This window comes from Betta splendens, chromosome 11 (genome assembly GCF_900634795.4).
Source record: "Betta splendens chromosome 11, fBetSpl5.4, whole genome shotgun sequence".
Taxonomy (NCBI): domain Eukaryota; kingdom Metazoa; phylum Chordata; class Actinopteri; order Anabantiformes; family Osphronemidae; genus Betta; species Betta splendens.
Genome location: NC_040891.2, coordinates 548855 through 609802, shown reverse-complemented (window position 1 = coordinate 609802; position 60948 = coordinate 548855). Strand labels below are relative to the sequence as shown.

The 60948-nt window shown below is 40.9% G+C and overlaps 1 protein-coding gene across 2 annotated transcripts; it reads left to right on the top strand.

Annotated features, from left to right (window-relative positions):
• The first annotated feature begins 1007 nt into the window (after positions 1-1007).
• On the top strand, positions 1008-39354 carry sacm1la (SAC1 like phosphatidylinositide phosphatase a). 2 transcript variants are annotated; one of them, XM_029168071.3, is made up of 20 exons: positions 1008-1161; positions 3916-4013; positions 4157-4231; positions 4305-4432; positions 20633-20782; positions 31187-31246; positions 31340-31373; positions 31499-31600; positions 31715-31800; positions 31898-31984; positions 32063-32131; positions 32215-32294; positions 32395-32493; positions 32578-32716; positions 35392-35461; positions 35559-35631; positions 35708-35801; positions 36092-36184; positions 36270-36327; positions 37640-39354. In XM_029168071.3, exons 1-20 carry the CDS (start codon positions 1127-1129, stop codon positions 37774-37776), a joined length of 1767 nt encoding a protein of 588 aa, XP_029023904.1. In that variant the 5' UTR covers positions 1008-1126; the 3' UTR covers positions 37777-39354. The 2 variants fall into 2 exon arrangements, with proteins under 2 accessions (XP_029023904.1, XP_055368963.1); XM_055512988.1 differs by lacking the exon at positions 1008-1161 and adding an exon at positions 1187-2390.
• Positions 39355-60948: the final 21594 nt, after the last annotated feature.

Sequence of the window (60948 nt, the reverse complement as noted above, 5' to 3'; positions counted from 1 at the left end):
TATGCACAGTAATATGACAAAATAACTTGTGGCGTCAAAATCTTCTTGCGGCGTAAATTCAATGCCGTGTGAATTAATACAGCGTCCTCATCTACAGGATCCTCTAGAAACGGACATGCCATTTTGGTCTCTGCGCGAAGGAAACAGGTGAAATCTATGAATGTACTGAAAGATTAAATGAGGTATTTAAACAGTGTTCACTTTAAAAAGGGGCGGAGACCGAAGGAAACGCTAGGTTTCCCGAATAAAACCTGCTCGCGACCAGGTTAGGTTCATAGAGTAAGTTGCCATAGTAACTGTCTCTGAGTTTCGATAACCTTGCTTTCTGAAATCGAAAACTCTATTTGTTCTACTATTATTATTATTATTATTATTATTATTATTATTATTATATACAGGACCACAAAATCAACATGTTGATATAATGTTCAAAAGTATTGTTTTAAAAACACACTTTATATTACATACACATAATAAAACTACACACGTCTACAAGAAAGTTCAGTTCAGAAAGTTCAATCTGCACCAAGAGCTGCTGGCCATCTTCTACATGGCCATCATCCAGTCTTTCCTCTGCACCTCCATTACCATGTGGTTTGGTTCAGCCACCAAGCAGGACAGGCACAGACTGCAGCCGATGGTCCAGTCAGCAAAGAAGCTCCTGATCCACTGACACATAAGACAGGGGATGGTGAGCTGGGTCAGTTTATGGTGGAGTGAACATACTGAAGGCTGAGTTAAAGTCCACGAACAGAAGCACACACACATTGTCCTTTATATAATAGACAAAGGAAAAAAAGATTGATTTTCTGCAGAAGGTTAAAATAGAGCTGCAAGTGTAGGGGTGGGGAATGTCAGGAGTAGAGCACTTTTCTGTTTTCTTGAGGAGATTGGATTAAAGTAAAGAATATATATTTCTTTTGTTTGTTTGTTTGTTTTTGTTTTGTTACCCCAATAAATAGACCATATGTAGTAACGCCATAGAAAAGCCTAGTTGGTGGCGGTAGTGCGCAACTTACAGACCGCAAGCTGCCATTGAGCAAGAAGAAGAAGAAGAAGAAGAAGAAGAAGAAGAAGAAGAAGAAGCACGCCCACTTTGGTGTCGTCACGGAGGTCAGGGTCGGGAATGAAGATGGCGACGGTGTACGAGCGATATAATTTGTAAGTACACGTATGGTCTCGTTTTTCTGTCCTCTCTAAACATATTTATGCAATTGAAATTGAAAACAGGAGGCGAATTATGAGTGTGCTAACACGAGAGCTGCCGTTTAGGAGTAGCGATAGGTTAGCTCACACAGCGGCTGAAGTTCGCTGACTGACTACTGGATGAGCAAGAACCAAGTTAAGTTTCACCTCATTGTGCCTCATTATGAAAAATACATGTCGGTCGCACTATGTACACTTATCAGTAGATGTTTATGAATGTTGCTTACAACAGATGCAGAAAGTTAGTTTAGTTAGCTAGTAGCAAATGTTTAGCAGCTTTGCCTTACATTTATTGCTGTCTTTCTGGTGGAAATTTCATCACGTCAAAACTACTCGTAGTTATTAAACGTTAGATCTTATGTAGTTGAACCGACACGCCCAAGGTTTTTCACGTCTCGTCACCACATCCTGCCCTGCCAGTCTTTCTTTACCACCTCCTACTAGTCTTCCCTTATGTGACTTAGCAAATGAAACACGAGTTTCTAATGTTAGGGATGAAGATTCACGTTGATGTATGTTGTTTGTGTGTCTGACTCAGTCTTTATAACCGTACATAATGTGTAAACTATTAATGTTCAGGTATAAAAACACTTATTTACATAAGTTATTAGCATAAAAATTAGTAAGATAAAATAGGATAAATTTAAAAATGGCAGCACACATGTTTCATTTAGTCCTTTCTCTATGTGATTGGAAAGTTCAGCTGAAGAAGAAGTTGACTCTGTATCTAGTGGTTCTGGTGGCCTGCTCTGTGATGCCTGCCAGAGGGGAGGAGTTTGTGGGGTTAGCAGTGATGCTGACAGCCCATTTTCTGAGTCTGGACCGGTACAGATGCTCAATGAAGGGGAGCTTAGTTCCAATGATCTTCGCTCCTAACTGGACCCCCCGCTGCAATCTGTGCCAGTCCTGCTTGGTGGTTGAACCAAACCACACAGTGATGGAGGTGCAGAGGACAGACTGGATGATGGCTGTGTAAAAGATGGTCAGCAGCTCCTGGGGCAGGTTGAACTTCCTGAGCAGTCTTAAAAAGTACAAGCTCTGCTAGGCCTTCGGATCCATCCTTCAGATGCTTACGCGCCAGCCTCTCAAATGTCATTTGAGGGATCCCCAGATGCAGCTCCATTGGGCCGATCACGTCTGAAGCCTCCAGCTGCTGTGGTAAAGCACTACTATATGGGCATCAGGTGAAAACCAAAACTTACAGCAACTCTTTGGACTGGTTTCACAGGAAGTTGAAAAGCTTAAAAAGATGGTGTGATAGTAATATACTATCTCTGAATTTGGATACAACTAAATTCATGGTATTTGGAATCATAGACAAGATATCGACCTTACATTAAAAATTGGGGCAGCTGATATAGAAAGAGTATATGAAATGAAATTTCTAGGTGTGATAGTGGATCATAAATTTTCCTGGTAATCTCATATCAGATATATACAAAACAAAATGGCTGAAAATATATCTATATTGGCAAGGGTTAGAAATATCTTGGACTGGAATGCACTATGTATTCTGTATTGTTCACTGCACACTTCAACCACTCCTTCAACCATTGTTATTTTACAAAAAAGAGCCACAAGCATTGTGTATAGGTTGGGATATAGGGACCAATGTTGCCTTCATGGAGTCTAAATTGTTAAAATTATTTGATCTAGTGCAATACCAGACTGCTGTGTTCATGTATAAAGCCAGGAAAAATTTATTACCTGGTGGAATTCAAAAACTATTTAAAGAAAGAGATATTAATATAACCTAAGGGGACAGTCAAATTTTAAAATTCATACTATACGCACAACCAAAAAATTTTTTGAATAAGAGGTGTAAAACTGTGGAATAAATTAGGCGAGGACTTCTCATCATTATCATTTGACCCACAAGACAACATCACCGTATTATTTAGTAGTGCATGGATCGCCAAGACTACGAACTGCTGGTCGCCTGTGACAGCCAATTATAGTATAGATGCCAGTGATGCAGGTGTGAGAATGTAAACATCTCCACACACACGGCGACAGGGATGAGGTGGTGCATGCAGTCTGATTAGACTACACAGACATTTCACTGTAGTCGGACAGAGGGGTTAAAAGACAAAAGCAACTTGAGGATTGTGGACTCTTTACATCACACCATCGTGGTGTGTGCACTGATCTCCCCAGCTGGTTTTTGGTTTGTTGATGTGCACGATCAACATCCATGTTTTTGATTTGCTTCCCCCATTATTTTTATTTTTCTTTATTTTTATATTAAATTACATATGCCTCTTTATAACCAAGCTGTGGTGGAAATTTTCTATAGAGTTCTAGCAATCAAAAATAAAATTATGACCGTTTAATGACAAAATCTTAAGTTGATGAGTCATTTTAAAAAAATATATCTGCTCATTTTAAATTTGCTGATATTTCATATGCATTTTGGCCACTGTGGTGCATCACATTGTTGTACATCACGTAACAAGTTTAGTTGCTGAGATTATTTTATTGTTGCTAGATGTATGATTTCAGCTGTTCAACAGTTTGGTGCCTCGGGTGCTGCTGAAGCAAATGATACATCAAAGAATCTTTTTAGTGACGGATCTTTTATTACAGAGCAATTTTGTTATTTGTGAACACTTTGTTGCTGCCATTGTCAGATTAACTCTTGTTTTAGTGCTAGGGTGATGAACATGATCAAATATTTGCTTGTTGTAATCTGACTTGTCATTGTCTCAGGCACACAACCCCTGAGAAATTTTTTGTCGAAGCCTGTGATGAAGGGGCTGATGCTGTGCTGGCTATTGATAGGGTCTCAAATGAGATAACCCTTGCAGGTAGGAAGACATTATGTTCATCACAAACACTAAGGACAATATTTAACAACAGTGCAGTAAAAATACTCATACTGTGTGTGAAATGTACAAAATCCTTAAAGGAAAAAACATCACTTTTTAAATTTTGTTTTTAATTTATACAGGTAAAAAAGATGTTCCTTCTTCTGCAGTTACCAGACCTATATGTGGCATCATGGGAACTATGCGCCTTGTAGCAGGTTGGTGCACAAGCTGCCATTGTTAGTAACTATTATGGAAAGACAACTGTAACTGATAATTTACAATACACAGGTATGTACCTGATTGTCATCACCCGGAAGAGGAATGTAGGCAGCCTTCTCGGCCACTCTGTGTGGAAAGCTGTGGATTTTGATGTGATCTCTTATAAGAAGACAGTGCTGCATCTCTCAGAAATCCAGGTCAGTTGTGCTCTCTCTAAATATTCTCTAACATTTCCTATTTACACTGTACACTGAATCGTTCCCATCATCAGGCTGATGATGGGAATGAATCTAAAACGTTTAGATGTCTCAATAACTATGTCAAGTAGAAATCTGCGTAAGTCTGCGGTAGCTCCATGAGTACTTTTCTACAGCTGTTGATCCGTTGGTGACACTAAGATTCAATACTCAAAAAACTTTATTAATCCCAGAGGGAAATTATTTTGCACACTTTGATTGCTGTCACAGATGGATTTACACACAAGGAGGACGGGAGATTAAAAATAAGAAGGCTAACACATCTACACACATTCACATCAAGTCTAATTACTATTGTCGAATTATATCTAATTACTAGCTAAAGTTTTATTATACATGTTACTGCATGGATGAAGATCAACCCTTACAGAGAGAGGAGGAGTTGTACAGCCTGATGGCACCGATAGGAAGGATCTCTGGTGGCGTTCTGTGGAGCACCTAATACTGATCAGCCTCTGGCTGAAGGTGCTCCTCTGTCCAGCCAGCACACTGTGTAGGGGGTGGGAGGGAGTTTGACCAGCATCTTCAACCCCCCCACCCTTGATGTCTCCAGTGCATGTTGTTGAATGCACTGGAGACATCAAAGAACATGATCCTCGGGAGCGGAAGTATGATGGCGTCATCCACTCCTAAATGGGGTTGATATGCAAACTGGAGGGGGTGAAGGTACTGAAGGTTTGATCATAGAACGCTGTCCATGATCAGCCTCTCAAAAGCCTTCATGACGTGAGAGGTCAGGGCCACAGTTCCGTAGTCGTTGAGGACTCTGGGATTTGGCGTCGCATTCACTGGCACAATGCATGACATTTTCCACCCAAGAGGAACTCTCTCCAGCTGCAGGCTCAGGTTGAAGATATGTTGGAGGACACCACACAGCTGGGGAGCACAGACTTTCAGCACCCTTGGGCTGATTCCATCAGGTCCTGCAGCCTTTTTGGATGAAGCTTGTTCAGCTCCTTTCTCACCTGATCTGCTGTGATGGTGTGTAAGGTGGATGAGCCCTGTGGGTGATGTGAAGGGGGGTCCATCACAAGCAGTGGGGGGCTTAGAGACCCAACCTGGAGTTTGTTAAAGAAGTTATTAAGTTCGTTGGCCTGGTCCTTGGACCCCTCAATCACCTGGCTGCTGGATTTGTAACTAGTGATGGTCCTCATACCCCTCCACACTTTCCTGGTGTTGTTACGTAAACACTGATGAGGAACGTGTGGAAACTCTCTGGGTAGATAATATGGACAGAGGCCCACAGCCAGCAGCAATTTGATATCAGGGCTGCAGATCTGCCCTTTGTCCGTCACATGTCCAGGATGACACCACCCATCCCCCCCCCCCCCCCCCCCCACACACACACACACACACTTATTCTTGGTCCCCACTCTGTCTCTGTCAAAGCGCACGGCACAGAAGCCGTCAATGTTAACGCTGGAGTCCGGGATACCGTCATGCAGCCAGGTGCTGGTTTTCCAACTCTCCCTGCCCCAACTAATAATAATTACCTTGACCAGGTGTGTTTAGTCAATAACTGACACACCTAATCAAGCTAATCATCAGATGTAAACATGTGTACATGAGGTTTCTCTCCTCCGCTCGTTGGCTGGGCATAGTGGCCGAGCTCCTCCTATCACCCTGGCTTTCACAAATGGCATTGTTCATGCACCAAAGTCTGCCTCAAGCTTTACTAACCTTGTAGTGGGACACTGAACACCTGAACTAATAAACAGGTTTTCTAAACCCAACTGTAAGTATTACTGATACTTATACCAAAATCAATAATGTGTAAATATGGAAATTGTGATGTTGTATGTCATGGCTATTATTAATTAGTATGAGATATGTATAACAATGCATATGTGTATGTATATGATATGTTGATGACATGTTTGTATGAGTATGTGCACATACCTTAACACTATTATTGGTATTAGTATTAATCTCAAAGGTAAACCACAGTACAGCAGTTGTTTAGTTATGAATGTGTCAGCCTATGGTACATCCCTGCTTTACTTTGCACCGATTGTTTGCACCCTGCACACACACCCCACAGCAAAAACTCAACCTGTCCACCAACACAGCAACATCACATACATTTAGGATTGACTAAATAAAATATTTCATAAACCATTAATCAAGAAGAGTGTATATATTTTTCCTATATACTCTTGTTGTAAAAGCAAAGCTGTCCATCACAATATGGCATTTAGCCTAATACATGCTGCTTGTTGCTTGTTGAACTGCTGTACAGAACAAAAAAAAAAAAGTCATCAAGTTCCCATTTAATGCGGTTGATTAGGGCAACATTAAAGCCCATTTTCCATCGAGATCCGGTTTGCCTGATGTAATTGGACACAAGATGAATACAAAACCTGGGGCCTCAGCGTAAGCACGTTTAGATGTATCCAGAACTGAGAAGTACAAATGTGCGTATATTTACTGTAGCTCCCTGGCTGGTGTAAGTATCACAAAAGGACCAATAGTTGTACTAAGAGGTGAAACTGTGAAACTCAATTATGTAAAAAACAATCATTACTCACACTGGAGAAAAACGATAAATAACTAGAAAAAGTAATTTCTCGAGAAATTACGTGGGAGAGCTGATCTGCTGCCGCAACGATGACAAACGCTGATTAAGCTGCTGACGTCAAAAAGTTGACTACGTCCAAAAGTTGACTACGGCAAAACGATGAAAACGAGAAAACGATGACAAAGATTAAAACGATGACAAAAGATGGCGATTAAAAAGATGATGATTAAAAAGATGACCAAGGTCATACTAAGACAAGATTAAAATATGACAATGACTCAAAAGTTGACCAAGGTAAAAAGATGTCAAAGATTAAAAAGTTGACCAGAGTGCATTGTTGACAATCATAAATAAGCTGACTATCTTTTTGATTTGAAGAAAGTATTTGTAAATAATTACCTAACTGTGTAATAGTTTAATAACTAGTAGAAATTTACCAGTCAGAAACGAAAGTCTTGCCATTTAAGGTAATAAATTACATCGGTGCTTTTATTTTGAAAGGATTTAGAGGTTGTGTGTGGGCGATTACTAAACTATAAAATAGTCATTAGATAGTCATAATTTATCATTTAATAGCAACAATAGCCCTATTAAAGCAAAAGATTTAGATTTAGCCCTTTCAGAATAAAAGCACCCTAATAAGTTTGAGTGGCTATTTACTGAACTCTAAAGTAATCTCTATAACGATTGGCAAGTATTCAAAACCACAAATTTTCTAATCAATCTTGCCATTAAAGGTAATAAATTGTAATTAGTGCTTTTATTTTTAAAGGATTTTGAGGAAATGTGTGGGGGTAATAGCGTAACTGTCAATTAGTCTTTAAATAATCATAATTACCCATTCAAAGGCAAAAACAGTGCAGTTAACGCTAATAATTGGCATTGGTGCTTTTATTTTGAAAGGATTTAGAGGAAGCATGTGTGGGTAATTACTAAACTGTTAATCTATCTTTTAAAAAGTCATAATTACCCATCTAAAAGCAGAAATACTGCTATTAAAGCTAATTATTTGGCTTGGTGCTTTTATTTTGAAAGGATTTAGAGGAAGTGCGTGCTTAATCACTACACAATCCAATAGTGTGGTTGACTAATCAGTAACAAGCATGGAACTGCTCTGTACACTGAGCATCAGTCAAATCTGCAGCTGCGCCGTCGCCATGGAGACAAAAGGCGGGAAAATCAGGCTCACTCTGCTCTGTAAAAGCAGAGTTTCACCCTGTATAAACAGGCTTGTTCCAGCTAAACCATGATAGTTATGACAAAAATTATTTCATTTTACGAGTCCCAAGGCTTCAATGAGCAAATGGTGTGAATTTTATGTTTGAGGAAAAAAGCTTGTAGCCACAGTGGCAATTTCAAAATATGTCTCCTCTGTTTTTCTCCCCAGACGTCTGCCGAAAATTATCATTAGAGTCTATGGGAGAATTTCGGGATCTCTCTGCGCTTTGAGGTTGATAGCGACTAAAGTATAGGTCTGAGGGTATATCCAGACACATCATTAGAAAGAAGACAAGTATGACTACGATTTAGTGAAGTAATTATGTTGATAGAGTAAAAATTGTGGCTGTAGTGACGAGTTAGAGACAGAAGTTCTGTCTTAAAAAAGCGCACCTTCTCACTGTAGCTGTGACATCACGCACTCTAACTGACCCAATACACACTAATGGAAAAGCTGAAAATTTAACAAAAACCACACCATATTTAAACGCTCACAAGTCGAAAACTATAAAAGATACGAGGACGCTGATTTACACGGAGAACGTTGAACGATGATAGACGCTTTTGACGTTGAAATGACGTTTCTACGCCAAAGTATGACGATGATAGAAGCTGACGAAAAGAGGCAAGTTGACAAAAAGTTGAACGATGATTCCCATAGACGACCATTATAAAAAAACGACGAAAAACGTTGAATAACGTTAAAAGTTGAAAAGCTGAAAATGTGAAAAGTAATAGCCCCCATCCCCTAAAGACGACACACGTTTAGAAAGTTGAACGGCGATTCTACGACGAAGCGTTGAGACGATGAAAGCGACCGAAAAACGGGGCGAAATAAGAAGAAAAACTAGAAAGTAATTTCTCGAGAAATTACGTGGGAGAGCTGATCTGCTGCCGCAACGATGACAAACGCTGATTAAGCTGCTGACGTCAAAAAGTTGACTACGGCAAAACGATGAAAACGAGAAAACGTTGACAAAGATTAAAACGATGACAAAAGATGGCGATTAAAAAGATGATGATTAAAAAGATGACCAAGGTCATACTATGACAATATTAAAGAGATGACAATGATTCAAAAGTTGACCATGGTTAAAAGATGTCAAAGATTAAAAGGTTGACCAATGTGCATTGTTGACAATCATAAATAAGCTGACTATCTTTTTGATTTGAAGAAAGTATTTGTAAATAATTACCTAACTGTGTAATATTTTAATAACTAGTAGAAATTTACCAGTAAGAAACAAAAATCTTGCCATTTAAGGTAATAAATTACATTGGTGCTTTTATTTTGAAAGGATTTAGAGGTTGTGTGTGGGCGATTACTAAACTATAAAATAGTCATTAGATAGTCATAATTTATCATTCAATAGCAAGAATAGCCCTATTAAAGCAAAAGATTTAGATTTAGCCCTTTCAGAATAAAAGCACCCTAATAAGTTTGAGTGGCTATTTACTGAACTCTAAAGTAGTCCCATTAACGATTGGTAAGTATTCAGAACCACAAATTTTTTTTAATCAATCTTGCCATTAAAGGTAATAATTGTAATTGGTGCTTTTATTTTGAAAGGATTTAGAGGAAATGTGTGGGGGTAATAGCGTAACTGTCAATTAGTCTTTAATTACCCATTCAAAGGCAAAAACAGTGTAGTTAAAGCTAATAATTGGCATTGGTGCTTTTATTTTGAAAGGATGTAGAGGAAGCACGTGTGGTAATTACTAAACTGTTAATCTATCTTTAAATAGCCATAATTACCCATCTAAAGTTGAAATATTGCTATTAAAGCTAATTATTTGGCTTGGTGCTTTTATTTTTGAAAGGATTTAGAGGAAGTGTGTGCTTAATTACTACACAATCCAATAGTGTAGTTGAGTAATCTGTAATAAGCATGGAACTGCTGTCTACACTGAGCATCAGGAGTTTGACCTGTCAGTGATATCTGCAGCTGCGCCGTCGCCATGGAGACGAAAGGCGGGAAAATCAGGCTCACTCTGCTCTGTAAAAGCAGAGTTTTACCCTGTATAAACAGGCTTGTTCCAGCTAAACCATGATAGTTATCACAAAAATTATTTCATTTTACGAGTCCCAAGGCTTCAATGAGCAAATGGTGTGAATTTTATGTTTGAGGATAAAAGCTTGTAGCCACAGTGGCAATTTCAAAATATGTCTCCTCTGTTTTTCTCCCCAGACGTCTGCCGAAAATTATCATTAGAGTCTATGGGAGAATTTCGGGATCTCTCTGCGCTTTGAGGATGATAGCGACTAAAGTATAGGTCTGAGGGTATATCCAGACACATCATTAGAAAGAAGACAAGTATGACTACGATTTAGTGAAGTAATTATGTTGATAGAGTAAAAATTGTGGCTGTAGTGACGAGTTAGAGACAGAAGTTCTGTCTTAAAAAGGCGCACCTTCTCACTGTAGCTGTGACATCACGCACTCTAACTGACCCAATACACACTAATGGAAAAGCTGAAAATTTAACAAAAACCACACCATATTTAAACGCTCACAAGTCGAAAACTATAAAAGACACGAGGACGCTGATTTACACGGAGAACGCTGAAAGATGATAGACGCTTTTGACGTTGAAATGATGTTTCTACGCCAAAGTATGACGATGACAGAAGCTGACGAAAAGAGGCAAGTTGACAAAAAGTTGAACGATGATTCCCATAGACGACCATTATAAAAAAACGACGGAAAACGTTGAATAACGTTAAAAGTTGAAAAGCTGAAAACGTGAAAAATAATAGCCCCCATCTCCTAAAGACGACACACGTTTAGAAAGTTGAACGGCGATTCTACGACGAAGCGTTGAGACGATGAAAGCGACCGAAAAACGGGGCGAAATAATAATAATAAGAAAAACTAGAAAAAGTAATTTCTCGAGAAATTACGTGGGAGAGCTGATCTGCTGCCGCAACGATGACAAACGCTGATTAAGCTGCTGAAGTCAAAAAGTTGACTACGGCAAAACGATGAAAACGAGAAAACGTTGACAAAGATTAAAACGATGACAAAAGATGGCGATTAAAAAGATGATGATTAAAAAGATGACCAAGGTCATACTATGACAATATTAAAGAGATGACAATGATTCAAAAGTTGACCAAGGTTAAAAGATGTCAAAGATTAAAAGGTTGACCAATGTGCATTGTTGACAATCATAAATAAGCTGACTATCTTTTTGATTTGAAGAAAGTATTTGTAAATAATTACCTAACTGTGTAATATTTTAATAACTAGTAGAAATTTACCAGTCAGAAACAAAAATCTTGCCATTTAGGTAATAAATTACATTGGTGCTTTTATTTTGAAAGGATTTAGAGGTTGTGTGTGGGCAATTACTAAACTATAAAATAGTCATTAGATAGTCATAATTTATCATTCAATAGCAAGAATAGCCCTATTAAAGCAAAAGATTTAGATTTAGCCCTTTCAGAATAAAAGCACCCTAATAAGTTTGAGTGGCTATTTACTGAACTCTAAAGTAGTCCCATTAACGATTGGTAAGTATTCAGAACCACAATTTTTTTTAATCAATCTTGCCATTAAAGGTAATAAATTGTAATTGGTGCTTTTATTTTGAAAGGATTTAGAGGAAATTTGTGGGGGTAATAGCGTAACTGTCAATTAGTCTTTAAATAATCATAATTACCCATTCAAAGGCAAAAACAGTGCATTTAAAGCTAATAAATGGCATTGGTGCTTTTATTTTGAAAGGATGTAGAGGAAGCATGTGTGGGTAATTACTAAACTGTTAATCTATCTTTAAATAGTCATAATTACCCATCTAAAAGTAGAAATATTGCTATTAAAGCTAATTATTTGGCTTGGTGCTTTTACTTTGAAAGGATTAAGAGGAAGTGTGTGCTTAATTACTACACAATCCAATATTGTAGTTGAGTAATCAATAATAAGCATGGAACTGCTCTGTACACAGAGCATCAGCAGTTTTGACCTGTCAGTCAAATCTGCAGCTGCGCCGTCGCCATGGAGACAAAAGGCGGGAAAATCAGGCTCACTCTGCTCTGTGAAAGCAGAGTTTCACCCTGTATAAACAGGCTTGTTTCAGCTAAACCATGATAGCTATCACAAAAATTATTTCATTTTACGAGTCCCAAGGCTTCAATGAGCAAATGGTGTGAATTTTATGTTTAAGGACAAAAGCTTGTAGCCACAGTGGCAATTTCAAAATATGTCTCCTCCTTGTTTTTCTCCAGACGTCTGCCAAAAATTATCATTAGAGTCAATGGGAGAATTTCAGGATCTCTCTGCACTTTGAGGTCGATAGCGACTAAAGTATAGGTCTGAGGGTATATCCAGACACATCATTAGAAAGAAGACAAGTATGACTACGATTTAGTGAAGTAATTACGTTGATAGAGTAAAAATTGTGGCTGTAGTGACGAGTTAGAGACAGAAGTTCTGTCTTAAAAAAGCGCACCTTCTCACTGTAGCTGTGACATCACGCACTCTAACTGACCCAATACACACTAATGGAAAAGCTGAAAATTTAACAAAAACCACACGATATTTAAACGCTCACAAGTCGAAAACTATAAAAGATACGAGGACGCTGATTTACACGGAGAACGTTGAAAGATGATAGACGCTTTTGACGTTGAAATGACGTTTCTACGCCAAAGTATGACGATGATAGACGCTCATGAAAAGAGGGAAGTTGACAGAAAGTTGAACGATGATTCCCATAGACGACCATTATAAAAAAACGACGGAAAACGTTGAATAACGTTAAAAGTTGAAAAGCTGAAAACGTGAAAAGTAATAGCCTGCATCGTCTAACGATGACGCACGTTTAGAACGTTGAACGATGATTCTGCGATGAAGCGTTGAGAAGTAGATAGCGACCGAAAAACGGGGCGAAATAATAAGAATAACTAGAAAAAGTAATTTCTCGAGAAATTACGTGGGAGAGCTGATCTGCTGCCGCAACGATGACAAACGCTGATTAAGCTGCTGACGTCAAAAAGTTGACTACGTTCAAAAGTTGACTACGGCAAAACGATGAAAACGATGAAAACGAGAAAACGTTGACAAAGATTAAAACGATGACAAAAGATGGCGATTAAAAAGATGATGATTAAAAAGATGACCATGGTCATACTATGACAATATTAAAGAGATGACAGTGATTCAACAGTTGACCAATGTTAAAAGATGTCAAAGATTAAAAAGTAGACCAAGGTGCATTGTTGACAATCATAAATAAGCTGACTATCTTTTTGATTTGAAGAATGTATTTGTAAAGCATTACCTAACTGTGTAATAGTTTAATAACAAGTAGAAATTTACCAGTCAGAAACAAAAATCTTGCCATTTAAGGTAATGAATTACATTGGTGTTTTTATTTTGAAAGGATTTAGAGGTTGTGTGTGGGCAATTACTAAACTATAAAATAGTCATTAGATAGTCATAATTTATCATTCGATAGCAAGAATAGCCCTATTAAAGCAAAAGATTTAGATTTAGCCCTTTCAGAATAAAAGCACCCTAATAAGTTTGAGTGGCTATTTACTGAACTCTAAAGTAGTCTCATTAACGATTGGTAAGTATGCAGAACCACAAACCTTCTAATCAATCTTGCCATTAAAGGTAATAAATTGTAATTGGTGCTTTTATTTTGAAAGGATTTAGAGGAAATGTGTGGGGGTAATAGCGTAACTGTCAATTAGTCTTTAATTACCCATTCAAAGGCAAAAACAGTGCAGTTAAAGCTAATATTTGGCATTGGTGCTTTTATTTTGAAAGGATGTAGAGAAAGCACGTGTGGGTAATTACTAAACTGTTAATCTATCTTTAAATAGTCATAATTACCCATCTAAAAGTTGAAATATTGCTATTAAAGCTAATTATTTGGCTTGGTGCTTTTATTTTGAAAGGATTTAGAGGAAGTGTGTGCTTAATTACTACACAATCCAATAGTGTAGTTGACTAATCAGTAATAAGCATGGAACTGCTGTCTACACTGAGCATCAGCAGTTTGACCTGTCAGTGAAATCTGCAGCTGCGCCGTCGCCATGGAGACGAAAGGCGGGAAAATCAGGCTCACTCTGCTCTGTAAAAGCAGAGTTTCACCCTGTATAAACAGGCTTGTTCCAGCTAAACCATGATAGTTATCACAAAAATTATTTCATTTTACGAGTCCCAAGGCTTCAATGAGCAAATGGTGTGAATTTTATATTTGAGGATAAAAGCTTGTAGCCACAGTGGCAATTTCAAAATATGTCTCCTCTGTTTTTCTCCCCAGACGTCTGCCGAAAATTATCATTAGAGTCAATGGGAGAATTTCAGGATCTCTCTGCGCTTTGAGGTTGATAGCGACTAAAGTATAGGTCTGAGGGTATATCCAGACACATCATTAGAAAGAAGACAAGTATGACTACGATTTAGTGAAGTAATTACGTTGATAGAGTAAAAATTGTGGCTGTAGTGACAAGTTAGAGACAGACGTTCTGTCTTAAAAAAGTGCACCTTCTCACTGTAGCTGTGACATCACACACTCTAACAGACCCAATACACACTAATGGAAAAGCTGAAAATTTAACAAAAACCACACCAAATTTAAACGCTCACAAGTCAAAAACTATAAAAGATACGAGGACGCTGATTTACACAGAGAACGCTGAAAGATGATAGACGCTTTTGACGTTGAAATGACGTTTCTACGCCAAAGTATGACAATGACAGAAGCTGACGAAAAGAGGCAAGTTGACAAAAAGTTGAACGATGATTCCCATAGACGACCATTATAAAAAAACGACGGAAAACGTTGAATAACGTTAAAAGTTGAAAAGCTGAAAACGTGAAAAGTAATAGCCTGCATCGTCTAACGATGACGCACGTTTAGAACGTTGAACGACGATTCTACGACGAAGCGTTGAGAAGTAGATAGCGACCGAAAAACGGGGCGAAATAATAAGAATAATAATAATAACTAGAAAAAGTAATTTCTCAAGAAATTACGTGGGAGAGCTGATCTGCTGCCGCAACGATAACAAACGCTGATCAAGCTGCTGACGTCAAAAAGTTGACTACGGCAAAACGATGAAAACGATGAAAACGATGAAAACGAGAAAACGTTGACAAAGATTAAAACGATGACAAAAGATGGCGATTAAAAAGATGATGATTAAAAAGATGACCAAGGTCATACTATGACAATATTAAAGAGATGACAATGATTCAAAAGTTGACCAAGGTTAAAAGATGTCAAAGATTAAAAGGTTGACCAATGTGCATTGTTGACAATCATAAATAAGCTGACTATCTTTTTGATTTGAAGAAAGTATTTGTAAATAATTACCTAACTGTGTAATAGTTTAATAACTATTAAAAATTTACCAGTCAGAAAAAAAAATCTTGCCATTTAGGTAATAAATTACATTGGTGCTTTTATTTTGAAAGGATTTAGAGGTTGTGTGTAGGCGATTACTAAACTATAAAATAGTCATTAGATAGTCATAATTTACCATTCAATAGCAAGAATAGCCCTATTAAAGCAAAAGATTTAGATTTAGCCCTTTCAGAATAAAAGCACCCTAATAAGTTTGAGTGGCTATTTACTGAACTCTAAAGTAGTCCCATTAACGATTGGTAAGTATTCAGAACCACAAATTTTTTTAATCAATCTTGCCATTAAAGGTAATAAATTGTAATTGGTGCTTTTATTTTGAAAGGATTTAGAGGAAATGTGTGGGGGTAATAGCGTAACTGTCAATTAGTCTTTAATTACCCATTCAAAGGCAAAAACAGTGCAGTTAAAGCTAATAATTGGCATTGGTGCTTTTATTTTGAAAGGATGTAGAGGAAGCACGTGTGGGTAATTACTAAACTGTTAATCTATCTTTAAATAGTCATAATTACCCATCTAAAAGTTGAAATATTGCTATTAAAGCTAATTATTTGGCTTGGTGCTTTTATTTTGAAAGGATTTAGAGGAAGTGTGTGCTTAATTACTACACAATCCAATAGTGTAGTTGAGTAATCAGTAATAAGCATGGAACTGCTGTCTACACTGAGCATCAGCAGTTTGACCTGTCAGTGAAATCTGCAGCTGCGCCGTCGCCATGGAGACGAAAGGCGGGAAAATCAGGCTCACTCTGCTCTGTAAAAGCAGAGTTTCACCCTGTATAAACAGGCTTGTTCCAGCTAAACCATGATAGTTATCACAAAAATTATTTCATTTTACGAGTCCCAAGTCTTCAATGAGCAAATGGTGTGAATTTTATGTTTAAGGACAAAAGCTTGTAGCCACAGTGGCAATTTCAAAATATGTCTCCTCCTTGTTTTTCTCCAGACGTCTGCCAAAAATTATCATTAGAGTCAATGGGAGAATTTCAGGATCTCTCTGCACTTTGAGGTCGATAGCGACTAAAGTATAGGTCTGAGGGTATATCCAGACACATCATTAGAAAGAAGACAAGTATGACTACGATTTAGTGAAGTAATTACGTTGATAGAGTAAAAATTGTGGCTGTAGTGACGAGTTAGAGACAGAAGTTCTGTCTTAAAAAAGCGCACCTTCTCACTGTAGCTGTGACATCACGCACTCTAACTGACCCAATACACACTAATGGAAAAGCTGAAAATTTAACAAAAACCACACGATATTTAAACGCTCACAAGTCGAAAACTATAAAAGATACGAGGACGCTGATTTACACGGAGAACGTTGAAAGATGATAGACGCTTTTGACGTTGAAATGACGTTTCTACGCCAAAGTATGACGATGATAGACGCTGATGAAAAGAGGGAAGTTGACAGAAAGTTGAACGATGATTCCCATAGACGACCATTATAAAAAAACGACGGAAAACGTTGAATAACGTTAAAAGTTGAAAAGCTGAAAACGTGAAAAGTAATAGCCTGCATCGTCTAACGATGACGCACGTTTAGAACGTTGAACGATGATTCTGCGATGAAGCGTTGAGAAGTAGATAGCGACCGAAAAACGGGGCGAAATAATAAGAATAATAATAATAAAGAGCGAAGATCTCAATAGTGTGAGAGCTGTTCAGCTCTCCCACTAATAATAATAAAGAGCGAAGATCTCAATAGTGTGAGAGCTGTTCAGCTCTCCCACTAATAAAGAGCGAAGATCTCAATAGTGTGAGAGCTGTTCAGCTCTCCCACTAATAATAAAGAGCGAAGATCTCAATAGTGTGAGAGCTGTTCAGCTCTCCCACTAATAAAGAGCGAAGATCTCAATAGTGTGAGAGCTGTTCAGCTCTCCCACTAACTAGAAAAAGTAATTTCTCGAGAAATTACGTGGGAGAGCTGATCTGCTGCCGCAACGATGACAAAAGCTGATTAAGCTGCTGACGTCAAAAAGTTGACAACGGCAAAACGATGAAAACGATGAAAGCGAGAAAACGTTGACAAAGATTAAAACGATGACAAAAGATGGCGATTAAAAAGATGATGATTAAAAAGATGACCAAGGTCATACTATGACAATATTAAAGAGATGACAATGATTCAAAAGTTGACCAAGGTTAAAAGATGTCAAAGATTAAAAGGTTGACCAATGTGCATTGTTGACAATCATAAATAAGCTGACTATCTTTTTGATTTAAAGAAAGTATTTGTAAATAATTACCTAACTGTGTAATATTTTAATAACTAGTAGAAATTTACCAGTCAGAAACAAAAATCTTGCCATTTAAGGTAATAAATTACATTGGTGCTTTTATTTTGAAAGGATTTAGAGGTTGTGTGTGGGCGATTACTAAACTATAAAATAGTCATTAGATAGTCATAATTTATCATTTAATAGCAAGAATAGCCCTATTAAAGCAAAAGATTTAGATTTAGCCCTTTCAGAATAAAAGCACCCTAATAAGTTTGAGTGGCTATTTACTGAAGTATGACTACGATTTACTGAAATAATTACATTGATAGAGTGAAAATTGTGGCTGTAGTGACGAGTTAAAGACAGAAGTTCTATCTTAAAAAAACGTCCCCTCGCACTCTGGCTGTGACATCACGCACTCTAAATAACCCAATACACACTAATGGAAAAGATGAAAATTGCCCAAAAACCACCCAATATTTAAACTGCTATAAATCAGAAACTATTAAAGATATTTTAACGATTTCTGGAAGATTAATAGTTGAATAGTTGAAGATTATTTTGTAGTTTAAATGGTGTCTGTAGCCTAAAGTATGCGGAAGTAGTTAAAGCTGAAAGTAGACAAAGCTGAAGAGAATTTGAAAAGTTGTTCCCATTCATTTCAATGGGAAAAAAAAGTTAAAAAAAGCTTAATAACTTGAAAAATATGAAACATATGAATGAGAAAAGTAATAGGACACTTCTCCTTAAAAAGCTGAACATTTTGATATTGGAATCGTTTTTGTAGCTGAAAGTATGCAGGACTAGTTAGATGCAGAAAAACGGGGGGAAGAAAAATAATAATAATAATAATAATAATAAAGCTTAGAAAAACAATACAGTGAATGCTTTGCAGCATTCACTGTGATAAAGAGCGAAGATCTCAATAGTGTGAGAGCTGTTCAGCTCTCCCACTAATAATAAAGAGCGAAGATCTCAATAGTGTGAGAGCTGTTCAGCTCTCCCACTAATAAAGAGCGAAGATCTCAATAGTGTGAGAGCTGTTCAGCTCTCCCACTAATAAAGAGCGAAGATATCAATAGTGTGAGAGCTGTTCAGCTCTCCCACTAATTAATAAAGCCATGTGTCTGCAATTAGATGAGAGAATATGCATATCGGAGCAGACATATATTACACCGCGTTCCAAATTATTATGCAAATTGAATATACGTGTCAAAAACATTAAATGGTCTCAAAGTAAACTCATGGATGGTATTGCATCTCAAGGCTCTTTGGATTACTGAAACAAATTTCAGTCACCTGTGATAATTAGTTTGTCAGGTGAGCCTAATTAAAGGAAAAGTACTGAAGAAGGTAGTTCCACATTATTAAGCAGGCCTTACGTAGCAAAATCATCTTCATGCATGACAATGCACCATCTCATGCTGCAAAGAATTCCTCTGTGTCACTGGCTGCAATGGGCATAAAAGATGAGAAACAACTCATGGTGGGGCCACCATCCTCCCCTGACCTTAACCCAATTGAGAACCTTTTGGAGCATCCTCAAGTGGAAAACTACTGGAAGGCAGTTCACATCTAAACAGCAGCTATTCTGACATCCTGCAAAGAAATTAAAGCTGAAACTGTCTAAAAACTCACATGCTCAATGGATGCAAGAATTGTGATGTGATATCAAAGAAGGGGTTCTATATTAAGATGTAACATGTCCTGTTATGATGTTTTGATTGAAATAGCTTTTGATTTCCGTAAATATGACCTCCTAATGCTGCAAATTCAACAGAAGCCCGTTTTCAGTTCCTTACAACCTATTCAATTTTTTTAACTCTTGTGCATAATAATTTAGATCAGTGCATTTTCAGTTTTTTTTTTTAATAAAAACTGTTATCATTAGGAAGTTGGTTCAATAAAAATTGAATTATACCCTAATGGTTGATGACTTAAAAATTATACCGACTGTCATTTACATTGACTAATTCTAAAACATTAGAGAAAAACACATGTGCATAATAATCTGGAACGTGGTCTATATAACTCTTTAACTCTAGCCAAGTTAGAAGATCTGTTAAAAGTGTCCATTCTTGCAGCGCAGCACAGCTAGAAGCTTTGCAGCCATTGCACATCCAGGGGCACATGTCAACAGAATATATTTTTATTTAATTAATTGATTAAATTATTTATTTAATCTGTGTTGCGCAAATTCAGCTTCAGTCAGCAACATTGTGTGGAGTTGCCTGGTTTAATGAAGGTCCATTCATTTTAATGAACAGTGTGGTTGGGAACAGATTTGAAGCTGGTACCGGATTCTATTAATTCTTTTTATGCATAGAATCTGTGCGCCCCCAATTATCAGCAATACTAGTCGATGGTTTAATGTAGAGACTTCCTTTCAGTTGCTTTTTGGTTTTTCTGTCATTTTTCAAAACTTTTTAATGATGCGCTTGCTTTGAAATTTGGCTCCCCGTCTGTGTACCTGTACCACTACACTCAATACTCATATGTGATTGGCCGAATAGTGCGCCCCTAGAAGCAGTCTCCCGTTTGTATGGATTTTCAGCAGAACTGACTAATGGTGGCTGAAGATTCGGTTCGCCTAGGTGGGAGTTGGCTCTGCTTGTTTGCTACAAAGCATCGGCTCTTAGAGCTGGCTCGTTTGCGAACTACACATCACTACTGTGCACCAACAGAAGACTAGACTCGAGAAATCAGTCGTAGGAAGGTGCACTTAATGAACACTTCAACAGTACAGTGCTAGTGCAAAGTGTTTCAGTTTCACAACAACTTAAAGATTTCTTTCCTCTTCTAGTCTCAGGAGAACAAGACCTTTTTGGCCATGATTAACAATGTGCTGACTACAGATGGCTTCTACTTCTGCACCGACTATGACCTGACGCACACACTGCAGCGGTTGGCCAACACCAGCCCTGACTTCCAGGAGATGAGCCTACTGGAGAGGGTGAGATGCTCAACTTGTCTTACAGTAGCTCCCACTATGTTTGTGTTCTTAACAGATATACACTGTAAAACCAGCTTAGGCATGACATGTTAAATCAGAATTTACCGATCAGACTAAGGCAGGGGTGTCAAACTCATTTTAGCTCAAATCTGAGTCACACTGCAAGTCTATTATTTGGATGCTGACGGGTAGATCAGATGGATTCACTGTGAATGGCAATCAAAACACTTTCTCCAGTTCACACAAAACCTTAAAGCGTTGCTCATACTAACAGTCACGGTATTTTATCTTTGAACCGCGGGTACTGATGAAAACACACTATTTGTTTTTTTAGAAATAAATAAGGTATCTGCCTCCTCATCCTAAAGTGGGAGGTGATTCCACAGAGATCAAGTAACTGCTCTCTCGCCCATTCCATAATGTTTGTTTACTTTCTTTCAAAGTGTCTTTGCACAATATATAGCTTAGCCTTGTATTGTACTACGTTAGTGAATAAGCTGTTGAACACACTAATTTACTTCTAACTGCTCTCCAGTTCCTTTTTTAGTTTTTTATTTTAAACTTCACCTTGTTTGGAAAACTTTTCAAATTGTTTTCAACATGTAAATGCTTCAGATCAGCAAACTGCCAGAACATTAATGAGGTCTACAGTCCTGCTGATCAGTTAGGACTTTTCACTTCTGTGGTGGAAATTCTGGAATAAACAGACAGAACCTTGAGAGGGAGGTACATTGTATGTTCAGTTCTGGGTCTAATCAAGTACATCAAGTACAGAATGCATGGTTGATATACAGAGTCAGATATTAATACAAGAAGCATAAATGTACAATTTTTCCATTACATTTCCCCCCTTTTGATTACACATTAAAACATTAAAAGAATAAAAATTGTCAATCGTGGCATTCATTCTGTAGTAATAAAGGATTCTTAAAAATGATTTGTTAAATGTATTGCTTTTAAAATGTAAATGGCGTAGGAATAAAAGATTGTGAGCTGTTTTTGTGGGTAGTTATACTAGAATAACCCTGTGTATAAGGTTTGGAAACACAGGGAAATAAGCCTATACAGCATGTTTTACCAAACCTGACACAAACACTTCCCACCTTTTGTTAATAACATCTCTACGGCCATTCTATTCTGCCATGTTGTCTTTGCTATGTGGGGCAATTGTTTCATCATGATCATCAGGTCTCTAACGGCACGAACTAAGCATGATTGATTTGTGGGTTACTCCGGTGTGCGGTGGATAAGAGTGTTTTCGGTTGATGCGAATGTCAGAGTGATAACGCATATTGCTGTCATCGTCGATATGACAATCATTTTTATCTTGCTTCGTCTGGTGGATGTCATTTTGCGTCAGTGGAAGATAAAAATTTTGTGTGAAAGTGTGAATCAAGTGTCAACTCTAGATATGCTTGTCGTAAAATGTTTTGTTAAAAAATGGATAAAATCACAGAGAGGCATACATGTAAATCAACCACACAATTTCGCACAAGATCACACAAGATCAAAACAACAGGGTCACAATCAATGTCTTCTTCTTCCTGTTGAATAGTGGTGTTAGATTGTTTCCAACCTGTTTGTTGACACCTTGACAGTTCGTTGGAGTTCTTCAGGTTGTGATCAGCTGATCACAGAGACACTTGGGATTTGTTATCACCACCAGGTTTCCCTCCCAATGTCGTCTAAGTCACTGTCACTTCCCGTGATGTGAAGAGTCTATACGTCGTCCAGCATCGGCAACTCAAGGCTGCTCGTGTGTGTGTTTTCTCAGGAACGTGTGTGTAGATGTATGGTCTGATAGTGTGATTCACCGGCGCAGCTTCAGGCAACACTTGGCTCACACCTTTAGCTGAATGGTCAACGCAGCCTCGCCTCAGTCCGTGTGTGAGCACAGCGAGGGTCGTCCTTCTCAGTTCTTTTCGTCAGTGGTGGTTTTCTCCATGGGATGTAGATGGAGGGTCGTCTGTCGGATCCGGGACCTTCCTGCAGTGGCTGGAGTGGATCCAAGTCGCTTTTTCTGCGATCTTCACAGCTGTGTTGGTCGTCAGAAGGACCTGGAAGGAACCTTGCCACCGCTTTGAATTCCAGTGCTTCCTGCGAAGCTCCTTAATGATCACCCAGTCTCCTGGTTGAATGATGGGCAGTGGTTCTGTCGCCTGTTTGGGCAGAGCCGCTTTTACCTGTTTGGAGATTTGAGAAAGAACAGAGGATAATTTCTTACAGTACTGTAGCATTGCGTCTTCGCACATTTCAGTAGGTGGTAAAATCCTAGTCTCGGTCTCAGGGTGGAGTCCCATCATAAGAGGTCTACCAAATAGGATCTCATATGGGCTGAGGTTTGTTCTTATCCTTCTCCTCATTCTCATGTGCGAGAGCACAATGGGAAGAGCCTGAATCCACTTGAGACCAGTCTCTGAGCAGCATTTGGCCAGTTTGTTTTTCAAAGTGCCATTCTCTCTCTCTACCGCCCCTCTGCTTTGGGGGTGGTAAGAGCAGTGCTTTCTGATGTCGATGTTCAGAAACTTTCCCACTTCCTCGAGGGCTTGGTTTGCAAAGTGTGAGCCGTTGTCACTGCTGCTTTTAGATGGAATCCCCCATCTGGGAATTATTTCTGTCAGCAAGGCTTTGGTAACTGCTTGGCTGTTAGCGTGTTTAGCTGGGAAGGCCTCCACCCATTTTGACCACATATCAACAATCACTAAACAATACTCTTTACCTTCTGCTGGCGTTAGTTCGATGAAGTCCAACGTTAAATGGTCAAACGCTTGTTCCGGTGGGGGGTGAGCTGCCAGTGGTTTGGCAACCGTCTTACCTGGGTTGTGTTGGGCATGTCATACATGCTTCAAAGTATTTTTGCGCATAGATTGAAAATCCCTTAGTGTACCAATGTTTTGTAAGAGCATCTAACATTCCCCCCTTTGATACATGGTCTAATCCATGTGTCAGCTTTGCGCGCATTTCCAGCAGAGATGGGATCAGTGCCCCCAGTGTGTGCAGGGCACTTGCGCTGTATTGCTATATGTATCTGGAGTCTGTGTAGATAGTAGCAGACTTCCCTTCAGCCAATTTACAGGCTTCGGTCAGTGCGATCAACTCCGCAGCCTGAGCAGAGTAATGTCCTGGCAAAGCGCCAGACTGTAAAACAGTATGAGAGGTGCAGACTGCATATCCAACCTGACAGTGGCCCGAAGCAGGGTCTCTAGAGGCGGAGCCATCAACAAAGAGAACGAGGTCACAGTTAGGAATTGGCACCTCTGACAGATCTGGGCAAGGAGTGCAGACCTGGTTCAAGACTGAAACACAGTTGTAAGGCTCGCCATCATCAGGGCCTGGAAACAAAGTGGCTGGGTTAAGCACATGGCACCTTTTTGACAGTAATTTTTGGCATTTCCAGTAAGATGGTGTTGTATCTAAGCCATCGGGCTGTAGAAAGATGTGATGTTTTTTGTTCCAAAAGGATCAAAGACACGGCATGAGGAACCAGCAGGGTGACATCAGAATAGCCAACAATGTAACGTGATGCCAGCATGGCTTTCTCTGCCGCAGCCACTGCTCGGAGGCATCGTGGGAGCCCCGCAGCGACAGGGTCAAGCTTAGCAGAGAAATAGGCTACAGGGCGTGGACGCCCTCCGTGATCCTGTAAAAGGACAGAGGTCATACAACCTGATTTTTCATCCACTGTTTGAGTGAAAGGTCGCGTAGGGTTAGGCAGACCCAAAGTAGGAGCCGACTGAAGAGCAAGTTTGAGGTCGGTGAACGCCTGTTCAGCCTCAGATGTCCACATGAGGCAGGCGGTGGATGTAGAAGACGTCTGCATCAGAGCTCTAAGCAGAGTCTCCAAGACGGCGCAGTTAGGAATGAAATTCCTGCAATAAGAGCACATACCTAAAAAGGAAATAAGCTGTTTTTATGTGCACGGTTTAGGCAGGTTCTGAATAGCCTCAGCTCTTTTAGGTGAAATGGATTTCCCTTCAGCGGTAATGATGTGACCCTACGAAGGTGTCTTCAGTCTGCACAAACTGTAATTTAGACAGACTTGCTTTGTGGCCTGCAGGTGTTTCAGCAGCTTGATCGTGTCTGCTGTGCAAGTTTCCTGATCCTCACTGCAGATCATCAAGTCGTCAACGTACTGCAGCAGGGCGGTGCCTGGGGACAAGACAAGATCATCCAGGCTGTCTTTCAGTGCCATATTGTAGATTGTAGGGCTTTCTGAATACCTCTGACAAAGTTCAAAAGCAAACCAGAATTGACTGTGTTTGTGGACGGGCACGCTGAAAAAAGCATTAGCCAAGTCGACTACTGAAAAAATGTTTGCCTTGGGCGGAACCTGAGAAAGAATGGTGTAGGGGTTCGGTACCGTAGGCGTGCGTGGTTGGACCGCCACATTTACTGCTTGCAGATCCTGGACAAACCTCCATTCTGTTGGCTGTCCTTTGTCTCTGATTTACCGGGAAGAGTGGAGTCCTCACTGGAGAGTTGTCACATGGGACGATGACTCCTGCTTTCAAAAGAGAGTTAAACACCGGTGTTATTCCTTCAATTGCTTCTCTCTTTAAAGGGTATTGCTGTTTGCATGGGCTGTAGTCAGATTTTGGCGTGATGACCACTGGGTCACACCCTTTGATCACCTACATCATATTTGTGTGTGGCCCACAGGGAAGCCGGAACTTCCTGTAAGGCTGGATACTGCGTCAGAGCGTCCTCTGACAAAAACACGTGGAGTGTGTGTTAAATGTTGAGGTACCAAGTGCACTGTATGCTGCGCATGAAAGTTAGACTGAAAAAGCTTTTTGTAAGCATGCATGTCTCAGTCATGTTTTGACAGAAGGACATGTGGACCTGTAGAATAAGTATCAACAAATCTCTCTTGTTTGTTAGTGAGAGAAATCACAAGCGCAGACCTATGTTCATCCCAAAATAGAGAGGTTGAGGTCAGGATTTTTCAAACTTCTCATCAGGACCAGTGGACACGTGCATGCCTCTCTAAAGGTCGTATTTTGTGGGTAAACAAGCTGTCGAGCAGCCTGTATGAGGGCCTCAGTTACAGCCCCTTCCTTCAGCAGCCACTGATAAGAGTAGAGCAACGGCTCTGAGCTGAAATTACGCCAACAAAGGAAAAATTATTTACATTGTCCGTGGTTGTGACCTGCACTCCCTCCGGAGTTGAAATCAGTGAAATACCTAAACTACACATGAGATCTCTTCCTAATAGATTAACTGGGCATAAGTTTGAAAGCAAAAATGAATGTTTGAGTGTCTTGTCGTCTGATGTTGTGCAATACAGAGGAACAGTAAGTTTGTCTTTTATTGTCTGGCCATACGAACCTATAGTGTGCACAAATCGTCCACTCATTTTAGGTGGATTGGAAAACATGTGGAAGTGATCCCTCACCGTCAGGCCCCTCCAAGAACCGGGTCCCTCGTATCTCAAAAACCCCCTGCAAACGCGCTCTGTCTTTCAGAAGCGCTCAGATCTGCACACTGGTCTGTATCCTCAGTACAGACAAAAAGCTCGGTTCCACGAGCCAACCCTTAGCAACCACCGCCTCGGCCACCAGGGCAGACTTTGACCTAATTAATTTTACCCGAATATTAAATTTTGAAATAAAAAAAAATTTTTGTTTGTTCCTAATTATTATATTTTGGATGTTTTCAGCCAAATAGTCGTTTTAGAAATATTATTATCTCTAAACCTAATTATGTTTTCTTTTGTTTTTGTATGTTTTAGTCTAGTTGAGGATGTTTTAGATTATTTGTTATTTGCCTTACTTTCCTTAAACCAAATGATCAGAGCCAAGTAAACCCGAATACCTGAAACCAATTTCAAACCCGTTTTTTTTTTTTTCCTTCAAGTCGCAACAAACAGAATCTCTCTCACCGGGCCGCGTAGTAGTTGGATTTTGGGTTCGTTGGATCTCGTCAGAGACGATCCAGAAGGGTAAGCAGTCCTCCCACTCAGAACAGCTGTAGAGATTTGGAGGCTGAGCGAACCTAGTCCTCAGGACCGCCGTCCCTGATCATGCTGTCCAGACGACCTGCCGTGGGATACTGTTCATAGACGCCAATTTCTGTGGTGGAATTTTTGGAATAAAAGCAGATGAGAGAGTTGTCCTTTTGTGAGATTTCTTGAAATAATAAAAAAATTAACAAATAATGAGGAAAGCAAATCAAAAAGCCAGCTGGGGAGATCTGAACATACACCACAGAGGTATAATGCTGAGATCACTCCGTTCTGAGGTTGTCTCTGCCTTTTAACCCTTCTCCCGGGGCCTGGTGGAATCTCCTTATCACACTGTGGGTGAAGATGCTTACATTACACAGGGAATGCACAAGGTTACAGCCTTGGGTCTGGTGAGGCATCAGATAGAAAGGAGCCAGAGACCAGGGGTAAAAGGCAGACACAGAGCATAAACAATCGGTCAGTCAAACACAACATTAGATGTCAGCACTTAATGGGCGACAGAACCTTGAGAGGGATATAGATTGTTTGTCTAAGAATGTTCAGTTGTGGGTCTGATTAACAAGTACAGAATGCATGGTTGCTATACGGAGTCATAAATGAACACAGAAGCATAAAAGTACAATTTTTCCATTACTTTTTCCCGCTTTTGATTACACATTAATCAATTCATAACACAACTTGCTTTTCAGCGGTGAAATATCTTTAACATTTATGGTATATGTCCAGAGAAAACAGAAAAACAGCTGTAATATGTGTTGTAGCTGAAAATGGTAATATCCTACAACACCCAAAATGCATTGTGCTCTGATGAATCTCCCGACCTGCAGGGTGTATTACTCCTCCGGTTCACAGACAAATGTTCGGACATTGCTTTGTTTTTTTATTTTGAATCAAAGCAGACAGTTGTTAAAAAGCCACAGATTCCACAACCACCCGTTGCTGTCAGTGGTATAGATTGCTTAACTTCCAAGAGTCTCTGTGATGATACGTGTTTGGCTGATATTGACTGCAAAATTAAGTAGATGTCCCCTACTTAAAACTACTGAACAAGCTAACGTTAGCAGCATAAGCTAGAGCTACTCCAGACACTCCAACACACAAAGCACGAAAAGCGTTAGCTTGTAACTTTACTCTAACTTTACAGCACAAGCTAAAACACTAGAAGGTCAGTTATCTCCTACTGCTGGCCTACCCCGCACCCAGTTTAGTAGCTTCTTCCTCCTTGATGTAAGTTTTTCAGACTCAAATTCCAGTTCACAATACATTTGTCAATTGCCAATTCAATATGCAATACTGTCGTTCAATTTGAAAATGCATTCCAGCATTCACTGTTTAGTTGTTGTAATCTTATTATTTTCTTTGTTCTTCTGTACGTTTTTCCATACTTAACTACTCCCGCATCCTTTCAGCTATAGAAACCATTCCAATATCAAAAATTTCAGCTTTTTAAGGAAAAGTGTGCTCTCATTTTCCTCATTCATATGTTTCATATATTTCAAGTTATTAGGCTTTTTTTTTCAACTTTTTTCCCCCATTGAAATGAATAGAAAAAGCGTTTCAAATCCTCTTCAGCTTTGCCTACTTTCAGCTTTAACTACTTCAACACCCTTTAAGCTACAGACACCATTTAAACTACAAAACAATCTTCAACTATTCAACTATTGAAATATTCACATAGGTTTGCATTTTCTACATTGTAGCAACATTCAAGACTGAAAGTCATTCTGGACTGTTTGGAACAAGAGTTAAGTTAGGACAATTAACTGACTGTTCCTCCTAATTCCTATGCTTAACCATAGGTAAAATATATATATATATATATATATATATATTTTAAAAAAAAATTATTTTTCACACACCCAACATATCACTGCTCACTGAGGGTCCCTCCCACACACACTCTCCTCACTCATGGTGTGCCACTCAAAAAACAACAAAAACAAAAAGAACACATTACAACCATAAATGAACAAGATGCTAAATTATTTTAACCAAAGTTATAACATTTTTGAATCCTAACTTTAACTATAGCACTACAAACACAAGAACGGTTACCCATAAGCCTTAGCGGCTCAGGGCGGGATTAACCCCTGTGGGCCAGTACAAGAATGTTGAAAATTGTTGTTAAAATTGAAAATGCAGTGATTGATTGCATGATTTTGTATTAAATAATTCTCATTTGCTTAGGTTTACACCTTTTGAGACTGTTGCAACATGCAAGTCTTTTGTTTAATAAAATAAACATGTTAAAATGACTAAGCATTCCTTTCCATCGGGTGGAAGCTCTTCAGCTACGTTGTCTTTTGCTTGTTATATCCTGTAGCTCAATGGTGCAAGTTCTTGTCTTTGGAGCGGGGGATCTGGGTTTGATTCCTTTCTGAGTCATGATTATGCAATCACATAATATAAATATTTGTATTTCCCAGATGAATTGGCTTATATTCTTAATTTATTACAACATTAGTAAGCTATATTATAAATGAAGAAAGTATCAGTTTATCCAGTAGTATGTATACTGCTCCTCTGAGCAGTGCTTCAAGCAGCTAGTTTGGCTGAGCAAAAGAGCATGACTCTGATGTAGGAATTTTTGGTTCGAAACCTGACTCAAACTAGTCCTTCAAACGTCAAAAGAAGGATTTGCAAGACTGTAGTCATATATAAAAACATATTATATATTTTTTACTGAAATCAAACTGCTTTGCAGATCTGATCAGCTATACATATAACTCATTAGGTAGTTTCAGTAATGTTTCAACTGATTAATTAGTTAATTAGAATATTTTATAGTATAAAAAACCCACACTCCCTCTCTTAAAATCTTTTCACAATAAAAGCAATCCAATTGCTTATTTGCATGTTTTATGCTTTTGAATGGATAGTTAATGACACCGTTTTAACTTTACCAGTTGAGCACACACACCCTCCAAATCCTTTTAGAATTAACGCACAAGTCAAAATCATTAGCTTTCATAGAAAATCTTTCATCTGCTTCAGCTTTTTCTTCATCCACCACTCATATCCTGTGGCTCAATGGTAAAATCCTTGACTCGGGGGTAGGAGATCTGGTTTTAATACCTATTGGAGGCATGTTTATGCATTCATTTCTTAATATAACTACATTGATTTCCTTCACATAAATTGAGTTATATATTTAATATATCAGCAACTTTCTGACTTCCTTCACATAAATTGAGTTATATTTTTAATATATCAGAAACTTTCTGATTTCCTTCACATAAATTGAGTTATATATTTAATATATCAGAAACTTTCAGCTATATTATAAAAGGGTCACCTGTGACTAGTCATTCACATTGTTTTACATTTTAGCAATCAACCACACACACTTTTCAAAATAAAAGAACACAAATTCACATTGTCAGCTTTATATAGCAATATTTCTGCTTTCAACTGGTTTATTATGATTTAATTATATACATATTTTACAGTTTAATTACACACACACACTTCCTCCATATCCTTTCAAAAGAAAAGCACCAATCCAAATCTTAACACTAAATAGCACATTTACTGCTTTTGACTGGTAAATTATGATTAGTAAATGAGACTATATTACTGTTGCACAATGCATGTGCTTCCTCCAATGCTCCAACTTTTCCAAATCTAAAATTCAGTTACTTCCTCTGCAGCTACTGTCAGCTGTTTTAATTGTTTCCACAACATTCAACTTATCTTTCAGCTCTTGGACTCTATTTACCTATTTTGATAAATTTAGCTATATTTCATCAAATTATATTTCATCAATTTAATATGCTATTTGATCATTTAATTTGAAAATGCATTTTGCAAATGAAAATACAATATGCAATTTGAAAACGCATTCTGCAATTGGAAATAGTCAGCAGGGTTGCAAGAAACATGACAAGAATGGCAACTAGTGAATATTAGAAAGGAGGCAAACCTGAAGCTCCAGAAAGTGTCATATTCCAGAATTGAAAAATATCGGGAGTGTCCAGGGGTAGCAAGTGTTCAGTGCTCTTTGTTCCGCACTAATGGTTGCCCAAGAACTGTATTTATTTAGTAATATAGTTAGTAATAATTCTCAAATACAGTGTACAGTATGTACAACCAACATTTCTGTATCAGTCATTCAATCATCGAAACCTATCTTGTGTAATCTATATATTGTACTGTAATGTAATGTATCACTATTGATTCAAATGAGACATGAGACTTTAAAGTAATTATACATTTACTATACCTAAGACACAAACATTGCAGTGTTACAGTTACAGGTACAGTATTTTTTTACAGAAGTAAAAGTAAGCTAAGCAAACCCACAACAGTGCCTAAACTTAAATATTTGGAGACATGGTTTAAACAGGTTTAGGATATAATTATTATTACTTAATTATTATTATTAAGTTTTTGCCATATGCTTTGTGTTAATGTGTTCACTTATCTCTCCTGGTTTTTAGGCCGATCAGAGGTTTGTTTGGAATGGGAATCTCCTGAGAGAACTTGCTGCACAGCCAGAGGTAACACATGTCATTGTTGGGTTTTGTTCTCGCTTAGTCATGCCATGTTTTTGTAGTTAATTCTTCAGAATAATTACTATTATTCCTTTATAGCTTCAAAGGTTTGCACTTCCTGTTATCCATGGCTGTATCCTTCCCACTGAAAGTTTAATGTTTTCATGTACCCTGAAGCATCTTAGTTTTTTCCAACACTGTGGAGGAAAGATCAAATTAGGTCCTTAGCTAGGCTTGTCCTTGACCCTACTGGTCTAGTCATCGTCATGAAGCCATGTCGTATAAATGGGAAGATATTTGAGTGGATCGTCATATCCAGGAGAAGCTGCTTCCGGGCCGGTGTCCGATACTTTGTTAGAGGTATGAAAATTAATTTGTCAGACAATTAGTGCTGTGCAGTGTGTAAGCCTGATAAGCTTGTTATTTATCTTTGCATTGACACTGCCATTTTCTCCCTTTCTGCTCTCTTGACAGGCATTGATTCTGAAGGTCATGCTGCTAACTTTGTGGAGACTGAGCAGATAGTTTTGTTTGAGGGAGCCAAGGCTTCATTTGTACAGGCAAGTATGAGAGTTTATTTTCAAAAAGCCGGTAACTGACCTTTTTCATTGCCATTTTTTAGAATTGGAATATTTCAATATAAAATTATGTTGTCAGACACGAGGCTCTATACCCTTCTACTGGAGTCAGAGACCCAACCTCAAGTACAAACCTAAACCCATAATCAGCAAAACCACCAATCACGTGAGATGCATTTTCATGTATTTTGTATTTGAGATTAATATGAAAATTTGTTTCTAACCATTTGAAAACTGTTTATAGTTGGATGGGTTCCAGAGGCATTTTGATTCTCAGGTCCTTATTTATGGGAAACAAACGATTCTCAACTTGGTAAGGCTTGGATCAAGCTCAGATTATATGTTTAGAGACTTGTGTGGCCAAAATGTGTTGAAAAATGAAATGTGGTTTTTCAGGTAAACCAGAAGGGCTCAGAGAAGCCACTAGAACAAGCCTTTGCCAAGATGGTGTCTGGCATGAACAATGGCATGCTCAAGTGAGTGTTAGTCAATACTGGGCGAGCAATGGTTCTGAAACGGGTTTGTCCTCTTTACCTTAATGTGTAAGACGTTCACCCATCATCTCATTGTTCTCAGTTACATTGCCTTTGACTTCCACAAAGAATGCAGCCACATGAGATGGGACCGTCTCCAGATCCTTGTGGATGCTGTTGCTGAAACACAGGATGAATATGGGTAAGTTCACTATCCGCTGCACTACTACCGACTATTTGACAATGTGTACTTTGCCAGAATGTTTAGATGTTAATCTTTGTGCAGTTACTTCATGCTGAACTCAGAGGAGAAGACAGTGGCCCAGCAAAAAGGAGTATTCCGCAGTAATTGCATGGACTGTCTAGACAGAACCAACGTCATCCAGAGCCTGCTGGCTAGACGCTCACTGCAGTCTCAACTTCAGGTATAATTATAAACCTCTATTGATTGACTGACCTCTATAGATTAGCATTAATATATGCTGCAACCCTTTGTCCAGGGATGTTAGTTTTGAGATTTGAGATTTACTCCGTATTACTACTGTCCTTGTGAACAAATTTACTACTAATGTCTACTTGGACATTGTGGTGGAAATTTCCCATAAATAGGCAGATGAGAGAGTTGTCTTTTGTGTGGTTTATTATAAAAATAAGGGAAAATAAAAATAATGGGGAAAGCAAATCAAAAGCATGGATGTTTATCATGCACATCAACATACCAAAAACCAGCTGGGGAGATCAGTGCATACATCATGAAGGTGTGATCCAAAGAGCCCACGATCCTCAAGTTGTTTTTGCCTTTTGCCCTTACCGGGGTGTAATAGATAAACACATATCATAAACTATTAGTCAATCAAATGGAACATCAGATGTTTTAAACTTATTGTACTTCAGGGCACAAGATTAGTTGTTTAAGAATGTTCAGTGTTTCACCTAGCACACGTTGATTGTGTTGGATAAGAAAAAGCACAGAGGCACAGATGTCCCATTACAGACAGAAATGTGGACTAGATTTTGATGTTCAGATGTCAAAGTCAATGTGACCTCGGGGCTGGTCAATTTCTGTGAACATTGGTTCAGGTCATTCTGGTGATCTAGTGACAGTATTTTAGCCCTCACTCTCTATAATTTCTGCTGCAGTTCTTGTATTTTCTGACTACTCTGCGTTTTTACATAGCATCTTTTATGTAATAAAAATAAATTCCCCCAGAATTGCATTAGGTGACGATGGTGAAAAGATTCTTATGAACCAGACTCAGGGTCACTGACCAGAATTAACTGACATTTTGAAGACTTTTGAGAGTCCGAATTTGGCAGCCCTCCATCCTCTGGCCAATTTTTTTTTTTCGACCGCCTTGAGTTTGCATCTCACACAAACTTGCAGTAGAATACACTATCATACATCTGCTGCATCACACCTAAAACACTTGGAAGATCAGGGTTTTTTATGTCTACGGTAAATTCAATATCGTTCAGCTTGCACTGTTGGAAAATAATTTAAAAAGCCCCCCCCCCCCTGCATTATGGCCTGACATTATGGTCTGCAGCACAGGTCTCCCTTCCTCTTCACCCTGTATACCTGCTACAACTCAGAGCCCTGCCATCAAGTACTTGGATGACTGCAGTTGAAGAATGCGTCTAGGGTGGAGGCATAGTGTGGAGTACCAGGGAGTTGTGGACAGCTTTTAGGTGGACTTCTATATATATGGGAAAATATGGGATTTGTATAAATAGTAATGACTCCATCTTACAGGCCTCTCATCTCATCTGCAAAGCAAAACAATTATAAAAATTTTCCAAGTCTAAAAAAGCTCGTGGCTGCAGGACTATTTTAGAAATACATATTGGGGAATGTTTGCTGGCCTGACTGTGCTAGCATTGATTCTGTGTTTCCAAAGGAAGGGAAAGCCACTTCAAAAATAACAAACCCCCGCAGCTTGTGGTATCATCTCAACTATTTCTATAGCTATAGGAGCATAATACAGAGCATTTTCTATTGTCTGGTACCAGTGCCTAACACACTGCATGCCAAAGACCTCAGCAGCTTCAGACCAGTGACTCTCAGGTACCATCTGATGAAGACACGGGAGAGACTGGTCCTGGTCACCTCAGATCTGCAGTGGGAACCTACCTGGACCCACTGCAGCTCGCCTACTGACGCGGGACAGGAGTATGGGATGCCGTCATCTTCCTCCGACATCGATCTCTGTCTCAGCCCAGCAGCTTTGTGAGGATCATGTTTTTTGATTACGCCAGTGCATTCAACACCATCCAGCCAGTGCTTCTGAAACTCAAACGGGAGGAGGCTGGTGTTGATCTCCATCTGACGGAGTGGATTGTGAACAACCTCACAAACAGGCCTCAGTTTCTAAGAGCCAGGGACTGTGTGTCTGACACGCTGACCTACAGTGTGGCCCCCAGGGGATTGTACTGGCCCCTTTCCTCTTCAGACACAACGCGGACAGCTGTGAAGCTGCAGAAGTTCTCTGATGACTCTGCAATTGTCGGACTGATCACCAATGACGACGAGTTCTGACGTTCTGAGTAGAGGACTTACTCAACTTTGTGGACTGGTGTCAGCAGAACCACTTCCTGATCAACACAGGGAAAACAAAGGAGATGGTGATTTTTGCCGACAGCAGCCTGCTGTCGTCCCGACGATGCACATCCAGGGAATGGACATTGAGAGAGTGGACTCTTACAAGTACCTGAGTGTGCAAGACAGCTGGGAACAGGGGAACAGTCCTCTTAATTCTTATGAACAGGTTGATTGTCTCGTAGATGATGCTGCAGCTCCACTACTCTCCAACACAAATAAATAAATAAATAAGCACTTTGTGCTACTAAAACCACATATTCTTCCTTATCACACAGTGGAGAAATTCAAATGCCAGAGCAGCCACAAAGAAGCGGCCAGATGCAGCAATGGATGAAATAGGAAAAAAACAGAATTAAAAAGAATATTGCTATTACCAGTAATTTTCTCTTAGCTTTAGACAATGATCTAATAGAAATTCCACTTCATACATTTGTGAGCAAAACAATCTCCTTCTTGGATTAATAAAGTTTTGAATCTTGTGTCCTGCTTGTCTATCCACAGAGATTGGGGGTCCTCAATGTGGGTCAGCGGATTGAAGAGCAGGCTGAGTTTGAAAAGATCTACAAGAATGGTAATGTCTTCTGTATGCACAACAGTTAGCATGTGTTGTTGTTATTAATCGTGATCTCAACTCTGTGTGTATGTGTTTGGGCGTGCTCTCTAACTAGCATGGGCTGACAATGCCAATGCATGTGCTGTACAGTACGCGGGAACTGGAGCCTTGAAAACAGACTTCACAAGGTACAGAACATCATACACTGCAAAAGTAGAAGTGTACCGGACATGTTTATTTTATCGAAGTGAATGTGTCCATCAGGACAGGGAAGAGGACCAGGTGGGGGCTAATGATGGATGGGTGGAACTCCATGATTCGCTACTACAAAAACAACTTCTCTGATGGATTCAGACAGGTATTTATCATACCTGTGACATGACTGGTTGTTAATACACCATTGCTGGTGCTCGCAGATTGCTCAGAGTGGTCTGCAGTAGACTGATTTAAATACACTAATGTTCAAATTGCAGGGTTGTTTTTTTAAATTCTACGTAGCACTTCTGTAATTATCTTCTGCTCTCACTGCTATCTTTAATGCTGAACATTTTAGCTAAATTGCCCTACAAACTAAATTTTGAAAATAAATCTAATTTGTAATAATCTGTATAATCACTTATATTGTGCTCATGTTTCTTTTAATTCTAGGACTCCATTGACTTGTTTTTGGGCAATTTTGTTGTTGATGAGTCAGATGGACCCACTCCTCTACGTGTACAGAAAGACTGGAAATTCCTCACTGTTAGTATTCCAGTACCTGCTCTGTTCTGCAACATAAGTGAATGTGACCCTTATTCTAATAGTATGAATCATTTTCTCTGTGCAGCTCCCTATCATCATGCTGGTGGCATTTTCCATGTGCATTGTCTGTCTTCTTATGGCTGGTAAGTTCCTTGGTCTTCAATAAATTATTGTATTGGTTATTTAAAGCTACCACAAGTTTGTGTTTACCAGTTTGTCACTCAAGTCTTTAGTATTGTCTTCCAGTGGTGTTACTGTTTGAGGATTTTCTTTTGTAACTGTATGACCTTTGAACAGGTTTTATACTTGAAACACACTGTGTCCATGCATATGTGTATATCATAATTTCTGGGCTATAAAACATAACCGATTTTACACCGTACCCATTATATTTTAATTAAAAATGCGTCTAGGCATCCGGGCTCACGCTGAGCTGGAGCATGAGCCCGGATGGAGACGCTGAGCTGGACAACGAGGGCGGGCCGAGACACTAAGTGGAGGTGCCCCTGTACAGACAGGCTGAAAGGGAAGAATTCAGCAGGGAACAGGGAAGTCAGACAGGCTATGATCAGAACTGGGTTGTCCATTACTCCAGCAACGGTATTACAAGGGCACGGCAGAGACAGAGTCAAAGAACAGGAAATAGATCATAACCAATTAGACTTACTGGGTGAGTGCTGGAAAACTGAACAATGACGTGAGCAAACAATGTTACAGGCATAGTGAACACTGTGATTGCTTAAGTACTGGGTTGATTACAAACAAGATGCAGCTGTGATGATGTGACCAGAATTGAAGCAGCAAAGAATGCAAACGTGCTAGATGATGACAGGAAGTTAACAAAATAAACCGGAACTCGAAAAACACAAAGATAAGAAGCAGGATCTGTGACAACACAATGAAGGAGGGCTGAAAACAAATGTGTAATATTTAAAAGATATATAGTGATCAAGTGAAATATTTCTAAGACCAAGTGATGTGGAAGTAATGGTAGCTGTGCCTCCTCCTTTCTGATTCTTGTATGAAGCTGTATTCATGAAGGTTGTTAGAAAAATTGTAATTTAATTTAGTGTAATCTCTAATCTAGTGTCAGCATATATATATATATATATATATATATATATATATATATATATATATATATATATATATATATATATATATATATATATATATATATATATATATATAATATTATAATATTATATGACTGGACTGATAAAGGTAGAAGTAACAAGTTGTGCCAGACACTTTGGCGTGAATAACAGAATAGCGCAACTCCTGTATAGATAAACCGTTCAATGAATGTCTATAGGTGACAAGTCCCTTTGATTTTAAAATTCAGCATGAATAAATTGCATGTTCTCCACTTAAAACAGCATCCTGGTTTGAAGCATCTATGTTTCTTTTGGTTATGTGTCAACCAAACGTAAATGATTCTTCTTTGCCTTTCAGGTGATACGTGGACAGAGACTCTGGCCTATGTGATGTTCTGGGGGGCTGCTAGTGCAATAACGGCCGCTATTATTGTGTTCAATGGCCAAGATTTTGTAGATGCCCCCAAACTGGTTCACAAAGAGAAGATGGACTAAGATTTTGTATGTATGTCTAGACATACAAGCAGCTGGGTTCTTCTGTGGTCTCTGTGTTGCTTCTTCTTTACCCAGAAATGTTTATTTTCTCTTCATTTGAATGCCTAGAATGTAATTTACCTTCTCCAGTGATACATAGACTACATTTAACATTCTCTGTACTGTATCGGTGAATAATCTGGTGTTTGATTACAAAAGGTCGGAAATGAAACAGTTTTGTGTTCTATAACTGCCACAATAATGTAATTTTTGAACATTGTAGTTATAGTAGCATAGCTGCACTCATTTTAAGACTAATGAATATTCAACATCTGTATGCTTCGTCTTCATTACATAGCTTTTCTTCACAACAATGCAACTTCAGTCAGTTTGAGATCGGCGTAAGTAATATGAATAATACATACAAATATAGAATGTTTAATGTTGACCTAGCAGGTTTACCCTCAAGACAGGGATGTGGGAGATGTCAAATGTTTGTACACAAACATAAAAACTCACTTTGAATGCATTTGAATGTTTAAGGCATACAACATTCACTAACATAGTTTATTTGTTGCTGGGAAAGTAGTGTAAAATGTCTACATGAATAAAAGGCTCTACAGTACTAGAAAGTGCAACTTTAAAGATACTTTATGTAATTCATCCCAAACAAATTACTTAATTTAGGTAATTTACCTTTACCAATGACACCTAATCATGGTACGCAAGGAATCACGGTGTATCTAAATTATGAATAGAGCCCTATATACTGTGTGTACATGTTGAGTTTTGACTAATTATTTGCATTAGAAATTTAAATATATGGATGATTTGTATCTAACTGGAGAAATATGTCTACCTATTAAAGAATAGGCTTGCAATTACTTCAGAGCAAAGACAATTTAGCTTTTATCCTTCCTTAGTCCTTTTTTTGTACAAACATGGCTTCAACTATGTGTCTAAACCTGAGGCTTCATCAGACCGATTTGTTAAAGTACTCATCTGTTTAATTTATTTGTCTGTGTTGTTGCATAGTGTGTAGTTTCTACTGTTCTGTATGTTGGTTCCAGACTCAGATGTCAGCTTTCTTATTTGTCCAGTGATAGTAATTTCTTGAATATGATTTTCTGCTGTTCTCACAGAACAGTGTTATATTAAGATCACACCTTGCTGTCTCCAGTGAGCATACAACTTGTTGGCAGGATAGCATTTTATTTTTTTGTGAGATTACTGTGTGGATAACTCCCCGAGAATCAGGTGTCGTTACCTGAATCCCAGTGGTAGTAATACTTTTTTGCTTTCTAATGATGTGTCTGGCTACACCAGCTACACATTACACAGATTCCTGAATTTCCATGAATTTTGAAATCACAATTTTCAATTCTCAAATATAAGTTAAAGTTAAGTTAAAACCTTGTCATTCATAAAGTAAAGGCATTCTTGTGATAGCATTATAGTTTTGCTGGAACAATCCTGTTTATGATGGGTGCAAATCAGCTTTCACTATGACTGATGACTTGAAACAGTCAAAAGTAGATGACTGATAATGTCATAATGTCAAGACAATGTGTAAGCAGAGTAAAATAGAACTCAAAATGACCTCTTCCTTGGCTTCCTTTACATATTCAGAGTGCTGTAGATAGGGACACAGCAAGATAATAAAAACAAAGCTAAAAACATTAAGCACATACTATTTCTGCTCCATAGCACCCCCCTCTTCTGTGTTTAAAAGAATTAATATCCCACAGTATACGATTAGCACTGGTAGGTGAGTAGTGAAGCTGGGAGACTCTACCACAAAGGGTGCATGGTTCAAGACATGGTACATTTAACATTTACATTTAGACTTTTGCACATTTAACTAAATGAGAAAACAGCTCCTTTTACATTCCGCACCCCATAATAGTGCACTAATAAAGTGAAAATAAGATTATCATAAATTAGCTGTATGCTTTGATATTATAGAAAATGACAAACATTAGCAATTGCAAAAAACACTATTTACTGCTCAGAGGCATTCATCGGCCTCTTGAATTTTCCCACATGTAGCTCTTAACCATTCTAGTACAGTGTATTTATTATGTTATGTGTCTTTACTATGAGAACAATAACTTATGATAAAGCTCAGTGCAAATTTCCAAAATATTTCCAGAAGAACCATGTGTAATTCAAACCCACCAGATGTGCAAACCAGCAAAAAGAAAAGCTTCAAAGTCTGAACTTTTTCATTAGTATTAACCTTAATGTTTGTTCAAAAGTTGAATGATTTATCTGCACATTCTTTGGTCTGTTACATTATTATGTTTAGAAAGTTATGAGAGATATTCTCAAATCAAATCTACAGAAAGGATCATTCTAGCAACAGAAACCTACAGTTGAAGCTGGTAAGTGGAGAGGGGGGTGAAAGAGGAAAACCGGTTGGAAACTGGAAACGTCCCGGTCCAGGAATGGAGTCACCTGCAGATAGGGGCAGACAGGCAGAAATTAGAAAAAAGATATATGCACTATGCAAGAGACTGGTGGATTTATTATAAAAAATAAAGGGAAATAAAAATAATGGGGAAAGCAAATCTAAAACATGGATGTGATCGTGCACATCAACAAAACATCATTGTGTCTTGTTATCAAAAGGAAGGTACACCGAGCTTCGAAGACCAGATGCATTCAGCTTTAGGGCCTTGGGTCTGGTGAGAAATCAGAAGGGAGCCAGAGACTGGGGTGTGAAAGACAAACACATATCATAAACTATTAGTCAGTCAAATGGAACATCAGATGTTTTAAACTGTATGTACGACAGGGCACAAGAGATTAGTTGTCTGTTTAAGAATGTTAATTATTGCACCTAACCAGCACATGATGACTGTGTTGGATAAGAAAAAGCACAAAGGCACAATTTTTCCCATTACAGAGACAAAAAATCATAAACATGTAGGGGGGGTGCACATATGTGAAATGACCAATTTTTATTTTCCATGCTGATTGCCCTCAACATGGAACGGGGGGGGGGGGTAAGTGGTGCAACCAGCTGCTGAAACCAAGCAAATATGTTAAGTAAACAATCGGAGCAAAATAAATAAGAAGCAGGGATGTACCTTAGGCTAACACATTCATAACTACACAACTGTTGTACTGTGGTTTACCTTGGAGATTAATACTAATACCAATAATAGTGTTAAGGTATGTGCACATACTCATACAAACATATACATATCATATACATACACATGTGCATTGTTATACATATCCCATACTACTTAATAAAAGTCATGACATAGAACACCACAATTTCCATATTCACACATTATTGATATTGGTAGTGATAAGTATCAGTAATACTTACAGTTGGATTTGGAAAGTGTCCCACTACAAGGTTAGTAAGGCTGTAGCTTAATATTATTCACCCAAAGGGTGAAGCAGACATTGGTGCATGAACAATGCCACTTGTGGAAGCCAGGGTGATGTGAGGGGCTCGGCGACTACGCCCATCCACCACCCCTACACGAGCAGAGAGGGGCCCACCCCATCAGCCCGACCTCATCCCCTGGCACCACACCGGCCTGCAGAACAAGGCCAGCAATTGCTGGGGGTCAGCAGAAAAGAGACCACCAGGCAGACCATCATCGTACCCCGGGCGGAAAACCGGACCCCCCACACACCAACCGCACCACACGCACAACTCACATAATCACATCAACACACACGCACACCATAAACTCTCTCACAACAAACTAGTCAATCATACGTGAACCAATGCACTCTCAGATACATTCTCGCACCCACACCATTCATTTGGTCACATTCGTGGGGAGGGTAGGTCTCCGGCCTGCCGTCCATGTGGCCCCAGGCAGGGACCGCAGCTCCTCCTGAGCCCCGCCCAACTCCCCTAACCCGGGGGAAGCAGAGGGCAGCGGAAAAGGTACCCCAGAACCCTGCAACCCAGCTTGGACGTGAGTGTCTGGAACTAAAGTGCACTGAAGGTGGGTGAAACCTCCAGGAGCACGACCGCTGGCTGAAGGTGTGTCCCTCGGACAGTGCCCCCCCCTCACCCTAAATGTCTTTTTGCAGTTAAAACTGGGTGGTGATCTCTCCACCAGGGCCAGTGGGCGAGGCCACAACTGGCCTCAGCCCCAGGCCCCAGTGAAAGAGCCCACCCCCGGCCCTAAATGTATGTGTATGTGGCTAAATATGAGGAACTTTGGGAGATTGTCAATTCTCCGAGGGGTCCAGCAGACAGAGCCATCAATGTGAAGGCTCCGTCCACCCCAGTTGCCCCCCTGGAAGGAGCCCCCAGATTCCTGGATGAGTGTGTATGACTAATGCAAATAAAACTGCAGAGCATCCCACTTGGGAGGGACGGAACCACTTCCCGGTAGCCCCAGTCCCTCCATCAGCAGGACGCCCCTTGCAGACCTAAGTGGATGAATGTGGAGAAATGTAGTTGGGAAGCAGAGCACCAGAGTCCGCAGAGCCAGGTTCCCGACTGGCTCTGCTACCTATCCCACCGACCCCCACAACCCCCAGTCAGGAAGAGACAGCCGAGACCCAGAGGCTGCAGTACTACTGCCCAGGCGCCACACGCAGCACAGCCAGAGCCATCCTCACCCTTCTTTCACACTTTCCCATTCTCTCGCTCAAGTATGCCCATTCCTGCCCTGTGTAGTGCTACACTCAAACCTACACACAAACTCTGCGGTTGTGCATTGAGGGCCAACCTCCACCCAGGGCCCAATGAAGGTTGCAGCCCGAGTAGTCTTCCAACTACCCCCCCCCCCGCAACAGGCCCGAGCAGTAACCAGAGGACATCGGACCGCTAGGGCAGGCAGCGCCCCAGGGGAGAGACACCCCTCCGGGCACAGGCAGGCACGCCCAGAGGGACTCCCCCGGAAGCAGGTCACCCAGGTCTCCACCCCCAGGTCCGCCCCCCCGCACACCGGCAGGGAGGCCCGCCTCCGCTCCCCGGAGACAGGCACATGCCAACCCTCAAAATGGCCCGCCGGTCTCAGCAGCCACCACACCCCCGCCGCAGGGGACCCATGCGGCCAGCCCAGAATCCACCAGTCCTGTTGTCCTGGTTCCTTAGGTAGGCAGGCACCCACAACCACCAGTCACCCCCCCACCTCTGTGCCAGACATGATGCAGCACCCGAGCCCCACACATCCTTACCTGGAAATGGAATCAATCAGAGTATTCTCGGTCTTTGGTCATTGATTTGATGAAGCAGACAATGTGTCTAAGGTGGTATATTCTAACAAGCTGTTCAGGTACTGAGTAATGCTTAATTTTTTTTAGTTTTCCAGTTCATAAGGATGATTTTCTTTGCGACACAGAGGGCAGAAAGAAGTGTGTGTGATGAGTTTGTCTCTAGATCAAGCCCACTTAGATCTCCTAGAAGACAAAGTGCAGGGGCTGCTGGGATTGGAAAGCCTAACTGGGTTGACAGGTGTTCACATACTCTTTGCCAAAATTGCTGCACAGGTGAACATGACCAGAATGCATGTAGGAATATATCTGCTGTGTTATCTGTACAGTGAGGGCAAATATTTGAGTTTGTGAGACCCATTTGGAACATCCTTTGTCTTGTATAGTGAGTTCTATGAAGGATTTTGAATTGTATTAGTTGTAAATTTGTATTTTTTGTGATTCTGAATAAATTAGAACACATATTATTCCAGAACGTGTAATTAGTGGTGATGTTGAGATCAGCTTCGGAAGGCTCACTGTCTAGTCTACATTGGAAATTAATTATAGATTTTGGATACTGTCCTTTTCCCTGATATATCAATAAATCGCTCCATTACTGGTTGCATGTGGATGGGAGTATTCTTACTTTTTGCATTAAGTATTGACTTTAGTTGTTGGTATTCTAAGAAATTGGCCCTAGTGATTTCATAGTGGGACACTAATTCTTCAAAAGAGGTAAACTTGTCTTTTGTGAAAACATGTTTCAGATGTGTTATCCCTTTGATATGCCAAGTGTATTGCCTTTTTGTTTTGTATGATGTCTGGGTTATTCCAGAGAGGTGTGTTTTGGCAAAGAGTAAGCAAAGATCGATTAATTTTAAGAAAATCCCACCAGGCTGTCAGAGATGCTTTTATGCTAATGCTCTAGTAACAACTATGATTTTTGATTTTGGTGCTGATAAAGGGCAGATCTGCAACTTTAATATTTCCACAAAATGTTTGTTCAATGTCTATCCAGGAGGAGTCTGCTGGCATGGGTTTTATCCATTTGTGGACATGGTTCAGTCTATTGGCAAAAAAATAGTGGTGGAAGTTAGGTAGTTCTAGGCCGCCGCAGCGTCTGGATTTTTGAAGAGTTTTTAAACTAATTTGTGGTGGCTTCATTTTCCACAAAAACTGTAAGATGTAGGAGTCTAATGTCTTAAAACACGCCTGGGCTGGCTGAGTTGGAATCATTGAGAATATGTAATTTTTTGGCAGGATCATCATTTTTATGGTGGCAATTCTTCCCATAAGTGAAATGGGTAAGGACTGCCATCTTTTGAGGTTGGCTTCTATTTGTTTTAATAATGGATTGTTGTTTAGATCAACAAGCTCTGATAGCCTAGACGATAATTCAATGCCTAAGTATTTAATGTTCCCTGAATGGAGTGTGGTAGAGGAGATGTTAGTCACCTTAAGGTTAAGTGGTAGCACTATGGATTTGGTCCAGTTAATAGAGTATTCTGAAAGTCCTGAGAATTCATCTATGAGGCTGATAGTTGTAGGAAGAGACGTCTGTGGCTCCAGCGAGATGTCTGTGGCTCCAGAGCCTAGCTCCAGTACTTAAGAAGGCTCCACCCTCTCGCCACTTTGTCACACCAGGAAACAGGTAAGTTGCAGGTAAGTAGCAGAGCTGTGTGGCAGTGGTTCCAGCCATCAACCCCCCTCAAAATCTCTCACTGGGACAACGAGAGAGATAGTCGGCTGTACACTCTCCTTTCCTGGGATGTGGTGGATGGCAAAGCGGAATGGCTGCATGGCCAGATACCACCAATTGATTTATTGGTTTAGCTGGGCGGCAGTGGAGCTCAATGGGGCAGAAGCCGGGCTTGACTGGACCGGAGCTGGGCTTGACCGGGCAGCAACAGAGGTCGCAACGGGCGAGAACCCTGTGGTCCCTGTAGGCTGTGGCACAGGGGCTGGTGCGGACTGTGGCACATGGGCTAGTGCAGGCTGAGGCACAGGGGCTGATGTGGCATCCGCTTGTGGTTCCACATAATGCCAGGCCTCATACGGTGCAGGAACCCTGAGGACCAGAGCCGCTGCTTCCTGGAGGAGATGTTGTCTGGCGTCTGGATCGGTGGTGGCAATGGCTGTATTCAGAAAGTGCGTCAGGAACACAACTGGGGGTGAGCATTGGCGTCGGATCATGGAGAACAGGCTGTCAGACATGCCTGCGATGAAGGTTGGGGTGTCGTCTGGACAGCAGGGGGAATCCTTAGCTGGAGAAGGAGGGACCTCGGCCGGGGAAGCTGACCCCTCCAGAATGTGGGTGTCAGACCGGAGACTTCGCGGACGTAATCTCGGGCGTCGACGACGGGAGGTTGGTTCCCTCTCCACAGGCGGCAAGAAAGGAACGTGAGCTTGAGCCGACGAAGCGGCGACAGGAACATGGGCTTGTTGGCCCAGAAGCTGGTAATCCAGGGCAGGTAAAAGGCATGGTGAGGGAAAAAATAAAGTGCGCTCCGTAAAAAAGAAAACCAGGGGAGAGAAAAAAACCAAAAACACCCGTCTGATTACGGCTGGCTGGGTCCGAGTCTCGTCAGTTAGTTCTGTCAGGGCTCACCGTGAGCGGACAGAAATGAAGGACCCAAACGCACAGGTCAGGAGACAGGATTTGGAACAAACAGGGTTTATTTAACATGAACCAAAAAACGGCAGGCAAAAACATGAGTCGGGCAGGCAATAGTCAAACCAGTGAGGTGATACCTACTAGCGGAGGTATAGGCAGGGACACAGCTGAATGCAGTCAAAACAGGCAAGAGTCAAAACCATGGACTTAAATGAGAGTTGCTGAAAGGCTGACAGATTGGGTGCTCGACAAAGACTAACTGACAGAGAACAAAGGGACGTGCAGGTGCTTAAATGCAGGGAGGTGATTGATGATAGGACACAGCTGGTAAACACATGACAGGAAACAAAGGTGAACTAAGCATGACAGGACAGAACCGGAAGTGCATCAAAATTAAAAAGGTATACTATAACACATGACTAAGTGAACGAACTGAGGCAGACAGGAAACAAATAACACCAAAAATAAAACAGGAAATGAACATTACAAACCAGAAAACAACACAGGAACAGCCCAGGTTCATGACAACAGGAATCTGGTCTCTTACTTTAAGGTATAAATCTGCTGTTGGGTATAACCTTTCTTCCCCATGTACACAGTAGACAGACATCATGTCACCAGCACTGATAATATTTGGAGGAATAAACTGCCGGTCTACTAAGGTCTGATCACTCAACAGCACAACAGTTTTACCATTTACCCCAATCATTGTGGTTTTTATACTCGGCTCAATCTTAACCACAGACTTACTACAAGTCACAAAACATATTTGCCTTAGCTTAGCAGATTTGTTGGGGCACACAGGTTTTTTTTTTGTTCTGTCCAGCAGTTTAACAAGCAGCATATATTAGGCTGAATGCCATATTGTGATAGACAGCTTTGCTTTAACAAGAGGGGTATATATAAAATATATATACTCTTCTTGATTAATAGTTAATTTAATGTTTTATTTAGCTAATCCTAAATATGTTTCATGTTGTTGTGTTGGTGGACAGGTTAAGTTTCTGCTTTGGGGTGTGTGTGCAGAAGGGGGGGTGCAACCAGCTGCTGAAACCAAGTAAATCTGTTAAGTAAACAATTGATGCAAAATAAATAAGCAGGGATGTACCATAGGCTAACACACAACGGAAACGCTTTCAAGCGTTTTCTGTTTATAATTTTAATTGCACATTTGTTAAAACTAGATGGGTGTCGTTTTTTTGTAATTTTTGTTGTCGTTACAGTGCAAAAATAATGTTTTCCCTGTTCAAACCAGGGGAAAAGGCGATTCTGAAAGCAGCTGGTCAACTTTGTAGGAAGACATTTCATGTGGTACAGGTGAAAGGGAGACTAACAACCCAATGCAGCCGAGGCTGTAGCAGGCAGAGAAACGCAGATCTTTGTCCTGCACGTTGATGCGCGTTTCCCCTTCCCCCCAGTGTCCCTGCTCTGGGAGTTGATGTCTTCCCTGCTGACAGGTGCATTCATTTGATAATGCACGACCTTGGCTGACAGTTGAAAAACACACTGAATCTTTACAAACCGTCCCTGAATAACATCTATGAACTGCAGTTTCTTCCTTGATTATTCATGATTATTATGGAAGAAGCGCAAATCATCGCCAGTCCAAATCGTGCAATTAATACTGTGTTTACAATAAAGGTAATAAATAATAATAATAGTATTTTCATTTTAAAATACACTGCATATTTTAAACGAATGTCGAAGTGCTACAAATAACTTAGACGAGAAAGCTACGATAAATACATGTTTACTCTTGCAGACTCTTGCAGAGTAAACATGTAGAACAAACTACTTGCTGCATTAATGAGTCTTAGACCTGCAGCTGATCACGCCGCCCGATGCTGCCCAGTCTCCCACGGAGCTTTGTCCCGGAGCTGAAAGTTTTTCTCACCTGCGGATCGAGTAGGAGCAACACATTAGCATGTTTATGCGCCTCTACGGGGGAGGGGAGGGATGAGAAGTTTGCCTTTGCGCCTCTGAGCAAACATGAGACAAACAAAAGCTTGGTCGAACTCAGATCCAAGTCATCTGAGTACGAAACACATCACATATCATTCGATCTGGTGTTTCATTCGAGCGGCAGTCTAGAGCTCTCTGGTAAGACTGCTGCCCCGCAACCCGTGGATGGGTCGCGGGGCAGCAGAAATTAAAGCAAAAATTAAAGGCAGAGGTTTTTTGTTTTTCGTTTTTCTCTAAACGAAAAAAACAGCTTTAAATCCAATGCCGTGTGTTTTTGTTAAAAAATATTTTTGTTCGGTTTATTGGTTTGTAAGGCGGTGCTTTTATTCAAATCTGTTTCCCGCCCATAGCAAGAGAAAGGAGAAGCCGGTGAAGGTGGATAGATGGATGGATGGGAAATCAAAGTTTTGAAACGTACACGGGCCGAATAAGTCACATCAGCCACTCATTCAGTTACAATGACACGCACAGTCAAAAAAAATTCTCGCTACATCTAGTGCTCCACTCCCCCGTTCCTCTCGTAGCCTGCATTTGCACATCCATACATTTGTGTATTGGTCACTCTCTGTCTGGACACATGACTTTGAAACACGTCACGTGTTTGTGTAAGAGTTTGACGTCTCCACCAAATTATAAGCAGAGGTAACGAGAGAACGATTTTTTGTTTTTTCCGTTTGTCTCTAAACAATAAAAACATATTACCTCCAATTCCGTGTATTTTTGTAAAAAACTAATATTTTTGCCTGTTTTATTGGTTTGTAAGGCGGTGCTTTGATTAAAATCCGTTTGCCGCTCATCGGAAGAGAAACAAAAACACCAGTGAAAGTGGCAGGATGGACAGATGGGAAATGAAAATGTTGAAACGTACACGGGTCGAATAAGTGCTCTCAGCCAGTTACAATGACATGCACAGTCAAAACAAGTCAAACTGCAGTTCTGCAGACACAGAGTAAACACGTAGGAACAAACATGTTGCTGTAATGCGTCGCTGTAGATCTGCTGTTTTCTGGTATCCTGTCAAAATTACGATCGACAACTGCTGTAAAACAAATTCCTATGATTATTACGGTTATTTACGTAAAATCTACGACTATTGGAAAACATTCATTAACAAGTTGTGGAAGTTTAAAACCTAAATAAGCGGCTGTAGTCGCAGATGGACTGCGCTCTACGTCTTTACTTGGCCATGCGCATTCAAATTATATTAATTAAACCGCGACGCATAATCACGGAATTATGTGAAGCCAATATGTTGTATCAGATGTTGGAGCTGTGGGTGTGTACATATTTTAAAGAGACGCCTTCTATTTAAAGACACAAAAAAGCTGAGGAGAATGAAAACAAGAACGTGTTGCTGCTGTGGCGCTGCCTGTTTTAAACCACACAGAACAATTATAACTTTGCAGTGAATAGAAAATAACTAAGCCATCAACAAGTTGTTGCCCTTCATACTCCCCATGTTTTAGCACAAAACAGATACTTAATAGTAAAAACTTAATAGTAAAATAGGTCTGGTGTAATATATTTGTGTTACAGGTAGAAATGAACAGTCGGACCTCAGTTACGCTGTAGTGCTTTGGAGGCTTCTAATCAACGCTGCACCACCTGGTGGTTAAAACGAGACTAGCGTCCTGATTTTTTTCGGCCGGCTGCAGGATTAAAAATCTTCAGTCAGCGACACACTCGCTGCACCGTGGCGACGCGTAGATACTGCAGTAAAAACGCTAGTAGTTGAACCGCTACCACTGTACCATCTGGTGCGCATCCGGGAGGGAGACGAGTGGAAGGTGTTCGTGAACGAGGTGTTGGGGTCCATGATCAATAATTTTGTTTTTGTTTATCTTGATGACATCCTTGTTTTTTCCCGTTCCAAGGAGGAGCACATTACACACGTCCGTCTCGTTCTGAAGAAGCTGCTGGAACATCGCCTGTTCCAGAAAAATGTGAGTTTCATGCCAATAGAGTTTCGTTCTTGGGTTTTATTGTGTCTCAGGGCAAGATCGAGATGGATCCGGCCAAAACCCAAGCAGTCGAGGAGTGGCCGGTACCTCAAAGTCGCAGGGAGGTGCAACGCTTCCTGGGCTTCGCGAATTTTTATCGCAAATTCATCAGGCGGTTCAGTAGCATTGCGGCCCCATTACACTAACATCCATCAAGACTGCTTTTCAGTGGACGGCAGAGGCAGAGGAGGCGTTCCAGCGCCTAACAGGCAGCTTCGCGTCAGCACCGGTGCTGCGGATGCCAGATCCGACGAGGCAGTTCATTGTGGAGGTAGATGCCTCCAACACAGGAGTAAGGGCTGTCTTATCCCAGAGGGACCGGGCAGAAAGTAGGCTCCATCCATGAGGCTTTATGTCTCGGAAATTATCGACGGCGGAACGTAACTATGACATCGGGGATAGGGAGCTGCTAGCCGTGAAAGTAGCCCTGGAGAAATGGAGGCACTGGCTGGAGGGAGCAGACCAGCCTTTCTTGGTTTATACGGATCATAAGAATCTAGAATACCTAAAGACCGCCAAGCGGTTGAATTCGCATCAGGCCCGGTGGGCCCTGTTTTTTAGTCGATTCAATTTCCACCTCTCATATCGCCCCGGGTCGAAAAACACTAAGTCTGATGTGCTATCTCGTCTACACGACTCACAGCAGGACCCAGCGGAGCCTGAGTCCATCCTACCAGCTGGATGCCTGGTGAGTGCAGTACGCGGTGCCCCACCCAACTGACTGTTTGTGCCACCAGACCTCCGAGGAGAGGTGATCCACTGGGCCCACGCGTCAGCAGTAAGTGGACACCCGGGGGCCCCCCGCACCACATTCAGGGTGGGCGAACGGTTCTGGTGGCCAACAATGAAGAGAGACGTACAGGAATACGCCGCTGCCTGTCCCACGTGTGCCATGGGCAAGGCCTCCCACCAACGACCTGCGGGCCTGCTCCAACCCCCCCTGGACTTCGTGAACGGTCTACCACCCTCCCAGGGAAACTCAGTGGTCATGACGGTGGTAGACCGGTTTTCAAACTTAGCCCACTTCATTCCGCTACCCAAGCTGCCATCAGCCAAGCAGACGGCTTAGGCCATGATGGAGCATGTTTTTAAAATCCATGGGTTTCCGCAGGACATAGTGTCTGATCGCGGCCCCCAGTTTGTCTCCCGCTCCCGGCGGGAGTTCTGTAGTCTCATAGGAGCTGAGGTCAGTTTATCGTCGGGGTACCACCCCGAATCCAATGGCCAGACTGAACGAGCCAACCAACAACTGGAGGTGGGGCTACGGCTCCTTGCCTCCAGGAACCCAGGATCCTGGGCTAGTAAACTGCTATGGGTCGAATTTGCCCACAATACCCTGCCCTGCGCCTCGACCGGGTTGACACCCTTCCAGTGCGCCTATGGGTTCCAGCCGCCCCTGTTTTCTGCTCTGGAGGGGGAGATCCACATCCCCTCGGCACATGCGTTGGTCCGGCGCTGCCGTCTCACATGGTTGCAGGCGCAGAGGACTATGCTGCAGTCTCAGGGCCGGTATAAGAAGGCAGCAGACCGCAAGCGAACGCCAGGCCCGGAGTACCAGGTTGGGGACCAGGTCTGGCTGTCAACTAGGGACCTTCGGCTACAATCCCAGTCACGTTAGTTGACGCCTAAATTCATTGGACCATTCACCATATCGCGTGTCATTAACCCCATCTCTGTGAGACTTTCCCTGCCTAGAACAATGAGGATCCATCCCACATTTCATATCAGCCGACTCAAGCCCTTCAGGTCCTGCCCCATGGTTCCTCATCACCAGCCTCCTCGGGTCGTGGAGGGAGGTCCAGTCTACACGGTCTGGGAGATCCTCGAGTGCAGACGCCGAGGACGGGCTTTTCAGTACCTCGTGGACTGGGAGGCGTACGGGCCAGACGAACGCTCCTGGGTGCCAGCCCGGGACATCTTGGACAAGTCCCTTATCCGGGAGTTCCACGCCGCACACCCTGAGGCCCCGTCCCCGGATGGGACGCGTCGACACAGGCAAGGTCCTGCAGAGGCGGACGGGCCTGGATCCGGCCCCTCCTCCTGAAGTCCGCCCACCCTGCTCGTGTGCCCGAGCGGGGAGGGATTCGGTCCCTCCGCCTGGGACCACCCGCCGCCCGCCCTGATTGGGGGGTGGGGGGTGGGGCTTCCGTGGGCGCCGTGGTAGACGCCCTAGGGGGAGGGGTACTGTCACGATCTGTGCTAGTTCCGGTTTTATGTTGAAAGGACTTCCTGTTCACACCTTATCTCAGCTGTTTCTGTCATTACCGCACCTGTCTGTGATTAGTAATCAACACCAGTATATAGTCTCCACCTCTTACACACTCTAGCTGCCAGATTGTCGAGTCCTAGTACCACATTCCAGCGTTCTTGTATAGTTGTCTTGTTTGCTGATCACGCCTGTCTTTGACCTCCGATTCCTGCCTGACCGTCGTCTGTACCTTCGCTTTGGATTTTGTGGTAAACCTTACGACTGTCTGACCATTGAGTTTTGCCTAGCCCTTGCCTTTACCTCTGCCGAGTTTATCTGTGAACCGAACCTCTGCCTGTTTACCGGATCTGATCTTGCCTGTTCCCTTTAGACCTGAAGAACTGAGACACACTGTGTATGACCTGGACAGCTTAACTACGCCGATACAATAAACACTGTTTATTTCATCAAGCTCTCGAGTGTGCTGTGCATGTGGGTCCGACATCTGCCGAAGCCTGACATAAGGCACATATTTATATAGTCCTGTAGCCCGTACTCTACTATTTAATTTGATGTTAGGCATGTCTTTAGTAAGTCAAAGGGACCAAGTCTGGACCATCTCTTCCAAATTTGGGAGGGATGGGGTCTAAAGGAGAATCTCAGAAAATAGGCTTTGGGTTGAACGGGTTAAATTAATATTTATATGGAGGTGTGTCATCAGAGCAGTATGCTACTCAATCATCTGTGCTCAATTTTACATTGTTTGGTATGTATGAAGGAAATATCCATAGATCAATGGTTAGTAGAGGTTGATACATTATATGTTAATACAATTTTTTCCCTAAACATGCGCTGAATTTAGTAGGAAATCTTTGTTTCATGCATCAACAGTTTCCACAACCACATCCAAAGAAGTATAAATATTATATATGATCATATATAATTGTGCAAATAATTTCTGTAAACCGCTCGAAGCATTATGCATAGATTAATGGTTAGTAGAGGTTGATACATCATACGTTCATACAATTTCTTTCTACTTACAAAGTTTCAACATGCGCTAAATTTAGTAGGAAATCTTCATACATTTGTATGAGGTTCTTTGTGTAAACTCATTATCTGTGACTTCTACTGTTCAGTTGTGGCCATACAGGACCTGCAGACATTTAAATATGTAAAGTAAATTACCTCTTGTACCAATTAAAACATTCAAATACAGCTACAGCAAAACAATTGCAGGCTTCTTTTAGCATCAACAGTTTCCACAACCACATCCAAAGAAGTACAGTATAAATATTCTAAATGATCATATATAATTGAGCAAATAATTTTTGTAAACCGCTCGACTAACTAATATTAGCAGGTTAACATTACCTATACAAAGCAAATATTAACAAACGCTCACCAAACATAAGACTTATAAATCAATATTATTATTTAACACTCACACTGAGACCAATGGTGCAGCTTAATTCCAAATCTAATGCTACAGATTTACCTCACCTTAAGCAATTGGTGCCTTCTGTGGTTTGTATCCTGTGTTTCTGTGCTGTCTTGTGAACACAGCTTTTTTCTCAATTATTATGATGTCGTGTATTTTGATGTTCCGACATTGTTAGAGAGTTCACACAGACTCAACTTTTATGCTCAAATTAACACATTAATTTATTACATAAAATGAAATAGTACAATCACAGAATAATCATGAGAGAGGTGGTGGCCGAATTCACCCGCTTGTTCTTCTGCAGAAAGAACTGAGAGGTCGAAAAAGGTCAGCTGGGTGTCTGCAGCAGACCCTCTGCGAAGCTCTCTAAGAAACATCTCCCAATGCCCACTTTTTAAAGCTGTGTTGTTTATGCAACCAGCGAGTGCCTACGTGTCCATCGAAAGTCCATGTTTACTCAGCTGCAGCAGTTTATTTGTTTTAGTGGCCAACCTGACACCACGGTCAACTTGACATTTGTTGCAATGGACAGAAATAACTCCATAGGAGGAACAGAATTTACCACAAACTTTCCCCCTCAATGGACAGACAAATGTCCATTAAAGCTAAGCCCAATTTACTTTACTGCCTCTAAAAATAAACACAAAAACAAATTACTGACAAGTTTACAAACACACTTGGACCATTTTTACTAAACATCAATCTTAGGGTTCCCCATTTCCCCCTCTGATACTTTAACACAGTGGTTCAGATGATACCAGGTGGGGGAGCCTTTAACTTGAACTTCTCTTGAGGTCGTCTTGACCAACATGTTGGGACCTTCTTGTCGGGCATGGTCCCACGTTCTCCTAAAACCCCTTGATATACACCGGATCCCCAGGTTTCAACTTCAGCTCCAGCTCGTCCTTTGCCTAGGACGTCTCTTTTTGCCTAGGCTCTTCTTTCAGCTCCAACAGGTGATCCTCACACGCAGCAACAGTCAGTCTTGAAGGTCTGTGCTGCCACGTCGTTCCGCCTCCTATAGATGTGTTGGTCCGCGCAGCCCCACAATATTAGGTGGGTGAGAAGTCTTGGTCTAGCTGGAATTGGTTTAATTGGACTCTCCATCGGCTCCTTCGGCTCCAGTGGCTCCTTCCATCATGGTTGTTCTGGAAGTTGTGGCACTGCACCCTCTGCGTTGTCCTGGGAAGCCCATCTGATGCCTAGCCTCTCTGCTAGCCGACCCAGTTGGCCCAGCTCACTTGTGGCCCTCACACCAAGTCACTCGCTTCCAGACTGTCCAGGGCTTCAGCACTCCTCTGCTGCGTCATCCTCTGTCCCCCTCAGACTGGTGCTCCAGCTTGACCTGAGAGCTGATAGCTGAGAGGCAGAAAGCTCTGCACCATAGTGCAGCATAAACCATCCTACAGAGCTAGGGTTAGAGTGAATAGAACATATGGTTTACTTTTTGTCCCAGGCCGTCGTGTAGAAATCAGAAAATGCGAGAATATAAAATAACCAATTTGTAGCAGGTCAGAAGATAGAAGACCCTCTTCTGATACTGAAGTAACCTGTGGACAGAGGTTAGGGGTAGGAGAGAAATTGGTTCGGTTAGGCAAGAAAATCAGTTTAAGCGAGGTGTTTATGCTGACACAGTTTCTCCACTGCTGCTCCGCCTAAAGAGAAGGGTTGAAGTTGTTAATGTGAGCTTCCTGTGTGCAACAACACTCTGAGATGCAGAATGAAAATGGTTAAACCCTCATTATATAAAATCAACAACAATAAACTTTATTGACATGTGTCATGGTCAGTCCGTAGAGCATATATCAGTCAGTCATGTCACTGTCGTGAGCTCAGGGTTTTTATCGTGCACGTGAGCTAAGAGAGAGCCCTCTTGCTCTATGAGAACTATAATTTAGAAAGGCTAGCCTGTGACCTTGTTCTGCTAAATGAGTTAGCAGTGTCACTCAGGGCCCATCAGTGATCCGGAGTTTGATCTTCTTTGACCTCTTCTTTCCTGCAATGGAACAACACAGCACTCCTGCGTTTGTTAATTATCTGTTTTACATAAAAACGTAGGTCACTGGTTGATGCATTAAACACTATTCTGTCAAGCAAAGCTTCATGCAATGTTAGTTTTATGCGTTCTGCATATTTTTTTTTACAAGCTACATCCTGAAATGCAAGGTTCACAGCACTGTTTCCTCTCTCTATTGTCAACATTTACACTTTCCCTTTCCTTCACTCCTTGACCTCCTTTCCTCCCTCACATACTGTACCATGCTACCATCTCTTTTTCTCTCACTCCACTAGGAATCCTGCTGAGATCATCCTCTTCGCAAGTTATTTACACTCCAAGTTAACATTTGAACCGACTGAACCCCAACTTTTGAACCAACAGGCCTCCTTCGAATAAGTTCGCCAACTTGGGATGAGACACAACAGAAACAGAATAGAAGAATAGTCCCACAGCAGACGCCACACATACAAGTCTCCTGTCATTCATTTTCATACTCCCCATACACACATACTGCATCCAAGTGATTATACAAATTACTAATTTAGAAAGTGAGGACAATCGAATCGCTAACTTAAGATGGGCACATTAGTACAACCCCTAAAAATCATTTCTTACCCTTACTTATCTATCCTTACTGGGACTTAATAAACTAAGTGAAATTAAGAAACTTATACAGTATCTAAACTTCAAGGTTACACCCTCGATGTCAGCTGACAGCTAAACAAGAAGGATTGAGCTTTAGTGACTAACCTGATGAAGAACACAGAATCACTGCGATAAAACTTATTTAATTCAGGAAGTGCTGTAAATGCATGCACTAAGTGACTCTATGACGAAATTAACATACAGACTAAATAAGCTGCATTCTCACAACCTATCAGAGATGACACATTAGACATAACACAACCTGTTGAACCTGTTGCACAAAGCAATAAACCTAGAAACACAAACAACCCCACAATCACTACTGCATCTAATTGTAATTTCCCCCGTGATTATCTGAGTCTCTAATGACACCATACTGTAACAACTGTGGATAAAAACTACAACTAAAATATTTTAACTTACTAAAGAAAGTTCATATAAACCCACATACAGCCAAACCTCTTGGAGGATAAAACACAGTCAACCACTGAGCATCAGGTGAAGCATTTCAACAGTAGAGTGAGTGAATTGGGAACTTTATTTTGAAATAAAGTTGAACTTTATTTTGAAATATTCTCCATACTGTACCTCTCCCTTTCCTTGTAAAATTGAAATATTTTATTTTATTTTATTCATTTATTTATTTTAAGCTTTTGGCAGCTTTAAGGACTGAGTTATTTTCACCAATTCGACTTATTTATTTTGTTTTTAAAAATTTAGATATTTGTCTGAGTCTCAAAGTACTAAAGTGTGCAGCAAGGTGAGAACACAGATTCAGAGGCCTCTGGCTTTTTGGCTTTTGATAACATCCATTGACACAGTTCATATCTGACAGCCTGCACTGTCTCAGTGGCCCTGCTTGAGCCTCAGCCTTCCTTGGCCGTCCAGGTGGACTCTTGTTCCATCACTGGCTTTGCACATGTCCATACCTCCCACACTGGAAGCAGTTCACAGTTTTTCCACAGCATCCTCGTCTTGCTCCTCGGCCTGGAGGAGTCCCTCCTCTCCTCATAGGAGGTCGTCTTGTCCACCCTCCTGGTAGAATGTACATCACCTGAGGTGTGGCCATGCCTGGTGGTGTAGGTGGGGTCTGAGGCACGCTGGCTGGTTGAGCAGACACCATCCTCGTCTCTCTTTTCTCCCCCCTCTTTTCGCTGCTGCTGGCGTGTTGCTTCTTTCACTGCCTTCTTTGCCTGCTTTTGATGCAGCTCAACAGCATGAATCACATGGTCAGTTATTTGTTCTACTGACATGTTGCACAGTCTCACAGTGTCATTCAGATCCTTCTGATCTGGTCTTGAAGGCCAGGGCAGATTTTGACGCTTTGCCCCTTTGACCAGCGGAGGACGTCCATCAGAAACCTCATTTACCCGTCCGTCACCCACACACACTGATTCCTCATCTGACTCAGCCCACAGTGATCTACCTGCTCTGTCACGCAGATCACTTTCACTGCAGGAATTTCCAATTGAAATTTTCAATTTTTAAATAAACGTCGGGCAGTTCTAATAACTCATCCCTTTCCACTGCCCTGTCTGTCCCTTCTAGACCAGCTACTGGGTGAACTGGCTTCTTTGTCCTTCCAGGTTTTGTTTCTTCTGCATCCATCTGGGACGCATCTGAAAGAGACTTAATTATAGTGATATGATTAGATTGATTATTACAACATTGAGCCGTCTTTTTGCCCATCATTTTTAAACAGCTAATAAAATGCAACACTGCCTTTTCTCGTTCCCGTTTAAGGCCTAACTTCACAGATTTGATCTTAACCCACTGCGTCAGATCAAATGTCCCCTCTGTTGGCCAGGGTGACGTAGCTTTATGCGTCCGCTTATTCTATTTCTTCGAATACTTCTGAATCTCCTGAAAAAAGAGTATATGACATACCTAAATGGACCGACCAGGAATGAATGTTAATGGACTTATTATAGGTGTTTTATCCTACTTAGTTGACTTATTTGACTTCCTGCTCTGGGCAGTATTCACACACACACACACACATTCACACGCACACACATGAGAAGTGAATACGCGAAGAGGAACAAAACTAACGTCTCCGGGCCCAATTTGGAGTCCCAATTCACTCCTCCCCCCTTTTTCTTTTTTAACCAAACCAGGAGGCCGCAATCTGCACACACTCTGTGACCTGCTTGACCAGTCCCAACCACAGTGTGGAAACATCGTTCTAAAATATGCAGATTATTTCAAACAATGATTACCCCAATGTCCACACAGGACACTAAAAAAATATTAGAATTATCAAAAATGATAGAATGATCAAAACGTTCGAAAGTGTAATCTACACAGCACTCACCCCACGGCTCTCCCCAGACTGTTCAAAAACAAACAAACACACACACAGACCCTGAACAGTGAGGCTTTATCTCCCCCGTTACACACACACTCTCTGCTCCAAAGGACCAAAAGGGAACGCACACTGTCAATTATTAACACACACTCAAGGTTTTTTTTTTTTACAGACACAGACTCAAATGTTATTACCTCGACACCTGTTAATTATTATTACACCGCAACAACTTAGCACTTATCACACTATCCTTAAATGCATTAACATATACTAAACCTATTCTCACCCCAACTTAACTATACTTGCGCAATACTGACACATCGACACACTGCAGTTCAACACACAATAAACAAAAAGCGCTTTTACCGGTTATCCCTATGTTACCAGGCCTCACAAACCTTGGGAAGCTCTACACTTGGATTGATCCGTTCCAAGCTTAATGTAGATTCCCAATACATTACACAAGCCTACAGTGCCTAATAAATTTCGATTCTATCGAGCAGGTCAAATTTACCGAATTTCACAACCCGTTGCACCGAGGCCGCACTGTCTACCGACGCCGGTACCGTACGTCTTCCCCTTTAATTTAACAGCCGCTCAACGAGGTATGGTTCAGTGACCCCGCTCAATACCTGGACCAAATTTTCCAGCGTCGACACAGAACTTACACAGCCTTAAATTTATTTTATCCGAATGCAGACTACAACGCCCGTACTTTAGATTTTTCAAACGTCGCCTGCCTCAAGTTAACCTACATAACTTCTAGAGGTCAATAGGCCATGTCATTTTTTCCCCAAGCGCAAGATAGCACATACACACACAGCAGTTGGTTATGCAAAGCAGCTATTTACAGCAGTATAAGTAAGCACAGGTAAATTCTCCACCGCCTCTCTTTGTCTCTCCCACACAGATACTTTACTAGGAGCAGCCAAATCAGAATTTAATGATCAGATTTCTCTAATCTTACCAACATCTGCTCACACTGTCCCGAACACAGAGAATCGTCACGTAAAAGCTTTAAGCGCTATTTACCTTCACTGATGACGACGGTCGTGCGTCCGGGCCAGTCCGGACAAATGTTGGTTCTGGACAAGGCTCCTCACGCCTGTGTTCGTGACGCCATTCTGTCGTGTATTTTGATGTTCCGACATTGTTAGAGAGTTCACACAGACTCAACTTTTATGCTCAAATTAACACATGAATTTATTACATAGAATGAAATAGTACAATCACAGAATAATCATGAGAGAGGTGGTGGCCGAATTCACCCGCTTGTTCTTCTGCTGAAAGAACTGAGAGGTCGAAAAAGGTCAGCTGGGTGTCTGCAGCAGACCCTCTGCGAAGCACTCTAAGAAACATCTCCCAATGCCCACTTTTTAAAGCTGTGTTGTTTATGCAACCAGCGAGTGCCTACGTGTCCATCGAAAGTCCATGTTTACTCAGCTGCAGCAGTTTATTTGTTTTAGTGGCCAACCTGACACCACGGTCAACTTGACATTTGTTGCAATGGACAGAAATAACTCCATAGGACGAACAGAATTTACCACAATGATTAGCACCCAATATGACTAATGACCAATGTAGCATAATCACGAAAAATATGAATCAAAAATCACTCTTCTGTGCACTCCTATGCCACACTTCTGCGTCAGAGAACAATAGAAACTAATAAGATTATGTTTTTGAGTGGTCCTTAGTTAATAAAATAAGAAGTTTGCTTCTGAAACCTGACCTAGAGCTGGTTCCAAAGGATAGGAGCTAACTATCTAAAGGCTATGCCTCCCAGTGGTAAGCCGTCAGTGCCAGCAAAGCCTTCTATGCAGACCTTAACATATTCAGATAATCACATTTTTTGTGAAAATTATTTTCCATAGTTTATTTTTTTCATGTCGTATTGTATCCAGTTTTTATAATAATGCGCAGCTTATTGGACAAACTTGTGTAAGTTCACATTGTATACTTATGGTGGAATTATTTTGTTGACTAATTACTTCTTATTTTAAAGCATCCATTGTGTTATTTTTCTACTACTACTTTTCCTACTGTGCATTTAGAACCTCTAGGAACCACAAGTAGACCAGCAGTCTGAGAGTGAAGTGTTCTGTAGGGGAATTTGTTGTAGGGGAATTGTTGTGATTTTTACTGCGCCACAGTGTGTTATGTCTTTTTGGCCTGCAGGTGTTGATTTGTTCACACTCCTACTCCTAAAAAAAGATGTAGTTGACGGTCTCATATACAGAAGTCTAAAGTGAGATTCCTACTGTTCAACTCTTGAAGAGTGTAGTAGTTAAAACTTCTAGGTTGGAATACTGTAACTTGTGACTGTATATACATGTATCAAAAGAGATAAGCTTCATTAGGTTCTCTTCACTGGCTCCCCGGTAATTCTACAAGTTAATTCTAAAATTAACTTAGTGTCACCCCACAGGAATAATTTATTTTTAAAAGTCCTCTCTGCAGCGGACCTGTCTGTAATGACACGCCCCTGTCCCTAAAGCTGCAGCTTTAGTCCATCGAGATGGCTCGTGACAGAAAGACCAGCTCACAGAAACTCTCCTGTTTCTTTCGCTTTACTTTGCAAAAACTGACATATTGCCTTATGTAGCTCGAAACATCTGATACTGTAAGTTGTTTTTTTGGCGTAACCAATCAACTTTTGTGTGGCACAGATGAGCATAGCGGACAGAAGAGAATTCTGGAAGTTGCAGTTAGCATGTGATCATATTGAACTCTGCTCACAAGGCTTCTCAGTAGACAATTCAGTAGTCTTAGCGATCCATGCACTAAATAATACGGGTGGGACAGCTATATTTAGTGGGAGAGCTGAACAGTTTTTTGGTTGCTTTCATCAT

Bases quoted from the DNA above. Each gene is read 5' to 3' on its own strand.
- sacm1la (XM_055512988.1), top strand. From the start codon at position 2,296: ATGTCATTTGAGGGATCCCCAGATGCAGCTCCATTGGGCCGATCACGT. The intron at 4,014-4,156 runs GTAGGAAGACAT...TAATTTATACAG, and splicing joins AAATGAGATAACCCTTGCAG to GTAAAAAAGATGTTCCTTCT. The intron at 31,985-32,062 runs GTGAGATGCATT...AACTGTTTATAG, and splicing joins TCAGCAAAACCACCAATCAC to TTGGATGGGTTCCAGAGGCA.